This window comes from Physcomitrium patens, chromosome 5, assembly GCF_059467195.1.
Source record: "Physcomitrium patens ecotype Gransden chromosome 5, ASM5946719v1, whole genome shotgun sequence".
Lineage (NCBI taxonomy): Eukaryota > Viridiplantae > Streptophyta > Bryopsida > Funariales > Funariaceae > Physcomitrium > Physcomitrium patens.
Window position 1 is genome coordinate 2,878,215 of NC_143414.1, and position 67,338 is coordinate 2,945,552.

The 67,338-nt window shown below is 35.2% G+C and overlaps 6 protein-coding genes and 3 long non-coding RNA genes across 11 annotated transcripts; 5 read left to right on the forward strand and 4 right to left on the reverse strand.

Moving 5' to 3' along the window:
* Positions 1 to 9,725: 9,725 nt before the first annotated feature.
* On the forward strand, positions 9,726 to 10,656 carry LOC149989227 (uncharacterized). Its single transcript, XR_016502840.1, has 2 exons — positions 9,726 to 9,937; positions 10,167 to 10,656. It is a non-coding gene; the product is annotated as an uncharacterized LOC149989227 (long non-coding RNA).
* A 3,943-nt stretch (positions 10,657 to 14,599) lies between these two features.
* Positions 14,600 to 16,829, forward strand: LOC112282533 (putative RING-H2 finger protein ATL69). 2 transcript variants are annotated; one of them, XM_090250243.1, is made up of 2 exons: positions 14,600 to 15,160; positions 15,446 to 16,829. In XM_090250243.1, exon 2 carries the CDS (start codon positions 15,834 to 15,836, stop codon positions 16,383 to 16,385), a length of 552 nt encoding a protein of 183 aa, XP_090106369.1. In that variant the 5' UTR covers positions 14,600 to 15,160; positions 15,446 to 15,833; the 3' UTR covers positions 16,386 to 16,829. The 2 variants fall into 2 exon arrangements, with proteins under 2 accessions (XP_090106369.1, XP_024375987.1); XM_024520219.2 differs by having other exon boundaries at positions 15,124 to 15,264.
* Positions 16,830 to 17,840: 1,011 nt separating this feature from the next.
* Positions 17,841 to 18,711, forward strand: LOC112282532 (photosystem I reaction center subunit XI, chloroplastic). Its single transcript, XM_024520216.3, has one exon. It carries the CDS (start codon positions 17,946 to 17,948, stop codon positions 18,621 to 18,623), a length of 678 nt encoding a protein of 225 aa, XP_024375984.1. The 5' UTR covers positions 17,841 to 17,945; the 3' UTR covers positions 18,624 to 18,711.
* Positions 18,712 to 27,907: 9,196 nt separating this feature from the next.
* LOC112282976 (photosystem II 10 kDa polypeptide, chloroplastic) lies at positions 27,908 to 28,865 on the reverse strand. Its single transcript, XM_024521234.3, has 3 exons — positions 28,654 to 28,865; positions 28,258 to 28,425; positions 27,908 to 28,092 (listed from the first exon to the last, which is right to left on the reverse strand). The coding sequence occupies exons 1-3, from the start codon at positions 28,802 to 28,804 to the stop codon at positions 27,998 to 28,000; spliced, it is 414 nt and encodes a 137-aa protein (XP_024377002.1). The 5' UTR covers positions 28,805 to 28,865; the 3' UTR covers positions 27,908 to 27,997.
* Positions 28,866 to 31,179: 2,314 nt separating this feature from the next.
* LOC112282542 (NADH dehydrogenase [ubiquinone] 1 alpha subcomplex subunit 13-B) lies at positions 31,180 to 33,031 on the forward strand. Of its 2 annotated transcripts, none has more exons than XM_024520237.3 (3): positions 31,180 to 31,663; positions 31,872 to 31,943; positions 32,679 to 33,031. In XM_024520237.3, exons 1-3 carry the CDS (start codon positions 31,449 to 31,451, stop codon positions 32,818 to 32,820), a joined length of 429 nt encoding a protein of 142 aa, XP_024376005.1. In that variant the 5' UTR covers positions 31,180 to 31,448; the 3' UTR covers positions 32,821 to 33,031. The 2 variants fall into 2 exon arrangements, with proteins under 2 accessions (XP_024376005.1, XP_090106370.1); XM_090250244.1 differs by lacking the exon at positions 32,679 to 33,031 and adding an exon at positions 32,104 to 32,491.
* Positions 33,032 to 34,490: 1,459 nt separating this feature from the next.
* On the reverse strand, positions 34,491 to 35,120 carry LOC112282541 (uncharacterized). The gene has a single exon (XM_024520236.3). The coding sequence runs from the start codon at positions 35,118 to 35,120 to the stop codon at positions 34,491 to 34,493; it is 630 nt and encodes a 209-aa protein (XP_024376004.2).
* Positions 35,121 to 38,830: 3,710 nt separating this feature from the next.
* Positions 38,831 to 39,658, reverse strand: LOC149989228 (uncharacterized). The gene is made up of 3 exons (XR_016502841.1): positions 39,520 to 39,658; positions 39,301 to 39,374; positions 38,831 to 39,099 (listed from the first exon to the last, which is right to left on the reverse strand). It is a non-coding gene; the product is annotated as an uncharacterized LOC149989228 (long non-coding RNA).
* Positions 39,659 to 39,715: 57 nt separating this feature from the next.
* LOC112282622 (uncharacterized) lies at positions 39,716 to 43,134 on the reverse strand. The gene is made up of 2 exons (XM_024520487.3): positions 40,990 to 43,134; positions 39,716 to 40,700 (listed from the first exon to the last, which is right to left on the reverse strand). Exon 2 carries the CDS (start codon positions 40,698 to 40,700, stop codon positions 40,317 to 40,319), a length of 384 nt encoding a protein of 127 aa, XP_024376255.1. The 5' UTR covers positions 40,990 to 43,134; the 3' UTR covers positions 39,716 to 40,316.
* Positions 43,135 to 61,981: 18,847 nt separating this feature from the next.
* On the forward strand, positions 61,982 to 63,589 carry LOC141045446 (uncharacterized). Its single transcript, XR_012217594.2, has 2 exons — positions 61,982 to 63,044; positions 63,336 to 63,589. It is a non-coding gene; the product is annotated as an uncharacterized LOC141045446 (long non-coding RNA).
* Positions 63,590 to 67,338: the final 3,749 nt, after the last annotated feature.

Sequence of the window (67,338 nt, forward strand, 5' to 3'; positions counted from 1 at the left end):
TGGTAGTATAAGACTTCAAGATCAAGCTATATATTTATTTTGAGTTAAAGTTAATAGTTGAAGAAGGAAAAATTGCTACTGGAACATTTGTTTCAACTTTTAAGTTGGCGGCCAATTGGCATTAGTGCGGTTTTTGGGCTTTTTCTCACAATTTGTAAGTTGGATTGGATTAAATTTTTTTAAGTATTGAGAAGGCTTATATTAGTATTTATATGAAAATTTTTAGACTAAGTGGATAGTAAAATTAGGAGTTACAGCTTGTCAAAGCTCTTTCACTAGGATTAGGACTTCCAAAGAGAAATCAAAATTACTTAATTATGAAAGTAACAAGAAAATTGGGATTTATGTATAATTGAGGTTACTAAAAAGATTATTTTTGAGTACTTTGTATTGACTTTAAGTACTTTTGAATTAAAATTTGAATTATATTATTTATATATGGATGAAAACTATTAGGATTTTTTGAATATTTATAAAACTTAATGTCACCTTCTACAACCAGGTATTTAGTGCATTGCCAAATAAGTCAATACCTACTATGCCACCATTCTATGTATCTATTAATTTAAGGATAAAAAGCTGAAAAGAGCTATATATCTATCTTCAAAATCTTAAAAAAGATTCTCCAAAATCTTGATATAAATTGAGTCTCTATATCTGATATAATATCTTTGGATAATTTATGATAGCATTAAATGTCATCAAAAAAAAACTAAGCAATTTCTTTACCTATGATAGATTTTGTACATGGTATAAAATTTGTCATTTTAGTAAAATGATCTATTATCACAAATATAAAATCATAGAAATTTGAGACTAGAAGATTTGTAATAAAATCTCTAGAAATAGAAGACTATGATTGTTTTGGAATAGATAATAGTTGGAAATGTCTAAAAAGATAATAACAAAGAATTTTTGATCTTGAACAAATATTACATAATTGTACAAAATCTTTAACTGCCTTCTATATTTGATGCCATCAAAAATCTTTTGATATCAGCTCCAAAGTCTTATTATATCTAAAATATTTAGCTATTAAAAAGTTATGATAAGCTTGAAGAACATGTAATCTTGTTTTGCCTTTTGGGATATATAATTGCCCTTGAAACAGTACTAGACTATCTCAAAAATCCAAGATCTTTATATTCTTTAGTAATATAAAATCTCATCACAAAATAGGACAAAATAGACCAAAACACAACTAAAAAAAATTACATAGAATATGACATGAAAGACAGCTGAGCAGATGGAAACAAAACAGAAGTGAATTGAACAAAAGAATGCAAAACCAAACTTTACTAAGAGAAAGGGTCTGAAGCCATACTTGACCTGATGCTCCAAAAGGCTCTAACTAGTCCTATTTATACCTTGTCCTACCATCATGGACTTTTGAGAATATTTGTAGGTGGTAGACTCTACTTAGATAATTCATTTAAATTCTTTTTTTAAAAGATTCTATGGTGGGCTCTACCTAGATAATTGATTTAAATTCTTTTTTTAAAAGATTCTATAGTAGACTCTACCTAAATAATTATCCTAAATTCTTTTAGAATTTTCTATTGTAGATCCTACTTGGTCCATTAACTTAACCTCAATTCTAAAAACTTCCATGGTTCTAACTATCTATATAATTATTTTTTGTATATCCTATTACAACTAATCCCCTTCTATTAATGTGGAACGTTCTTGTTTTTTTCCTGATGGTATCTTTGAGTTGTCTCTTGGCAATAGATGAATTTTTGTTGAGGTTCCTATGTTGCATCAAGAATGAGAGAATCTTTTCAAAGAACTTTATACTGAAGTTATAGACGTCTACTATGACGACAAAAGTAATAATATTCTAAAGTATTGTCTACTTTATATTCTTCTTGGTCCTCAATTACAACTAGTGGTGGTATTGGTTGATCTTGATCCGAAAAGTGATTTAGCTTAGTATGAAATTACTTCAATTGCAAAATATAGAAGACTAGATGGACTCGAATATGTGGTCAAAGCTTGAGGCAATATGCAACATTAAAAATCGTTGTAGAAATATGGAAAGGTCTAAGCCATCAAGATGCTAGTTTATAGATTTGGATTGATGTAGCAAGTGGCAAGTTGGAGTTGGAGAATAACACTTGATCATCCTTTTGAAAGGTCTTGTATTTTTGATTGTGATCAACATACTATTTTTATCAATTTTGTGTAGTAAATAGGCAGCACTGTTCCTCTTATAAGGCCGTTATAAGCTGTGTATAAATTCCTCCATTGTTAGATTGTTAGTGTGGATGGTATGATGAAAAGTTGGTGGCATAATTGGATGTTGATCGGTATTAAGGGAAAATGGTGAATGACTAGTACTTGTTTGAATAATAATATTATTAGCAAACTTTAAGAGCATCAAATATTCATCCTAATCATTATGATAAATTACCACAAATGCTTGTAGTATATCCTCCAAGGTTTGATTTGCATGCTATGTTTATCCATCTATTTGGAAATGGAAGGCTGTAGACATGAAAAGTTGTGTACCTAATAGCTTCAACAAGACTTGTCAAAAACTTCTTGTGAAGCATGGATCCCAATCTAAAACAAAGATACAAGGTAATCCATGGTGACAAAAGATGGTATCAAAGAGGACTTGTGCAAGCATTGAAACATCAATATCCAAGCACACTATGGCCAAGTTAAGTTGCTTCCAGACTTGATTTATAAAGATAACAACCGTCATATGATTATAAAGTATCTACATCAAATACATAATGAGATTTATAGTCAACTACTCCTAATGTGCTGTAGGTAACGAAATTGACTATAATAGTTCAAAAATGGTTGCGTTGCATACTTTGTTACATTAACATGACTTATAAGAGCATATAAAGGCTTGAACATTATGATCCAAACTTATCCAAAACCATGTCCTTGAGTTCTGTTTTAGGATCTTCTCTCATCCTAGATGTCCAAATATTTGGATGTTATGTTCCTCTTGAAGTATGTGCATTTGAAGTTTAGTATTATTGGGTATATAAATTTGCTTCTTGAAATAGAGTAAGCCATCATCAAGAATGTAATCACGATATTATATATCACTTTTTTTTAGTCAATCGCTAACCATCTTGAAATAAACATCTCGTTGCCTAGCTTCTTTCTATTTTGTCTCTTTAGTTAGATCTAAAATGATACTATTAATGATAGTGACTTCTGCCTTATCTTTGGTTTTGTCCTTTAAGTCTGATCTTTGTGATAAATTATTTGGCATAATATATTATCGTCCTTGCTTGTATTTAAGCAAGATATCAAAAAGTTGCAATTGTTCTTTCCAACAATGATACTGTGATTTCAGGTTTTTGAAGATGCAAAACATGTAGCAAGGATCAATGGTCAGTCCAAACAACTACTAGTTTTTCCAATAGATAGTGTCACCACACCTTTGTGGTATGTTCAATCGCTAGTTGCTCTCTATCATATGCAAAGTAATTGTGCTCTACCCTTTTGAGCTTGTGTCATTCATATACTATAAGTTAAAGGCCCCTACTAAAGTCTCATTGAAGGACCGCTCTAATAGTAAAGTCAAAAGCATCAATGTCAAGCATACAAGGGAGATTAGGATTATATGATTGCAATATTAGAGCACTAATGAGTGCTTCCTTCAACTTATCAAAGGCATTTTGTTGATCTAATTTTCATTCAAATAGAGCACTCTTCTCTAATAGGTTTATCAATGAACAATAATGTAAGCAAATTGCCAAATAAAATGGCAATAATATCCAACAAGGCCTAAAAACAAGCAAACTTCACAAGCATCCTTGGAGGTTAGCCAATCTTTTACTACTTTCACTTTATCTTGTTCTATACGCATGCCTTTGGAGGACACTTGTCAAATTGTAAATACTTGTAGTATGTAAAAATTAGTTAAAACATATTATATGTTAATAAAACTAAATGTGTATTAGAGTGGTTAGTAGTTTAAATTAAAAAGAGTTGGTATAAGAAACTTTACTTTGTTTTTTTTAGTTGTTTTGATTTTGGTATAAATATATATATATATATATATAGGATAAATATATTTTGTAAGTTTGAACTTGATCAAATGGTTGAAATGAAGGCTATTAAATTTTAAGTAGGTAGAGGTTCTAAAAATTGGACTTTGAAAGGCAATTAGGATTTCTAAGATTTTTAGCAATCTATTAGTTGGATTGGAATAAAATTTTTATTTAAAATTAATAGGCTTGATTTTTTATACACATGTAAAATTTGTGAACAATTAAATGGTTTGATAAGGAAATAATAGCATTGGAAGTTCAATATTTAGATCAGAGTAAGAGGCCAGCCAACATGAGAGCAAAATTTAGGATTTTTCTTCTATTTGATAAATATGATTATCTTCAAATTTTGTGTACTTGTTGCCAACTTAGTTGTTTAAAGGTATGTAAATTCTTAAACAAGATCAATAGTTCAATTGATAGATATTGAGATTCTAAACTGTATTAGGGATAGATTGAGTAGGGTTAGCATTTGATTTAGGATCTAAAGTTTGATTTAACGATTGATCTAGGATTTGATTTAAGTTTTATGGTTTTTCTAAGATTTGATGTAGGATTTGATTTTGGATTTAGAATTTGTATAGAGATTGATTTAAGGTTTAATTTAGGATCTAAGATTTGATCCAGGATTTGGTTTAGGATCTAAAGTTTGATCTAGGATTTGGTTTAGGATTTGTTTAAGATTTGATTGAAGTCTATTATAGTTTCAACTAGGATTAAATTAAAACTTAGTTGAGATTTATTTAAGATATATTTGTGATTATTTTAATATTTTTTAGGACTTCTTAAGAAATCTTTTAAGATTTATTGTGGATTTTTTTTTAATTATTTTAAGATTTCTTATTTTTTCTTTTGTAATTTCTTTAAGATTTCTTTTGAATTTGATTAAAGCTTATTTAGCATTTTTAAGATTTAATTAGAATTTATTTAATATTCTATTAGAATTAAGATTTTAGTCTTGTAATTTCTATTCTACCTTCTAGAGCAAGGTGCTTTGTGCACTTTCAAGCAATACTTCATGTAATACGACAACACAAACTCTGATCTTCTTTCATAGGCATAGGATTAGTATTTTCTTAATTTTCATTAGTAATGTCTAAAATTTCTATTCTAAAAGTATTGACCATCAATATTAAAAAATTCAATAATTTGTTTAAAGGTGAATAATTCATAACCTTCAAAATACAATAATAGAAGTGGAGTAATTCACTCTCTTTTAAAATAAGATAAGAACAATGAGTTAAGACTCTTATCAAATTCTTAAGGACATAAATCTCAAAGAACTAAAATTTCAATATATTCTTATGTTACTTGGAAAGAATACAAAATTACTTGAAGATAATATAATATTAAACAAGAATGGCTATTATCAAAGAAAAGAAGACTAGAAAGTCTTGGAACAAGACTAAAGGCTAGAACGGTATTGATAAGAGTAAAGAAGGCTTTACTCTTGCCTCCAGATATATTCTTAAGTAAGAACTTTGTAGCAAAGTCCTATAGGACCTCCAAAATATGTTGACTTCACAAGATACATATCTTAACTTATAAGGTAAGTTTTTTATATGTATGCCACATAATTGGATTATTTTGCAAGCTACCAACACGTCGTTAACTTATTGACTAAATTTCTAACCTACCAATCATCTACAAACACATATTAAAATAAGACCAATCTAATTCAAAAATTTAAGATCCTTCAAATCTATAGTAACATAAAGCCTCATTACAAAGTAAGACAAAATAGTCCAAAAAAAAATTGAATGGAATTAAAAAAAATTAATAAAAATAGGACATAAAAGATAAAACTGAGAAAATGGAAATAAAATATAACAGAATTGAACAGAAGAATACAAAACCAAATTTTACTAAGAAAAAGGGTCCACAGACATACCTAATCAAATGCCCCAAAAAACCTTGGCTAGTCCTATTTATACTTTATTCTACCACCCTGGACTTTCTAGAATGTTTATAGATAATAGACTCCACTTAGATAACCGCCTTAAATTCCTTTTAGAAGGTTCTACATTAAGCCCTATCTAGATAACCACTCTCAACCTTTTTTAGAAGGTTCCATGGTAGGCTCCATCTAGATAAGTATCCTAAATTCTTTTTAAAATATTCTACAATGGATCCTACTTAGTCCACTAACCTAACCTCAATTCTAAAAACGTCCATAATTTTAACTATCTATTCCTATGTGTCAATAATATAAATATCTTATCTATATCCTATTACATATATAAAGTCAAAACAATGTCTATGAAGTTTCTAAGAAGCTTATTAAAAAAAATATTATGTAATAAATCTATTTTTATCTACTTCTAATTAATCACATAGATGAATATTAGAGTAAATATGTATGTTTGTAACAATAAGTTGGACGTGTCTTAAATGACCTATAATATGTTGCAATATAGCTTCTTAATTACATGGCATATATGAAGGTAAGAGTAAAGAATGTTTGATTTTTATCAATATTTTTTTGGTTCTTAGCCTTAATTTAAGAATCTTTATTTTTTACCAATAATTATTATATTTTTAATATTATAACTATTTTTAAACAAATATTTATTATTTTATGGTGACACAATAGTATATTGATGCTTTAATTGTTTTTTTATTTATGTTCTTGACAACACTCAAGAGATTTCATAAAAATAAGAAGATTAATTAGAAGTAAAATATATATGTTTATAAATTTAATATAATATTTAATAATGTTATAAAATAATAAATCTTTTTTATTGATTTATATTATCTATATGTCCAAAAAAAAATGATTGAATATTTCTTATACCAACCATATTTCTTAAATTCTTGCTCTCTATTTCTATTGTTTTTTATCCCACAAACTAAATGTCATATTGCTCCAATCTTAAAATCCACATTCTTAACCTTAATTTGCTCATATACAATCTATTATAAATCTCTTGTAATATTCTATACTTGATCTATAATATAACTTTCATTGCATTATTGCAAATCTTGTTATCTTAGATATATCTATAGTTATCTAAATAATATGAATAAATAGGATTAAATAAAAGTAGATTAATTTGATAATACCTTGTGGAAAAGCTTTCTAGAAACTTCATAGATGTGGTTTTACTTTTACACATGTCTACAAGTGATTACTAGGTTAGAAACTTGTCCAATAAATTAGCCACATGTTACATGTATTGGTAATTTTGGATACAAATTAATGATTTGGCACTTATATAAGAAACTTGCCTTGCAAGTTAAGACATATGACTTGCAAATTAAATATATGTTAGATGTCCTATAGAACATTACTACATAGCTCTTAGATAGATAATATATGTAGAAGGAAGAATGAAGCCTTCTTCACTCTTGTCAATTCCTTTCTTATTTCTAATCTAATTTCAAGAGTCTCTAGTTTTCTAGCCTTTGGCAGTAGTCATTTCAATGTCTTATTAAATATATTTACTTTCTTATTTCTAATTTTTCATCTTTCTTTGATTCATTTTTCAATTGTTTACATATCTTCTTAGAATTCTTATCCTTGATACTTGACTAGCAAATTCTATACAATCCAAATGGAACTCTATTTTGCAACAAATATATTAAAGTTTTTTATACCATTGTATTAATCTAATGACTTTAGAAATAATATGCTATAAAAAATTATTTTTTAGCAATCTCAACTCTCTCAATAATATTAAATCTTATCAAATCCTAAATCTTCAATCCTATAAAATTCTAATACATCACAAAAATAATCCATAAAAAATCCTAAATACTAATTAATAAACTATAATAAAATAATTTTTAAAATTTGATCATTATATTTATTTATTTATTTTTATTTATTTCAATAATTTAAATATTTAAAATAAATTTGATTTATAAACTAACAAATTTTATAATAAAATCTTCAATAATATTACTTTATCTTCTTTTCTACATTTAATGAAGATTCTTAACAATTACCTCTACTTATTGGTTTCTACTCAAATTTAATATAGAACTTGATTTCATTGTTATTAATAAGTGTCCTATTATTTAGCTTCATCATATCTATAGACTTTTAGATATCTTAGAAATCCAAATCAATTATGAATTGCCAAATTTTAATATCTTATTATTTATATGGCCAAGGATCTTTCAATTACACAATTATGATAATATAGAACTTATTAAACATATATCAATCTTATATTCATACAATAACAAAAAAATAATTATATATCAAGTACTAAATATCAAAACTAAACTAAAACTCAATACTATATTATCATCAAGTTTGAATTATTATAACATATTATAGCAAACAATTCTTAATTTTGATTTTTTTTTTTTAAAGGTCTTTTATAATTCAAAAATTCTTTAAAAACTTAACACCTCTTAAATCCTCTTCAAACTAGCTTTCTAACTACATCTCCCAATCTCCAAAAAAAAGACCCTTCTTTAGCTTGGGCTCTTTTTTTTTGTGCCTCAAGGTTGTATTTTGATCATTTCTTATAAATAATCTTTGTTTTGATTTCAATTATAAGATTTTTATAATTAATTTTTTAAGTAATAAGTTTCATATATATATATATATATATATATATATATTTCTATTTCTATTTCTATTAAATTTATAAAATAATTTAATATTTATGAAATATAATATTAAAAAATAATTATCCAAATATAATTTTTAATTAAATATTTATCTTCAAATTAATCAAAAGGTTGATTTTATTTATTTATTTATATCTTTATTTTCCAATGCAATTCTTAATGACATATTTTATTTTGTATAATTTAAGTTTTACACATGTGATAAAAATCTTAATATTTAGGTGATTAAAAGCACATAAAATTAGCAATGTCTTGAACATCCACATGTACTAGTTCAAAAATTGAAATATTACATATCAGAAGTGACATAGTTGCTTTTATAAAAATTAGAAAATACTTTTTAAGAATAAAATAATAGATAATCAAATAAACAATTACTTAGTTCCTCTATCTATAAACAAAAAAATAAAATAAAATAAAATAATGATATACAATTCTTACTTCTATGTATTATTATATGTCTTTGATTTAATTCAGTATCTTTCAAAGAATCTATAACTTTTCAATAAACATATTTGAACCATTTGATACAATTAAAACTTTGTAATATTGAATTAAATGTATTATATGAATACAAACATAAAAACTCACAAAACATAACAACTATATGTATCCATATGTGTGTGTAGATACATATATATATATATATATATGAAATTAAGATTTATATGAATTAATATTGAAAATCACACGTGTGTGTGCTCACAAGCACTTCATCGACTACTCAGTAATCCAAAAAACCCATTTCAATTCCAATCTCTTATTACGTTAAAATAAAAATGAAGCATTGTAGAATAAATCCGCTACTCTTATCGTCTTACTCTGCATATAAAGTGTGTTTTCGAGGTTTTATCAAACAATTGCGCCGACAAAGTCGATCTCCGACGACGAAGTTCGGGGATGCGAGGGACGATTTTCCGGGCTGGGCAGTCTCAAATCGCATGCTCTCACATGCACACAATTTGCGAGCACGTGAAAGAGGTGATTACACACCTCGGCAATCCGTAACTCGGGGTTTCGGCCATGGCTTTGGACCCCATGCAAGGTGCTGCATTGTTCTGGGAACTGTGCGAGGTCGGGATTCTTATATACTTGGCGATTAGCGAGAGTGATCACAGTTATCGATTAGCGAGTACAGGCTCCAGGAAACGTGCGTGAGTCCGCGGACTTGCTGGTCTTTGTTTTGTGAAGAATGCAGCGTTTTGGGGGGTGTGCATTGGTTACGGACACAGGAGCTCTTCGTGTTGCAGGAGACAATTACCATGAGGATTTAAGTATTTTAACGCACCGTTGGATTCTTCTTCCAAGCTTTGAATATTGTTAAAATGGTGGGTACTTTCAGTCCAAGCAGGAAGTTTTAGGGTTTTTTTTTTTTTTTTTTTTTTTTTTTCTTTCTTTGTTTTTAATTTTTTTCTGTATCGCCCATTAACACATTGTGAAGCTCACTGCAATTCTTTGTTTGTGGTGAGATTACATTGATTTATGTTTTTATTATTTATATTATTATTATATTCCCAAAATACAGTTCTCATATCCTCTGCTGTGGATTTCCAGCAGATGCTTCAGTAGCAATGGTGCCTGTGATGTTGGCCATCATTTGAACGCCGCGTTTCTCTCTGAAGTCAATTGGAGGTTCAAAAGTATGGTGTAGCTTTAGAATTTAAAGCTGAACTATAAACTAGTTGCGTGATTGCCAAATCTCCGTTCTGCGGGGTCCAGGATTGTGAGGATGGCAACTGGGGCGAGTCAACCACTCGCCGTGCAACATACAACTTCCTCTCGACGCCCAAGTTTTTATCTCGAACCAACTTCACTACCTTGTTCACTATTCGCAACACAGATCAAAGGAGAAGAGAACGTTCATGATGTCAGAAGATAGCACGCATCTTTTCCACGAAATTTCAATTAATAGCCTCTGCATTCACAAGGCTTGAGACTTGGTCACTTAAGGTGTTCGGCCTCTTTGAAAGGAGAAGGAAGGTCTTCTTCTTCTTTTGGTATCGGAAATTGGCATATTTTCTCGGACTTGAAGTCAGCTGACAGATAACCTCTGAGTCTAGTTGCTCGCATTATCACTAGACACACTACATGCAGATGGATTGTGTCATTCTGGAGTAGTGAATCCTTCACGTTTTGTTGTCGGGAGGTTTGTCAGCTTACGAGTGATTTGTGATAACTTTCTGAGGTCATGAAGGTTTTTATGGGCACAATGTGGGTGGTAAATAGGCTAGGCTTTTGGTGCTTGTCGTGATTCCTGGTTGAACGCAAGTGACAATTCAGATCGGCATGGATATATTCTTGGCCTTAGCCACTGTGTGCACGCTCTTAGCGAATTTGGCAGGTAGGTCTTTTTGTTTCCAAGCGTTTAGAGAAAAGATCTAATGGGCGTTCTGTAGCTCATCCTAGTGCGCTAGTATCTGTTTTCTTCCCACGATCTTTGGGGAATGGATTGAAAATGCGACAGGACCAACAAGGTCGCATGCCTGTGCTGTCGGGGCTCCTTTTCGTAACGCTTGCTTTAGGAACAGATGGAGTACCTCCTGTGATGTAATTGCGTGGGCCTTTGGTATTGGCAGCAGGTCTACCAGAACTTCCTGCTTCCATAAGTTTCTAAAAATATGTCCTGAAGTTAAGTTCCTTTCAGCTGACTAGAGAGGAATGTCACCGGCTGCTGTAGCTTCCTGTTTGTCCTTCACTGAGAGCGTCGCAGTATTAGCAATTTATCGGGACCAGGTTGTCAGTGCCCTACTGCTATGGAGAGGGTAGAGATACATAAACGCCGAATTGATATCAGGTTCCGATGGGAGCAATCCTTTTATCCACTTTGACAAAATAGGTATTGCGCACTTTGACAAAATAGTATTAGTATTTGCTTTACAACTACAAAACTAGAGCAGATTGCCGCAGCTTTTGGGTGGTAACGATAACACTCGCACGCCTAGGTGTTCCTGTGGAGGAGCTGATATGAACACTTCTTCTGTCACTACGATTCATTGATATCGTGTTTTACAAGGCTTGGTTATCCAATTGAAGTTTATTGGATCGGGTGATCTTGTCTGATACTTTTTGCAGACATAGATAAGGCATGAAGCGTTTCTCTTCGATCTGTCCGAACCGCATTAGGTGATAAGTATCAGTTTGGGTATGTAGGTTCGAAATCTTGCGGTTGGAGTTGTGGCCAAAAATAGCGATTGGAAGTCGTTGGGGCCGACAGAAACAGCAGACTGTAATTTTTGTATCCCTTGAAAGATAAAGCCCAATGTATATTTCTCATTAGAATGATTTAACAAGTTCTATTGAACCTGGTTGTTTCTGAAGGTCCTCTTGGTAGACCAGTTTCTTAGCGCCAGCATTATGAACTTTTCTCCTACCATGTATGATTTTAGCATAATCCTTAACGGTTGAAGTAAGCTAAGTAATCCAACTTTTTGTTCTGTGGTTGTCTCCACATTATTCATCAATATATTTGGTTGCATCTTCGAGAACTAGTTCTGCCATGCTGATCAAATATCTCAAGTACGGTTTCTTCTATTAAAGCTCTCTATTTCAGGTTTTGTCGAAGACTTAAGATCTTTTATAACCTAGAGTCGATGTTTGCAGATGTATACTTGTTATCATAGTTTCAATTTGTCCTTGTGCATTATTTTCCGGAGGGCAGGATATGGTTGCACTCTGTTGTTGTGGCAACCCAATTAGGCACCACGTTCTCACGAAGGTGTCCATCAAATCAAGCGACTGGATTGCGACTACAAACTTGTTGATATTGGTGTCTTTTTCTCTTTAAAGAGATTATGCAACAAGGCTATCAAGGCTTCAAACATACAACAGATCCAGCTCATTTTCATTAGAACACCGCGTCTTTCATTTGCAGCACTGCGAATTGTAAATTTGGTTTTGAATCACCCGATTGTAGGCCTCATTTCAACACCAACGAGGTTGCATCGTCTGTGTCGCGTCGTGATAGCGTATTTGAATGGAATGTTCTATCATCCATGCTTGGCAGAGAGACATAATTGTTCAATATTTTGCAATCATGCAGAGTTATTCAGGGGATAATAAAATCTATTTTTTAACAGCAAACTGGGGGTTAGAATATCACAGTTTCGTTTCTCTTAACAAGCCCAGCTCCTGAATGTAGCACAGAAATGGACCTTGAGGTCTACACGGCAACTCTCATCCCTTCCAAAGGGTGATGTGTACAAAACTGGACACGCAACCCCACTTCTCAATGAAGACCTGTCCCAGTTTTTTTCGCAAATGTGACCCTGTTCTTGAGCCGAATCAATTTTGGTGCATCGTACCCCGGTGATATGGAAGGGCCATTTTAACCCTTTATAAAGGGTGTCAATCTGCAGAGCTGGCAGTAGTTCCTCTGTAGCCATCTTCAAGGGAGGGGACTCAACTTAAAGGGAGGATTAGAAAGGACTTGACAAACAGAGAGTGTAACTCCCCCAATCCGGTGTTTGGCAGAATTTGGAGCAGGTTCTCGTCTGCCCATCGCATTGCGAAGCATGCAAATCGTACTGGGGCCCTAGTTGGTCTGTCTTCTACTGCGGTGGTCACCTTCTCACGCTCGAGGTTTTAAGAGGGCGATGGGGATTGACTTGATTGGGTGCCAACTCATGCCTCTCCTCAAGCTCAGTATCTGCGGTGACTCTGCACTTTGCGCCAGGCTTTCCTCATCATCCGTGGCTCTGCGATGTATTCACAGCCACAGCACAGCCACAGCACAGCGGAGAGTTTCAAAACATCGAAGGTGCCCCATGTGGCGAAAACTCCGTCTTCATCTCCTGCCATGGCACTGGAGCTTCTGGAGCTTCTGGAACCACATCCATTATGTCGTCCTAGTGGAGCCTGCATATGAGGGAGACTCTCAAGTGTATGAGAATACATGCCCCAAAGACACATTTTAAAAACAAAAAAAAAATGAAAAAGAAAAAGAGGAGAGTATGCACCTAAAAACATGCAGTGTCAACAAAGTGGTTCCAGGTTTTGATAACTGTGATGACGACTTCTATATTCTGTGTATCTGTTTGAATATTTTACTCTTTTCGACATTGGGATCCTATGACAGGTTTCGTACACCAAAAGTGGAGCCTTTCACCGCTGCTTCCACTCACCAATTGATCATGAAATCAAAAAAAATAATTTGGAAAGGTCTTATTTTTAAGTATTGGAAATTAATGGCTCAAATGTTTCTGTATCGTGAAAGGATTCTAATATTTATGAATGTGGAGCGCACACTCCTTTCAGTTTTGCTATTGGGGTAAGAACAATCGCATATATTTTTTCACAAGATTTGCACAACCCACAGTGAGCATTTCGATGGAATCTAACGTGAAACAGTTACATAGGTGAAACAACCCTTGTGGAAACAAATTCTCAATTGTGCGGTGCGGTAACGTCTTTTGGTATAATATTTATGTTTTGCATACACATCCAACTCTGCAGTGCACAAAGTTACCTACTAACAAACAAAAAAAAAAAAAAAAAAAAAAACAACAACAACAACAACATCTGACTCTAAGAATGAATAACTGTGGGTTTATTGAAACTCTAAATTTTAGTTATAATTTTTAATTTTAATTTTTTGGGTACTTCCTTTTACATTAAGATAGGAATATTAAGATAGGAATATCATGGATGACTTCAGATATCAATTAATGCTTTGGGGTTTGCATTCAAGACATTCTTAATCTTTACTGCTCTACTGCCACCCCTACTGTTAGCCCTCACCCTGGTGGGCTTTTATCATCCACTGGATGAAGGTCCAAACGGATGATTAAATGGATGACGTGTATCAGATGAACAGAAAATTTATTTACCTTTCATCATCCGCCCTTTCATGTCATCTCTCTCCCCTTACCTCGCTGAAGATGAGGCTGACGTGGGATGAGGCTATTGGGTCCACATCCAGGTGGCATGCCAAATCAGCACCAGCGGAGCGGTACATGTGGACCGAGCCCCAGATCGCGAAGCACTCTCAGAGCGGCACAGGACGCAGCAGCAGCGGCGGCGGCGTTGGCGATGAGAGACGTGCAGTCGGTCACTCACTCACTCACAATGAGGGTGAGGGGTGCGAGTGCAGGCAATAATCAAAAGCAGGGTAACGAGAGAGAGAGAGAGAGAGAGAGCAGAGTTGGAGTACTAGTGAAGTTTGCAGAGTACAAACAAAGAGAGAGTCTCTTGGAACTATGACACCACATCGAGCTGGATTGAAGGGTGAGTACAGTGCTTGAGCAAGGCTGTCGAGGGATCGCTGTACCCACTGCACCACTCTGCACGACCAGTGTACCCATCTGCAGCACACCTGATGCTTCCTCTGCCCTCTCCCAAACGCTTCTTGCTTGCTTGAGAGGTGGACAGTGTTCGTTGCGGAGCTTTAAGGAGCTGCTGCGGCGCGTGTAGCTCTGCTGCAAGGGCGCTGGTGTGCTGGGTGCCTGGTTCCTGGTGGCGGGACCTCCCAGCTATCTACGGGTGCAAATTTGGTGCTTGGTTGTACCCATCCCGTATTCGTCTCCGTTCATGAGCTTGTTCCACGGGGATACAGGGTGAGGGTGACTGTTTTCGGACGACGTCGTAGCTCCTTTTCATGTGTGGTGCAGTTTGTGTGTGACATTGTGGCTTGGACTGCACGAGACGATTCGTACTGCTGGTGATTGCCAACCAGCCGTCGTCGTTCACGCTGCTTTATGCTCTTGGCTGCTTTCTTTTGCATTATTGTAGTTCAAACCCGGTTGTTCTCTCTTTTGGAAAGAAGAGGACGTGAGTAATTAGTTTCAGCTGTGAAGATTTGATGCATTGGACTGAAGCATTGGGTACGTTTTTTTTGGAAGGCTAAGTGCCCACACTTGGGTTTAGCCGACAGGATCATTGTCCGATCAAGCTTCTGGAAGAATACGGAGTAGCATTTCACAGTGAGGGATTTGACAACGGATCTTTGATGGCCTTGGGCGGGCGTTGAGAGAATGCCGCTGATCAACTGGCGGCACTCACTACTATCGCAACGGCGACCATTCCACATACGAGTGCAACGACACAGCTACCACTTGGAATCGGAAGGTTGATTGATTGGTCGCGGCTATGGTGGACAGTATGTCCGGAGATAGAGGCCAGCGTGCATGGACATGGGAGTCGGATTTGTTCTTAACTTTCTTGTAGCTGCAGAGGCTATTGTATGCAACCGTCGAGGAGTCATCGAGCGGCTTGTGATGAAAGAGGAAAATGAATTCCAGCAACACTACCACAATGCAAGTGAGTTTGAGCAAAGTGGGGCTAGGGTATGGAATCGCCATAGCTGTGGGTATACTGGTGCTCGTCTCCACCGTCATGCTGGCCTCGTACGTGTGTGTGCGAGTCCACCAGACCAGCAGCGGCAGCCTAAGCGGGAGCTCCACTGGCGCAGCTCCGGACCACGCCGGAGGAGATGACGGCGGTGGAGGTGCGTTCACGGAATGGTCAACGAGCGGCCTCGACCAAATCACTGTGGAGTCGTACCCGAAAGTGGTGTACTCTGCCTCTCAAGCGCTCCCCCACCTTCAAGACACCTCTTGCTCCATCTGTCTGGGAGATTACAAGGACGGCGACACGCTGCGAATGCTGCCGGAGTGCCGCCACATGTTCCATGCACTTTGTATCGATGCGTGGCTGCGTTTGCACGCCTCATGCCCCATGTGCCGCACTTCCCCTCTCCCCACTCCTCTGGCCACCCCCATCTCCACTCCGCTCTCAGAACTCATCCCCCTCGCTCGTCACCCTCTTCATATCCGCCATTAAAGCCCCGTCTGTCCGGGCATGGTGCAGAGCTTGCCCTAATTTCATTCTCTCTGGAGCTGGATCGTTGTAAATTCTTAGCATTGGTCTCTAGTCTGCTCCATCGATTAGACTCTACTCTAAACATGTCAGTCGGCCAGTAGTGGAGGAAGCAGCCTTGTAAGTTTTAAGCCTCTGGATTTATCACTGATGGTGAGCCACATCGAGTCTCAACCTCGGCTAAATGCGATACAGGGTGACAAAATTGCACGTTGGGGAGTTAGAGAAGTCGGAGATGGAAAGTTGAACTTCGTTTACATGTTAGAGGTCATGAGCGCTTGTTAATTGTAAAACAGATTCTGATTTATTTATGTGAAACATCATCCTCAAAATGCATCGGCTGTGAACTTGCTGGTCATTGTAATATCAGGAGAAAGATTAACAAGTTCAATCCCTCATCCAATTCGATTACTGGATCCAAACGTGTTGTTGCTGCGTCGTCGTCGGCGTCGTTGTTGTTGTTATTTTTCTTTTTTCTTTTTTCTTTTTGGGAGAAATGACGAATGAATTTCAACGATACCCTTGATTTGACGTGGTCCAGCGAAGCCCATCATTTAAGCAGATTCGCCATTTGTGCCTGCATGGTTTGAGGAATTTGCTCTCTGGTCTCAGTGGCACGTGTTTGTGGCAATGTAGCAACTTGTCGGATGACATATCAGGTTGTCTTCATGGAGCCTTAAATGGTAGCTTCCAACATGGGGTCGGGTTCCTCGTACCTCACTTCTGATACCCAATCTTCGCGAGAACACGCTGTTGGAAAATGTGAGAGTGCTGATTGATAACCAGTTCATCATTTGAGGTCCCATCAAGTATCCTACTCTCTTCATTAAATTCTCTGCCAATCCTCTGATCTGCACTAATTGGGTGCCGCTGACCAGTTTTGTGGAAAGCAAGACTTCTGTGTGGTAAGAACCGCACACAGCGTTCATTATGATTACACCAGATTCCACAGACTGCGTCGACCCTGAACACGATCCATATGGCTGTAGAATGGCGTTTACAAGACGCCCCATGACCACACAAAACCCAAGAACCTCCGCTGTAACGATATTTCCTGCCTTCGGTTATCAGTTAGAACGCAACTGTTTGCAGTCAACAAAAAGATTCACCTTACAGAGGAATCCACGCAACTGGGTCTTCATGGAACGAGAACTGGAATAAGGGAGCAGAATGATACAAGAGAATGAGAGAAAAGTTTCAGAAACAGAGAGAGTACCAGGTCCAACCGTCAACGGCACAAATGGGAACCGAGACTGGCCCACAGATGCAGGGTTTATCGGATGGAATGCCGGTCTATCTATCACCAATAGCCACCTGGAGGTTACCTTATCCGTTGAAGAAAAATTCCTACCCATCCCAATCGCTTCGCAATACTCTAAAATTAAGCCTCCCATCATCTACAACTCCCCCCTGCGGAATTCAGCTCATTGCATCACCTGTGTAGCAACCAATTCCGTCTTAAAGCTGTGCCGGTTGCCAACAATCCAGCCAAACAATTAGGTCCTGGGATCCATCAGGTTTGCGATGGCCACTGTCGCCATGACTAGGGCCGGAGGACTGCTCGCCCTGGAGCGTGCGCAGCGTGTGAGCAAGCCGCAAGGAGCCGTGAGCAACCGCGCGTTTCTGGGCAATGTGAGTGGTCTGCGTGCAGTCGCCATCGCTCCCAAGCAATTGCAGGTGAGTGCTTTCACTATCAGGGCCGGAGCTGCTGGGAAGTACCAGGTCATCGAGCCATTGAATGGTGACCCCTTCATCGGAGGACTGGAGACACCCGTGACCAGCAGCCCCCTCATCGCGTGGTACCTGTCCAACTTGCCCGCTTACCGCACCGCCGTGGCTCCCTTGCTGCGCGGTGTGGAGATTGGCCTTGCCCATGGGTATTTGCTGGTGGGTCCCTTCGTCCTTGCAGGACCTCTTCGCAACAGTGCTGTGAGGGGTGAGGCTGGAAGTCTTGCCGCTGCTGGCCTTGTTGCCATTCTCACTATGTGCCTCACCATCTATGGCATTGCCTCCTTCAAGGAAGGCGAGGCCTCCAAGGCTCCCAGCCTCACCCTCACGGGAAGGCAAAAGGCTGCCGATAAGCTGCAGACTGCTGAGGGATGGGCCGGATTCACCGGTGGGTTTTTCTTCGGCGGTCTATCGGGCGTGGCCTGGGCGTACATCCTGCTCTACGTCCTCAACCTCCCATACCCCGTCAAGTAGATTGATTTGTCGACAGCCTTGCCATGAGCAATACACTTTGTAATCTGGTTCTGATTTTAACGCCAATCCCAACAAGTTTCGCTGTTTACACCTATTGTCGTATCTTCGCCTCCAATTGACTGGATTCCACATTCCAGTCAATCTCTGACTGTTTCTCTCCAATGTGTAGTGTCTCAGCAATATCAATTCCACAGGGTTACCCGAGCGGAGTCTCGGGTTTCTATCTGTTTCTGTTGTGGTTTTGTGGTCCGGCTACATCAGCATTACCACGTCTCATACACAGTCGTAATGACAATGTCATCCGCCGTCTCAGTAGTCTGAGTATTCGAGAATCTGGATGAGTGTTTACTCCACGCCGGATAACTCCTAAAGTGCTTGTATACTCTCAGCCGTGATTGAATTGTCTTTTAGTGCGATACAATGCGCTGTGGACTCGTGTGCCTCTTCGTACTAGCTGAGAAATTATGTCTGTGAAATCAACCCATGGATGTTAACCTGCGAGTGAAGCGATTCACTGTAACAGCAATCGGTGATCTGCACAATTTATGTACCTTATCCTTGTCGATCAGTCGTAATAGTGGTAAAAGAATTAATGTGGTATGCATCCACTTCATTGTAACAGAATTCAACATGTGCTCTAATGTTCAAGCCAAAAGGTTCATTCTACGTGTTTTCATGGTTTGTTTGAGTTTGCTACATCTGAAATAAGGCTGCAAGAAAATAATCAAGTAAATTGCTCATTTCAGAGGTAAGAATTCATGTCTGAAACCAATCTAGTTGTTTGAAATTTGTGTATTTCTAAGGGCACTGGACAATATCGGCCCCTAATGGTTGAAATGGAACCGAACTAATGTATGCGAAGTTTGTTTCAATATTTTATGGTTGATGTGTTGTTCAGGAGCAAAGTGTTGCTGATGTTTAGCAAACTTGAAAGAATAACAGTTGAAGGGCTGAAAGTCTGCCTTGTCTCTTGGGAGTCTGCTGTCGGGTTTCGAACCCGGGTCGCTCGGCTGAGAAGTACAGTGTCCCAACTTTGAAGACCCCTCCGGAGTTAAAAAGTCAGCATCGAAGTGCTGTTCAGGTGCCGTGGCACGTTGTTATTGGCTAACCGCCTGGGAAAGGGGATGCGGCCATAACGGTAATGCACTCCCGTTTTGGCCACTTGGCTAGATGTTTATCCTAATTGTTGGAGTAGGCCTAAGCCGTGTGTAACAGATCAAAGAGCCTCGCATAGCCAAGCTAATTTGGCTTGTAATTGCACATAATATAATCATAATGAAAGTTGTCCTATCTATGCTTATCTTTATGAGTTGTCTTGAGTATGCATGTTTTCTTCATGTTGTTGTATATCTTGCTAGCCATGTGCTTGCAGTTATCAAGGGTGATAATTGCAAAGGTTGAACTATTGTCTTTCATCTGCCAACTAGTCATGAAAGTTGGCGCCTTGTAAGTATTGACTAGTTGTAGTGTATATTTCTAGAGCCATGATGCTCTTACTAAAGTGAGGATTGTTTCTTGTATTTTCCACGATATGTTGAAGGTCTCTTAGTTCATATGGTATTGAATCAAATTTTTGCTAACGTTCTTTTTAGGCCCTTCTATTGATAAATGATTAATTGTGGAAAATCTAGTGCTTGAGTTTTGTATTCATATTCAACATCTTCAAGTATGGTATCAACCTCTTGTATCATTTTTTCCCCCACTTATAAAGTCTCTTGTAGGAGATTAGTTGTAATTCGATTGAATTGCTCAACAAGATTATTGTTACCAAGATGTCAATTATCCTATTGAAGGATGTCTATGGTAAGGAATGAGGAGTTGAATATTAAAGATTATTGTCTATAGAGCCCTAGTTTAATTCCTGCAAAGAAGGCCTCTATTTCTAATCAAAGGTTGCTACTTTTTGTAGTAATTTCTATACTAATCTTTATATGATTCGTATTCAGCAGTATTGTTGATTAATTTACAACCTCACCTAGGTTTCTTGGAAGGAATACAATGGGTGGAAGCTAGTGTTAGTATTGCGGATTTCCATGTATTCCAAAAATCCCCTTGGTTATCCATACTTTATAAAAGAGGGCTGTCACTTTATTGCATTATTCTTCTAAGTGCTTAAACATGAAGATGTTGCACTAGACTTCTAAGCCGATATGTATAACTATCTTCTAATCATAAAAGACAACTTTTTTAGAAAAAAATGTATTACCAAATATCTCTTATCCACATTTTTGAATTCAAATGTTTTATTTCAAACTTACTTATAGAAGAGTTCAAGGATTGTTGTCATTAATCAAGATCTTATCTACTAAATTCCATGCTCATGCTTCTTCCATATTGATATTACTATGTTGTATTATAAATTTAAATCAAATGATAGACCATAAGTTATATATGTCATGAGGCCATAATATCTTCAAAGTACAAAAAGAATGCTCCAGATTGAAAAAAATATGATCACATTTATATAGCACATTGTTGTATTACGTGTAGTCTTATTTGATAATGCACCAAGCACCTAGCTATGAAAGGTGAAGTTGTATTTTACAAGTATCCAAAAAATCCTAATAGGTTTCAGCCATATTAAAAGTATGTAATTTGAATTTCAATTCAAAAGTGCTTTAAATCAATACAAAGTGCTCAAAAACATTCTTTTTAGTAACCTCAACTATACACAAATGCTAATTGCCTTATTACTTTCATGATTAGAGCATGTTAGTATAAGGTAGATTCTCTAATTTTTTTATTAAGGCTTGAAATGTTCTATCAATAGTTCTATAGAATACTAAGAGCATGGTCATTTCAGTTATTTTAGGATCTTGTCTACTATCATAGATGAGGATTTTCCAAAAACTATTGTAGATATTTTAAGACATATATATCTATATATATATATATATATATATATATGCCTTTATTTAAATTTTAAGTTCTTAAATAGTTAATTGGACTGCTTTGGATTGCCATACAAAGTAATTGCTAATTTTATTGACTTTGGACATTATTGATTATTTCTTTTATGTTTGAATTTGTCTAATTCTACTTCCACAGGCAAAAGCTGATTTTCCTCCATTGATGTATCTATAAAGAGGTTGTTTTGGATTTTAAGTATTTTACCATCTAAAAATAATATATTATTATATTATATATTTAAAGAAGTGACAACGATTGTACCACACTATTAATTCACTATATTCTAATTCATATTTTATTTCAACTTTATTATCAAGCCTTGATAATAGAATTAATTTAAAAAATGATCCTATATTATTTATTAGGATCTACACCATGGATTGAAATAGTTGTTATCATATTACATATTGTCTTGCTTGAAAATACATGGGGCACTTGGCTATGGAAGGTAAAGTTATATTTTACAAGTATTTAAGAAATCCTAATAGGTTTCAGCCATCTAAATACAAAGTAATTAGGATTTCAATGCAAAAGGCTTAGAGCCAATATAAGTTCTCAAAAACACTCTTCTTATTAATCTCAAGTAAGCACAAACTCAAATTATTTTGTTACTTTAACCTCATTGCAACTTTCAATTTTCTTTCCAAATATTAATTTTAGATAGTAAATTTTAATAATTTGTAATTCTTGATCTAATTATTTAATTGGTCTAAAAAATATTTACTGGTATTGTTGCAAGTCTTCTATATATACAAGAAGTTTCAAATTAATCCAACTGATAAATTGTAAAAATGCCATAAATCCACTAATATCTCTCAATTGCCACCTTGAAAGTTGATAAAATTTTGAAAAGCAATTTTTCCTTCTTCAACCATTAACTTCCACTTAAAATTTGTGTAGAACTTGGCCTTCAAGTCTTTTAATTCTATATTAAATTTTATCTTATTCCAATTGATAAATCTTTAGTTATTGCAAAAATCCTAATCAATCATAAACTATCAACTTCAAGTATCTGTTACAGATATATATATCTATTGTAATTATTACTTAAGTAATATGAATAGGTAGAAGTAGATAAAAATACATTAATTTTATAATAACTTTTTAGAAAAGCTTCTCAAAAGCTTTTAAGATGCTATTTTGACTTTACATATGTTTATAGTTGATTGATAGGTTAAAAACTTAGTCAAGAAGCTAACCACATGCTACATGTGTTGGTAGCTTATAAAACAAGCTAACTATGTAGTACTCATATAAAAAACTTACCTTGCAAGTTAAGATACATGTCATACAAAGTCAATACATTTTTGGAGGTTCTATAGAACAGTATTACATAAATCTTAGGTAGATAGTATATATAGAGGCAAGAGTGAAGTCTTCTTCAATCTTGTTAATTCTTTTTTTGCTTCTAGTTTAGTTTCAAGAGTTTTTAGTTTTCTTGTCTTTTAGGAATAGCCATTCCTATTTTTCTTTTAATATACATACTTTTCTATTTTTATTTTGTCATATTTCTTTGAAAGAGTCTCACTTGTTTATTTGCTTTCATTAAGTTCTTGTCCTTAACAATATTTCTTTGTACAAATGATTGAATATCTCCAAATTGCATTATTAGAATAATACAAAATTTTACGTACACTTAGGACATCCAAACAAATAGACATTGAAAATTTTTGAACTATAGATGTTGCATTAATTGCATAAATTAGCCAAGCATATTTTTCCTAATTTTATTGCATAAATTCTAAGTTACCAATTCAAATCTTAATTTTGAACAATAATTATAAAGTCCTCTCAAAACCTAAGAAAATAAATTTGTTGCTAATTCTCTAATCTTATTTACTAATCTTTATAAATCTTCCTTATTTTTCCTATTGGATCATTTTAATGGCTAGAGATTTGATTTTGATCCCAATCCATAAATTGTCATTCTCTATATATCACTTCAACTTATCTTAGAAATTTTTAAGTAGAATCCTATCCTTATTTTTACTCTAAAATCAACCATATTAATTATTTATCTCATTTATCTTATTTTTACCAATTTATAGCCTTTTAAGGTAATAAAAGAATTTTTGTAGCTTAAAAAGAAAAATTAATAATTAGTTTTTATCTACTAGCTATTAAAATAAGTAAATAATCTAAAAAACTTTTATGATGAATTTTTTAATTGTCTTAAGTTTTATTAAATCAAAATAATTGAATATTAATTAGAAATCAATTTTGTTTATATTTTCACCATATAATTGTATTACAACACGATAGTATCTAAGATAGGTATCAATATCATCAATGTATAACACTTTACTGAATACCTCAAATATTTTCCTTAAAAATTCTTATATTCATAGAAATAGCAGTAATTCTCAAATTTGTGCCTAGTTTCCTATTTTCAAGCATGATTTATTCAATGGGAGGTTGGCATTAAAGTATAGTATTTAATTGTAGAATGAGATGTCTCACCCATTAAGTATATATTGTATGTCTGCTAAGATATGTCATCTACATTCTTCTTGAGTGAATTGTACTTTAAAATAGTTATTAGTTTATATTGTGAGCTGATAGAATGATCTGTGCAGAGTTGCTTTTAGTCACGTAACTAGTTTCATAGCTCTAGGATTACAATTAGAAACATATCCAAGGATCATAAATTTGGATAGGTTTATTATCTTCTCACAATACGTGCAAAGTCTGTCAAAAGCCATTGTAATCTTCATGGATGGATCCATTTTCTTGCTATTTAATAAGTCTTTTAATTTATATTCTAAGGCTTGAGTTCTAACTTTTTACTATAATTGGAGAGAAGTGGGATTCTCTCTTGATAATGTATCTTATTTTACTGTTTGAGATACTTATACTACTCAATTTCAACCAATCTTTGAAGCTTGTGAATAATTTTAAATAACTGTGATAATATTAACCACTCTATTACCAAGATGTGTTTTTTTAGTTTCTTACATGTATTGAATTATCAACCAAACAAATACAAATGTATTGAGAATATCTTAAACAACCTCCAAAATATAATAAATCTGCACTAACATATTTTTTTATTTTTGAATATCCAATACAAACAACAATATTTTGAAAAAAGAAAGGGAAATGTTAAAATGACCCAGGGTTTTGCTAAATTGACGCACATGTTTAAGCCATCATTGCACCCCATCCATCCCCTCCCCATTCCCCGAGTTCCCAGACCCAATCCCGACCCCCTCCCTGTTCCCAGTCCAGCGTCGTGAGTAATCGTCCTTGTCGTAGTCCCCCCAGCTCCCAGTTTTGTGAATGCGGAACATGTTACCACCCTCCGCACCTCAACAAAATTGCTTATCAGTCTTCCTTATCAGATGAGAAATTGTTGAGAAATTCCCAGTTTTCTACGTGAGTTGGGTTGAGTTGGAATTGGGGCGCAAAAGCTTCTCGACGGCACAACCAATCTCACGAGGTCTCTGACGAATGTCTGCAAAACGGAACGAAGGTGAAACGAGGGGGAGGAAGGGGCGGGCAGAATCCAGCACCCCGCTGACTGGAACCTCACACACTTTGAAATCGCTGAGTCGCCTAGTGCACGCTGTCCAAACTTGCCAGTGTAAGCCTGCGATCAAACGAGAAACTATTCCCTGGATTGTTGACGCATTGAATATGAGGAGTCAACCCACAAATGCCCATTTCAGGGTACCAGTTAAATCTCACATCCCAACGCCAATCTCAATCCTAAATCCGCCTTGTGAACTTCCAAGCACGTGCGCTCGCTTGGTACACCTGTGCCTATCACGCCTGAACCCCGCCTCATTGTCTCCTCCAGCATCTCCCTTCTCTCTTGTGCAGTGGAGGTAGTGTTGAACAGACCTGCCTGGATAACCTTCGCATCAATGCCCATCTTCGACTTGGCCCGCTCCAGAAACTCCTCTTCAATCGAACCCACGCTTACCTAAGCAATTTTGTTAAGGTGCGGAGGGTGGTAACATGTTCCGCATTCACAAAACTGGGAGCTGGGGGGACTACGACAAGGACGATTACTCACGACGCTGGACTGGGAACAGGGAGGGGGTCGGGATTGGGTCTGGGAACTCGGGGAATGGGGAGGGGATGGATGGGGTGCAATGATGGCTTAAACATGTGCGTCAATTTAGCAAAACCCTGGGTCATTTTAACATTTCCCAAAAAAAAGAATAATATGAACAAGTGATTATATAAAATAAGATAAAATAAAAATCAATGAATGTAATCAAGTCAGAGAATACCCCATCGAAGGCCAAGTTCACAAAGCAAAACCATGATCTACCACCATTACACGCACCAACCTCATCCCACAATCTAATCATCCAAGTGCTCTTTTCCACTAACTCTTTTCTCTAGAATCGACAATCTCTTAAGCCAAGTATTCCAACACGAGATGCATACCAGCGCCAACAAAGTGCATCAGCTGTTATGGGGTGTAAGGATCCATACACCCAATAACAGACACAATGGTGTTAAGACCATTGCTCGTGCACAGTGGACTCGCTGGCCCTATCTTTGAGTGCAACAAAAATCGCAACTTTGTTTACATGAATGCTTGAACTATCATAAAAGTGTGTCATTTGCGCACCACCTGCAAAATGGCTGAATCTCGGACTGATACACTGAAGGTCTTGCTTAAACCGATTTGCACAACAAAGAAATTGCAACACAGTGCAGCATCTATTGGAAAGTGACTAGATTTGCACAACAAAGAAATTGCAATCTTTGTAACCCGATCTCGGTTCTTCAGATCGGGTTACTAGGATCACGCTTGGTGCAGATCTAGTCACTTTCCAATCTATCGCACCCCAACTCTACCATAATTTATCCGGAGCAAGTCGGTGGATTGCAATGCCGACCTTCTATTTGGACGAGATTCTAGATCTGTAAACCCACCCTAGAGTCATTGCGCTAAGCGAAGCCATGGAAGTCCCATTGTTCTCTTTACCTGATCGTGTTTGTTTACCTTTAGGTGAACGATGTGAGCACATATTGTCAGATTTTGAAACCTGAGCAAAGCACACCCATCTGACGCCATGATTCATGAGTATGTGGGTTTGTTATGCAAGCGTTGTCAATTTTGGTTGTGGTCATTGATGCAGCTTGTTGTGCACAAATCTGAGATTAATGACTCAACCTTTGACGGAAATACAAGCTTTGCAGTGCGCTGACGACCTCTTGCTGTGTAGAGCACAGCCGACTGGTTTGAGTGTGTAACGCGCCCCGCACCTAAACCAGGCAAGCCTGTAGGTTCGGTCGATGTACGCCACGGAATCCTCGAATAGCAACGTCGCAAAACAGTTGGAAGAGTAGAGTAAAATTTATCACCTAAAACCCTCTGTCTCACGATGCTGCGGAGAGCGTTGGTTTTCGGCACATGAAGTGGTCGTTGAAGTGACTGAATGAGATGTTCGCAACATTGCTCTTCAATGTTGACATTTCGTGCAGATATTTAACGGGGGTTATTCCTGGAATTGGGGCATTGAGAAGTAGTCTGCAATATGTTGCTAGTGTGTCATATGCTCATACTTCCCATCTTTTATTGCACTTTGCAAAACTATCCTCGGATTCGACTGATAGATGATGTGGTGTAGACAGGATTTTCTCATACCCTGTCCTTCCCATGCATTTGTCTGTTGCGATTGATAATCAAGATACGATTCTTTTCCAAGTGCAGGTATTTTCGCAGGTTTTTGTGGAACAGCTGGTTGTATGGATGGTCAGAAGGATCTTTTTTCTTTTATGTCTTTTTTGCAGCATTTGTGGCGAAGATAAATTTTGAGATGTTTGATCGCATGTGGAATAAAATCTATTGATTTTAGTTTACGGTTGAGAGGAGTACGAAGAATGTGCTACTTGAATGGGCCGCACGATTTATACTTAGAGAAAATTGAGTTGCCTGTTATTTGGCGAGGAATGAGTGAAATAAAGGACTACATTTTCTGTTTTAGCATTTGTTTCAACATTTACATTCTGACCATACATGTAAATTGCGTCCACTTTCATTTACGATGCACATACAATGATGTCGCCTTCCTGTTTAAGTGAGTGTATGGATATATTTGCAAACAATTATGAGTGGATTTAGTCGGGATAACCCTTGCGACTGTCACGATTACACATACTGATCTCTCATCAAATGGAGCACTGGAATATACAGTCAGCAGCATTAAGAGTCAAAGACATTGTTCCACTGTTAGTTAAGAAATAAGCACGAAGAGAAAAATCGATCAGGATCCTGATGGTACTGACTATGCCACTGATCACCAGTACTAGTTATAGATGAATTGGGTAGAAACATGTGATACACTTAGCCGTGGTTTTTACGACCAGCAAAATTCCATCAAGCTTGGGATGCACATAAGATCAGACCAATAGAATAAAAAAACCAGGTCAAACTTGCGCTTATTCCTTTTCGACTAAGGTCAACAAATTCGATATTAGTGTAAAAATAATATAACTAAATCTTAACCGCTCAAGGCAGATGTGTTGTACACTAGAAGAGCTCCAGTGAGGAGAAGTCCACCCAAAAGAAGAGCCCAGATGGCGAGGGCAGGCGTTCCTGCATATCAAATACTCAATAGAGTCAAGTACAGCACGCTACGCAACCGCAGGAAAAGATGAGGATTTGTGCACGAATTTCAATGCCAGTTCAGTGGTACAACAGCAACAACATTATATGAAGATTGGAAATAATTTCAAACGCTTTAATCGATGAGTTGCTCACCTCCGGCGTAGCTGTCCCCTCCCTTGCTCCACTCATCCTTAGCATAAATTGGGCTGTACCCGTCAACATTAGCACCGTACTTGTCGACGAACTGGTACACACCCTTGCCCTTGAGAACTCGGCCACCAGCATCGACACCCTTCTTGTTCTTAAAGTCACCTGATGGACCTGCAGCACAAGGAAATGAAGGGACTCAATTCCACAACCTCACATAACAACAACAACCCGTGCAGATTCAAGACATTACAACCTGAAGACTAACAGCAACAAACACACACACATACTTCTTCAGAAACAACAGGGCCATGGCCACTAATCGAAAACCCACTTCATGAACCTGCTTTCCACTATCCTAGCAACATCCGAAAGCTGCTCTCAAGCATTTCAGTCACTTACCCAATGGCTCCTTCACCTTGATCTTCTTAACGTTGGCAGTCACGGTAAGGGGACGAGCGGTCCTTGGCGTCGTCGTCGACAAGGTTGGCAAGCCCAGCACGGAAGCGCCGGAGAACGCAGACACAGAAGCGAGAGCGGTAGTGGCGGCCATTGCTGCAGAATTACTTGCACAATCACTCCCTCACTCCCCCACTTGTCTTGCACTTCGTCAAGACACAACGGCACGGAGTCCTTCTGCATTGCTCCTGCTTTCTATGGTTCCAGGAGCCGACTCGGGCAGGCACCCGAGCTCGGGTTCTGCGCCCGTGCTGCAGTCCTGCACGGGTATTGGACCGGTTCTGATCCTGGTCGCATCTGACCGTCCAGATTAGACGCGATGACCCCTTGCGTGGCCGCGTGGCCGGGCGTGTTTTGGAGCGGTGGGGAAGAGCACAGGGGGAGGGGGGGTGCAGATAGGGCGTGGGGGTTGGGGGTGGGGGGTGGGGGTTGAGTGGCCACGGGAGATCACCTATCCACATTGGAGAGGGGGGGGGGGGGCTGGCTGATTTTCGACCTCCTACTCCGCTCTCCCTCCCTTTCTCCCTTTCTCCTCGGTCTTGGGCTCGGTCATGAGCCCACTACCAATGCCCCGTTTCTTGGTCATAGATCCTTGAGGACCCTAAACCGTGGATCTCTGCTTCTTTACACCGTCTTCCTATGATCCATATCCTCAAGCTCAAGTTCCCTAAGTTCCTCATGTTCCCTTTCGAGCTTTGGGGGAGATTCTTAACAGCTTCAGTTCTAATCCAAAGGGTATAATAGAAACTCAAATATATATACATATATATGTGTGTGTGTGTGTGTACTTTTATTTAATTATAAATTTACGAATACTGTAAGGAGTCTTCTGTTTTAGAAAATGAGTTGAGAGTTTTCATGCAGGTATGGAATGATTTTTAATTAAAATTATTGTACATTAAGCAAGTAATCTAATTCCATCATTCCCAATCCATTACACTCTTGGATTTCGTTATAATTAGCACTTAGTGTTTTAATGTCCTTTTTTTTTCATTTGTTTGTGTCATTTCTTGCTTAAAATATTCTAAAATACATGAATGAATAGATGAATTCCCTCTTAAAGTTGAGCAAATGATAACCCTACAAAGATGTATTGATTATGGATTTTAGATTACAGCACCCTTGTAACCAAAAACGTTTAATGTAAACAGTGTTAACAGAGAGATCTACAAGTTTTTGAACAACATACTTAGAGTAAAATATTGAAAGAGCTTTTTGTTATTATATACTTTATTCTTTAGTTTCAAAAGGTGTCTTTTATGGAACTCTTATGATTATTTTAGCTAACAGGATAAACTCTGTGACAATTATATATATATATATATATATATATATATATAGTTTAAAATGATTGAAAAATATTATAATTTGAAGTATTTCTAAACAATACTTGCATAAGTCTCCATGAGTGATTTTTACACATAAAACACTAAGATTAGACAAAAATACTTGATTGAATTAACTACTATATAAGATTTGATCCTAGAATTTACACAACACCAAATGAAATAAAGATTGATCTATAATTAAATATTAGTATTTTACACAAACTCTAACCATAAATAAAATAACATTAAAGTAAAGTTATATATATATATATATATATATTATAAAATTTTTTAAATATGAAAAGGATAGTTTTGAATCTATTTATTTTTTATATATACATAATCTAGTAATTTAATTAAAATTATTGTACATTAAGCAAGTAATCTAAATCTATTATTTTTTATATATACATATTTTTAAAACATTATGATATGCAAATCAAAAACATTGATTTTTTTTAAAAATAAATTCAATATTTGGTTTATAAAAAAATTACGCATATTTTTAAAATGGAATTTTACTATATATATATATATTAAATAATGTGATATTCCATCTAAGTTTAATTTTAAAATATCACTATTCCATCTAAGTTGCAAGAAACTATTTTACTTATTGATAAAATTTATGTACTAATGGCATGATTGTAAGTCATTATATTCACAAATAGATAGTTCATGGCATCGTTTACAAATAATAGTACAGTTCATGTCATTTTAATGTCACTCATGCAATTCACTACCAAATGTTTGAGTGGAAATATTCCAAATTATTTTAACTGCTTTCAATTACTTGTTTTCCAATTAATTTTGAGACACAGTTCATATGCACAATCAGTCAAGATTACTCTCAAACACAGAAAGCAGTTGACGAGATTGCACTTTTATTTTATTTATTTATTTTAATATTTCTGTTAGATTTTATTCTTCCACATGCTAGTGACCCATAACTGTTCACAGCTACAGAACGCAGAGGATTCATTCTAAGCTCGCATGACTCAAAGTAGGGATGGCTTCAGGCATATTCCGGTGAAGAATATGGTTGGGAGGGCAGGCACGTTTCCATGCGGAACGGGTCTCCTCCACCGAGCTGAATTCTAGAGTTGGCTTCTCAGCGAGCTTGCAGACCCCCTTCGACTTAGTAACCCTCGCCATTTCGCAGTTCACCTCCTCGCGTGGGATCGAGGTCCCTGCGCTGCTGCGTTCGGGCGTAGATCGGGCGCAAACTAGTTTTGTATCTCTTGTCATTTTGCAGGCTTATGTTAGTGTTGGATTGGCTTTGTTGGAAGTGTACAAAAATTCGCCATTTTCACGAGAGAGTTTTTGCGGTGTGGTGGCCTTGTTCTTCTGTATTCGTTTCTGTTTTTTCTTTTGGTTGTGTTAGTGTCGTCGAGAAAAAATTAGGTCAAAATGACGGAATCCGTCCTTAGAGGCCAGAAGGGCATGACCAGCGTGAAGGAGATGCCCGTGTTGCAGGATGGACCTCCACCTGGTGGTTTCCCTGCTGTTCGGTACGCAAGGAGGATTGCCAATACGGGTCCCAGCGGAGTTACGGTGCTTCTGGTGTCCTCTGCTATCATCGGTTGGGGAATGTACCAAGTCGGCCAAGGCAACATTTACCGTAGGTACGCATTTTTTAGGTCTTCTATGTCGTGATCAGGGTTGCTCGTGTGCATGCGATTGTGCGCTCCTTGAGCATAAAGATAGTTTTACAACGAATCTAATCGGTCTTATATTGTTGTTTCCGTTAGAAACATCAAACTGCGTACACTCGCCCTTAGTTTCGTTTTTGATTTTTAATTTTAATTTTAATTTATTTATCTCATATTGTAGGGGCTTGAAAGCTGAGAAGATTGCTGCAAGACAAGCTATATTACCTCTCATCCAGGCTGAGGAAGATGCAAGGTTTGATTCCTACATTCTGCCTCTCAACTTTGATTTCAGGATCCCGCTGAAGTGGTTGGATAGTATTGAGCATTACGGTGACGATTAAAATTCATCTTGGATTACTGATACTGCATCCTTAGCTGCAATTTAATCGTCTCCGTAAATGCATCGAATGCAGGTGTCGTGTCAAATAGTTCCGATTTAAATGTTTTACGGCGTCAACCCTAAATTGACCTCACATTAGGTAGCATCCTGGAACAAAGTATTCTCTCATCGTCAACGCCTCGTTTTGCACCATACGTTGAAGCAAGAGGTTGTACAAGTATGGATATCTTCAGCTTTCTTCGAGTAGATCACATAGTATGCCCACACTTGAACAGCACTAGATGCAGGTTAATAATCAGGAGTTAGTATTATCAGCAATCATATTTCAGTATACGCTTTACCGTTTCACCATGGGCACAGTAGTGGCGATTGCTGCATGAATATCAAGATACATATCCACTTCCTGTTTTGAATTATGCTTACGTTACCATGCAATAACAAGAGTTGGTTGATCTAGTCAATGTACACTCTGTCGTGATGCTGTCTTTTTTTTGGGGTTTTTTGTTTGCTGTTTTAGCATCCGTTCTTTTTTCTTTTTCTTTTTTGTCAAAATTGATTCTCCATTGATGATCTTCGCGTCCCTGAGTCAAATTTTTGACTGCCGGTTTCGACCTTCCTCATTTCTTAAATATGTTTGTTGTAATGCAGGTTTGTTAGAGAGAAGAACAAGCTTTTGGAAGAGGAAGCCAAGGTGATGGCAAACGTGCCTGGCTGGAAGGTCGGAGAGAATGTATACAATTCTGGGAGATGGATGCCCCCATCTTCTGGTAAACTTGGCATGGATTCATAAGCGAGTCGGCAGTTTGTTTTGCTTCTCAGCCCATTTTGATCTGAATAAGTGGCTGTTTTCGAGTTTCCTTACTTCTATAGGGATACCATAGCAGATAATTTGTTTTGCACATCGATGCAAGCAAACAAATTTCAGGTCGATGTCAACCTCTTGCATATTGGAAGGGCGTTTTTCATTGCTAATACCATTACTAAGGTGGTGTTTCAAATTATTCCCTGTGTTTGAGAACACTGAGCAGCTATCTCATTTGGAGCGTTTTTTCGTGTTTCACAGATAGCATACACATTATTTTCCAGTAGTTGACTTATGAAGGAAGAAGCGTGTGCAAGTATCTGGTGCGGTAATGGATTTAGTCTGACGTAGAATGACTTATCCAAGTTCTACAGAATCAGTGTGTTCATCCGTCCAATAATTTGGATACTTCCGATCGTAGTTTTAACAGAAAAAGTACTTCACTTACCAAATGGTGGAGATGAAGGAGTATGGACGGGTGAATTTGGGGCATTTGTGTTGCATTGACGGTATTAGTCATTCTCCTTTTTCTTTCATATGGTGTCGACAGGATAATGCGAGTTTATTTTCCCATGCACGAGGCGACTTTTTCCAAAGAGTATTTCATGAATATGTTTCCATTGCATGGATTTCTTCTTAGGCCAGTCATTGATAGGTGCTACGTTTCAACGTCAAATGTCCTCACCGAATCACGATGCTGAAACGCAAAATGCCGGAGGAATATTTCGCAGGAAAGCCAGCAACTTAGGTCTTCTTACAAGACCCGAATGGAAGGGGACCCAATGGGAAGTGAGAAAAACCACCTTGCCTATGATTGATAAACAATACGAAGGATATGTGACCAGAAGCTTTGATGCCCAGAATTCAATTAGTCTCAGTGCTCTTGTAAAATGACCAGATGCTAATTATCGAACTGCAACACGGACAGAAAAGACGGCTTACAGGCTGAACGTCAAATGTTGAGCCCTAAGGAAAATGTTCTTTTAGACTGACCCATCTGTGGATTACTGCAATTGAGTGTGCAAAGCAAACGGCATCAACAAGACCATGATCTGATAAATCTAGAGCTGAAGTCAGTGGGAAAGCAAGATGGTTCCTAAGCAACATAAGATGAGTACTTAAAATTGAAGCAATTATGTAACATTACCATCATCGTTTTTCCATGTGGTTTTCTTGCAGTTCTCTTAAAGCCTAAGTAACTATGGTGTTTCCTGCCCTGGTCGGAGATACAAACCAACCATAATAAATTTCTGCCTCTGGATTATAATCCTATAAGCTTCAGGAAGCCACTCTCTTCCGCAAAACTACTGTTCTCCTCGAGAATAAGGCAGTGTGACCTGGTCGAGATCAGCCACAGCATGGCAGACCAACACAAAAAATTAAGGAATGCAAGCTACTGAGCTAACACCGAAGACTTTTCAGGCAGATCATGGGTAACGATTCTTTGTCGGACGGCATGCTCTGCGACCACGAGGAGATTCGCAGCGGCGACACCCATATTGTGCAACATCATTCACTTTCTCGATAGAAGTTGTTGAAGGAATCAAGAGCAAGGTCTGTAGGCGGATGTTTTGATGAAGAAAGAGGGGAAGGACGAAAGAATGAATGGCCTCCGCAGAGTAGCGCTTACTCTGCTGGCCGCTAAACCCCCGCACGCATCACCTCTCCTTCAACTCCGCCTCAAACTCCTCGAGCTTGCGCCGTATCTTGGGCAAGAACAATTTCGTCATCGTTTGCGTGACCCTCTTCCTCTGCGCCGAATCCGTGACATCGGAAGGACTAATGGTGACTTGTAACTCCAGATCGTCGAGCTCGCCATAGCAAGCCTCAGGCACCTTCATCTTGCCTTCAACAGCCTTCTTCTGAGCCCCGGGCTTCATGTTGATCGCATACTTCATCTCAATCTCGAACGTGTAACCTATCCGCTTCCTCTGCCGCACTGTGACCAGCGACGCATCGCCGCTACAGCTTGTCACCTCCGCGACCTTGGCCGTGCCCTCCTCGAACTCCACGGGCTCCACCGTGAGCAGCAGCTCCTTCACCCGGCTCCCCGCCCAGGAGCTCAACACCTTCTCCTCCCACGTCCCCGCATGATTCCACATGGATCCCACCGTCGTCGACTTCACATTCCCATTCCCCGCCACCTCTTCGGACGTCAGCCTCTGGGGTACAGGCTTCGGCGCCGCGCCCGTCAGATTCCCCCTCACCCAGTACCTATACGACGAGTTCTTCTTCAAGTCCTTCTCCTCCTTCGTCCCCGCCATCGCCTGCTCCTCCACACTCGCCATCATCCGCTCTCAACACAACCCCCCTACCCACCGAAACAAACTTTTCTCTACGCCCACTTCAACGGCAGAGACACAGAAAATGTGTCCGACTGTCGATCTGTTTTCAATGTCTTGCAACAAAAAGTATGAGGTGGCGGAAATTCTAGAAGGCTCTTCAAGCCGCGCCTGGTTTCGTATTGTGGAGCAAGAAATGGGGGGCGCTGGTGGTGGTCGTCGGAGGGAGTTTGTGGCATTCGCTGCGCCTGGGCCCACGTCCTCTGTTTTAGGTCATTCAAATGAACGTGTTGAGCTTTTTTCTCTTGGGGGGGGGGGGGTTACAACTAACCTTCCCGAGGGTTCCATTTTGCAGGAAGGCGATTACAATTCGCCTTTCGGTTGGTCTTCCCTTGTAGAACAGTGTTCTTTTATCACTCGGAAACCCTTCAGTAAATACTGGGTCTAATGGACATACAATCCGGTGTCCACTACGGTAGCAGTATTTTTAGGGGTTTCGAGGTCTTGTTGGTGTGTATTTTCTGTATACGAATATTAACCTCCTGGGTTTTCAAGCACACAGGAATTGACGCCTCCAGAGAATCAGTAATTGCCGGTAGCGAAAATGTCAACGATGACGGATAGGCATGTGTTCAGAAGCCAAGGGGAGAAACAACACAAACAGATGCTGTTGAGTCCTTTCTGAAAGGTTCCGTGTTGGCTGATTTGGTTTGAGATTTGTAGGGCCAATGGAAGATCAAGACTGATGGGCAACCTAACTGTCGAAGCGGAGGTACAAGGTCTTTTGAGTCCTGCCGAGTCATGGCCTTGTGGGTTGCACTAAAGTCCACAGCAGGGAGCGTCCTTAGTTATTCGAATAAATGGGGCACGCAAATCCAAAAGTGGCTTCTCATTGCCATTGCTCGCCCAGCCACGAAAGAAAGCGCTTTACAATATGGACAGATTAGGTCGACACCGCTCCATGCTCCTATCTTCACGAGATGGAAGAGTGAGAAAACTACTGCAAATCTGATTAACCCTAACTCGTTCGTCAGTGCGATTGCTGCATTTAATCCTTTCTTACGTGACCGCAAATCATCTGACGTAGCGGTTCTGTTCTTCGTTCTCTGACCTGCTCGATGATGCTGATGCATCGCACGAACTGCCAACCGGAGACGCAGCGTGAATAGAGTACCACCTTAACTCTGCACCATGTACTCAAATCTGAATAATTGCAATGCATTGCTAGGCTCCCACAACTTCACGACAGAAACTGGAAGAGGCTCCCGTTGTGTAAAACATTAAGAGTACGAGGGAATGAATGCAGTCTCCACGCTGAAGTGTACGCAAGAGCTCACCCAATACAATCTCAATTTGATAAATACATTTGTGCGAAGTCCGCAAGCACACCGTAGTCATACTTCTCATGATTCCTGTTCGTTTCGGCGGCATTTTGCTGCCACAAGTTGATGGTGTCGGTAGAGTGGCAGGATGTCGGTAACGTGTCGGTAGCGCAGTAAATTGAGGGTGCCCTTGCTGGAAACCTTGTCCGTGCTATCTAGCTTTGGCATGATTTAGCACATGTGGTCAAGTGTGATACAAGAATCATGACATAATACTCAATGCAATGGGTTGCAAGTAAATCACTCTTTCAAGGTTTGGAACAATTTTAAATTGCAAAGAATGGCATGTTGTACTCACATACTCATATTGCAAAATGGCATTAAAGAGATTGGCACTTCACAATACAACTATGCTTAATGAACCCTTGTACAGGGTAAACCATTGTTGTGTTAAAAAATGTGTGTGTGTATATATATATATATATATATATATATCATCCTTGTAGTGATCCACATTTGCAAGCTTGTGGTTTTTATAATGTTCATCAATTTGTCAACTACATTCCTTAAAACCCCTTGAGGTGAATAATATATAAGATTATCTCTCAATTACTTGTTTGCAGATAAAAAATAAAAATAATTTTTTTGACTCATAATAGAATAATGTTTAAGACACACAAAGTAGTTGTCCATAATATTTGTTTTATTTATTCTCATAATATATTGTACAATTAGCTTTTAGAGCCCAAAAAAAACCAGTAAATCAGTAAATAATCACAAAAAAAAAAAAAAAAAAAAACATCCACATTTCTTGTTCAATTTAGGTGTTTAGAAATGTTTCATTTTTGGGATTTTTTAAATTTTTATTCAAAATGTTGTTTTGTAAAAAGAATAAGAATTTTTCTTAATATTTAAAAATAAATAAAAATATATTTTTAAATAATTGAGGCAAAACATGTACTAACTCTACAAAAATACAATTAAAGAATTAAAAACCAATTTCCACCTGAAGAATTGCAAGAACTTACAACCATTTTTTGAACACACCAAAACAGTAAAACCAAAATAAAAAAATAAAAAGTTTTGAAAGATTTCAAAATTATATTGGTTCAAAATGTCATACTTCAAAAAACCTCATGTTGAGTTATTTGTGATAGAGCAAGGGACCTATGACGCATTAATTAACTTCTTTGCCATAATACACGCCACTAGTGCCATGGTCAATAAAATCAACAAATTGATTACCTTACATCCAAAGCATTGCAAATATCTTATTCTTAAACTAATCAGTATTACTGCTTTTTAAAAGCATTAATAATCAGTGATGCTGGTTGAGTTAATTATGTGACAATTTCAATAAACTGAAATGTGGTGCAAGTTCTTTACTAAATTAAATAAAAATTAGGTATTTTTAAAATATATACATGCTATTATTATTGTTGTTGTGCATTTGTTCAGTAAGTATCTCCAAAGTTCTTAATATTCGTTTTTAATTTTAAAAATATATTTTAAAAGATGCTACATAGCTTGCTTAACAGATAAGTAAATGAAACATACTTGAAGCTTATAGAAGCATACTTATTAATACTTCTGTTGTAGCAACGTCAGAAGGTGTATTTATAACATTTATGAGGTCAAAACTTCTTCAAAATCGGACTGAAGCATCATCCAACCACACCAATTGTTTATTTGAAATGATACCAACGTTGACTTTTATTTTTATTTATTTATTTATTTTTCACTTTCTTCTCCTATTTGAATCTCTTCACTATACTATAAGTACACATCTGTCGAAAAAGAGGGAGAGAGTGAGGTCACACTGCATCACAATTTGAATGTGCATAGGTTGAAAGGAATCTTCCATGGATCATTGCTAGAATTACCAGAATCGGTCTGGAAGCTATAACTGAGTGGGTATTCCGACATCAGAACGTGACGCTCGAGTATAACGAACTCTGGTTGGTCTCGTGCATTATACAAGAAACGGATTTACTGTAAAATAAATAAATAAATAACACCCGCCCACGTGATGGACCATAGAGCGAAGAAGAGTGCCCAGATTGTTCCCCAACCTCTTTCCAGCAACTTCCTATACCTTCACTAAATGGTATTCTATGCGATCGCCAATTCAGAGATAAACTACATGTGGAGTTGGGCATTATTGAAAAGACATCAAAGGGTGTGTAGAAAAGCATGAGCCTGAAAGCAGAGAACTTACTCAAAATGACTAAACGTGGGTCTAAGCTATCCAACGTCTCGGAACCATTCAAGCGTTACACAACTTCTACAATGTCAATGTCTGCACATCCTAAGACTGAGCGTCTCGACTTCTCGCTTCAAATCGTTCCCGAGAAAATAAGTATTACCGGAGCAATAAGTCAAGGTGCCTCATACTTGCTGCACCATAAGATATAGCTTCAATTATCGTCCACGAATCCAGAGGCAATGCCAAGGAATTTGACAGTTTAACTTCTCTAACTATTGTGCGAAATTATTACACCAAGGAATGGGAAAGTGGTGTGTTCCGTGAGGTTGAGGGTACTGATCCTCAGGCACCGAGGCGTTCTTCTAAAGCTGGAAGGCTGCTTAACTGCATCGAAGTAGATGCTAGAAGCCAATGCCCTCTTCAGGTATTGTTGGTTTCTAGGTTACGAGTGGTAAATCTGCACCCAAGTTTGAAAATGTTTCTTACTAATCGTAATGTTCCCTGTTAAATCAACTTATGATGTTCCCAACAATACATCAGAATATATATCACACTTCGCTCTGGAACTGAACAAGGAGAGAAACTGTAAAACATAATGGATCATCGAGTCTTGAAATTATATAACGGAATCACAGAGAAGTACGACGAAGCAGATCACCTGGATAACTGTTCTGTGATGCTTTGCAAACAAGTCCAATCCCCTCGATCCTTCCAAAAGCATTGACGGCAAAGCTGCAGAACTCACAAAATTGAAAAGACACCACCAACCACATGACTACGAGACAAAGCTGTCCGAGGACTGTACTCAATGTAGTCTGATATTGTAATGTAAGAAACAATGTACACTAAATGTATAACAAATCCTGTCAAAACTCACCAAAATTGATGGCTTGAATCCAAAACATAAAACTTTGAGAATTATGCAAAACTAAATTGCACCTATCACAATACGGAGTTTGTCAATCCAAGCAGTAACTATGCTACACAGTAACACGCAGTAGAACAAAGATGAAAACTATTAAGTTTACACGAGAGTAATGATGAAAGAAATCTTTGAGATATGCGCCTCGAGATAAGAAGAATATAGATGCCAGGCATTTAAAAATCCCAAGCTCTGTATTGATTTCGTCAAAGCCATGAGAGACTAACATAGCATCCAGGAGATGCAGTATCAACGGCATGATCCTCTACCAATCAGTTCATTGGGATTTACTTGAACAAAGGCTCATAGTAAACCTAAACTATCGTCTACGTCCTAGCAGCAGCGCTAAACACATATTCTGTAATTAACTCCAATAATAGCTCGCCTGTTAATTTTTGTGGCAGCCTTGCCTGATAAAGGAATGTAGAAAAATCATTCACGTAGATACGTTTTATGAGTTAGCTCAGAGACTTGGTGAAGTCTGTGCGATTCAACTCCATCCACTCCGTCACTTCACCCACGAGGGCTGCCCGAAAGATAGATCACAACCAAAGGTAACATAAATTCACTCAATTTTACCATGAGAAGCAATAAGTTCAATCTTGCCTGAGTTTATGTTTGGAAGTTGCTTTGCCTCACGGAACGGTGGCTACCGAGTGAGGCATCACTACAAAACTGGAGAAGAATTTGGGATACTTCCCACAAACAAAACTGCGAAAACAAACTGGGATGTTGGTGGCCATAATTCTGCGTCAGTTGCTGTCCATAAACGCTCCTGCAGCCCGCCTAGGCTCGCTCTTCCTCCGGCTACCCTGACGTCTGGTAATCACTGGCTTGATTGGTTCGTCCCTGTTGATTTCATCAACCTTATCGGCTGAGGAATCGTCTCCATTCATTGTGCGACTACGTTTCTTTCCCGAGTCCGTCACAGACAACTGGGATATGTCGTTGCTCACCACTTCAGCCTTTAACTCCTCTACAACAGGAGCAAGAACCTCTTCCTTTGGAATTTTCCGAGGCCGACCTCTTTTTTTCGGAGCAGGAGCAGGACTCGACGCACTACTCGCAGCAATTTCCTTGGATTCAGCAGGTCCACCGTTTGTAACCTTCTTGTAAACTATCTTTGCCCGGCCCATCTGCATTGAGAAGTAGAGATACTTATCGTCAGGTACTAATGAATCAATGCTTCAGCTGTCTCAATTCATGAAGTTAGACAAGCGCAATAAATGCAAGTTCGTCTCATATCTATGTCACTTCATGTCCGCCTCCAAAATGCAAAAGAGCAGGTTTGAAATACATCAGGCTAACTACCAAGACACGAAATAAAATTTCATGAGTGAGAACAGACTGTTCCTCAAACTATTCCATGTTATTCAAAATACAGCATCATAACACATGCACTGAAGAAACGCTCGTGCTACATACCTGGATTGAACTGGCGGATGATGGCTCTGTCGTTCAGAATAAATCGAAAACGCTTAACAAAACCTGGATAGGCCGGTTGGGACAATGCTGAGACGCACGCAGAGTGGATTCGACCTCGGAAATGAAATGGAAATAAATCAGGGATAGCAGAAGCTGAGGCCAAACCAGGGTAATGAAAATAAACTGCAGGATAGGCCACCTATACCAGAAAGTAGACCCTCTCCGATGAGACTTTTTCTAAAACACAGAAAAACTCGATTTCAATATCATAAACCCAGAAATTATGGGTCAAAAGAAGATAAACTAAATTAGTTGTCCCCAAAAATAATCTGGTAGCCCGCCGCTAACCGAAGGATCCCTAAATGAAAACAGAGGGAATCGTTGGAAGATAAGATTGACCAATGTAGCGAGAAGGTCCAAAATTTGGAGAATAATCTCCTGAGAAAACCTTGCGAGCGGTTGACAATGACGAACTCGAACGTTCAATCGTCAATCGATTTCTCGAAAGACCAAATATCAATGGTAGCGTAGAGGCGATGGGATTGACACGATATGAGACCTAAAGAAATACGACACTCTGCAATAAAATAAAGGAAAACTCTGGAACGCTGAAACCTCCTTTAAAAATGCCCAGTACAAGTAGAATGAGAGAGCGCTATAGAAACAGAATGTGGAAAGAAGTCAACTCTCAAGGCGGTGTCTCTTTACGATTTAGACCTAGCATATTCATTCGGCTTAACCGCAGAGACCGATAATATTTGCCTATGAAAGACGGCAAGACAATGACGTGTTACGGACGCACTTGAGAAATAACTCGACAAAATAAGACATCCAAATACAAAATTGACTGCAAAAGAAATGTGTAGAGCGTCTCACAAAAGACTTTGACTACAGCTGTCTCAAACGATCCAGCAGATACGAGGTTGGCATGACTGTGCTTAGCAAGGCTGGAATATCGCAACGCTGAATGAAATTGGATAGGAGAGAGCACCACGTTGCAAGAGAGAAGATAGTGTCCGCCGTTGAGAAATGCCTCCAACCAAATGGAGTTAGGCTTCCACAAAGAAATTGTTGAAAGATTTCACACAAATCCGAAGAAATCCAATATGTAGGTGGAAATACGGAGGAATAAGCAGCACAGCAAAGAAGACCGAAAATCTTCCGAATAAAATTAGGACACTGCTGGATAGGAAATTGGTCTCAAGAGGAATAATGAGTAACCGGGACTAAAAACAGATTGCCTTAAGAAGGCTAAAAAATCCTTGAGGCAGACATCGCCAAAAAGATCCAGAATGAAGCACGCCACAACGCAGGAGCTATTGAGAATGAATCCAAGTCAACATGTTGAGCTCTAAAATCCATGGCAACAATATAACCCTCCTGTGTGTAGCACTCCTTTGATTCGATAAACTCGAGCTTCACATGACGATCCACACAAAATTTGAAAAGAAATAAATAAGAAAAAACCTCACGAACACGAAGACAAGAAGAAAAAATAAAAATAAAATAAATAAATCAATAAATAAAACACCTGCAACACAAAACGGATTCGTTCAACAGATAAGACGGCGAAACCGCTCACTGCGACGCATATCCACGCAGGATCTCAGCTCCTCGAAATAAATACACGCTCAAACCCTTATCCAACTGCACGAAACACTCCGCAATAATAAAAGAAGAAAAAAAAAACAAAAAAAACAAAAAAAAACCGACACCACTCGACCAAAACACCATTACCAAAAGGCACTTCTCCCTTCCAAAACCAAAAAAAATCGGGAAAATTTCTGAGGAACGCGCTACGCCGCCAAAAATCCTCAGTAAGATCCTATTCCATCCCACGCATCGACAAATCCTATTAGTAAGCATTCACAAACCTCACCACTGCGCCACAAAATACTCATACATACATCTGCGCACTTGAATCGCCCTTACAGGCGGGGATTGTATTCAAAAGTGCTCAAAAATATCTCTTAAGACTCGGAAGAGATTTCTCTATCCGTTGTGATTATCAACTCGAGCTCGCGGCCGCTATTGGCACCAGCAATCGGCGCAAGAGTGGAAGGGAGGGAGAGAGAAGAGGAGAAAAGAGGAGGAAGTACGAAGAGGACTCGTCTCTCTAAGACCAACGCAAACAAACACCAACGCATACACAAGACGAAGGGGGGGCACCAAAGGACTGAGCCTTGAGGGGACCATCGATTGACCCCCGGTTCCAATCTGACCCATTCCCGGGTATCTGACACCCAGCCTCTCGCTGGACACATCCATCCATACCCCCGCGCGCTCTAAATGGGGGCACTTCTGCTGGGGCCCGCCCTCCTGCAGATAATGATCCGTCCGGGGCCGGTTCCGCCCGGAATGCGCATTCTCTAGTCCCCGTTGGCTAGATAATGCTTGCGAGATGGAGCAAGTTCCTAGACGGAATCTGTGCCCGAGACCCTGACTGCGCTCACCTCTTCCCGCGGTGACCCGTGACCGACCACGTGACGAAAAACCAATACACAGGTGCCCTTCACCACTCTCTTTATGTGGCGACGCCCCGTCGGTTTGTTCCCAATGTGAGGGATCGGCGTTCCCCATGACTAATATCGATGCCCTTTTCAATCAGAATTGTGGTGTAGATAACCCATTGAGAACCTCCATGTCTCCACGCTCTGATTGTTCCCCACGTTCTCTTACTTTTCTTTTCTTGTCATCGTTTTATTTTCTTTTTCTTCTCATTCTCGACTTTTTCTTTGTGTGCAAGGGGGAGGGGCCAATTGGCACATTATGCACCTCTTTGCAATTTTAATCCATCCCCCAATTTAAGTACATTAAATATTTCACATTGAGGCGTGATTCCAACATATGTAAAATAACATATATATTTCCCAAGTGTACCACCTCCACTTTGAAAAGAAAAAGAGAAATTGCCAATGGGAACTCATATTTGTTTTCTTCTTCTCAGCATGAAAATTGAATGTGACTTGTGGTAAGTTCATAGAATGACAGAAATAAAGACTTCTGTCAAGCTAATGGTTGTGAATAATAATAATGGTCAACACCACATGCACCCCATTTTTATTTATTTCTATATATATATATATATGTGTGTGTGTGTGTGTGTGTGCTTCCTTTGTGAATAGGGCTACATGGCTTCTACATCAAGGGTTCAAGCTTAGAGGCCACTGATGGGTGAGTGTTTCAAAGTGCTATCACTAGCTATTCTTTACTTTTACCATTGTGTACATGTATGTAACATTGATTTGAAAAGTTGTATGATGGTTGCATACTTTTGACATAGGAAACAAAAATAGAACTAGAAATATATATATAAAAAAAATTAAATGTTTTTATTTAGATTTTATTATTATTTGTAATGTTCTAACCCCAAGCATAGAGTCATCTTCTGAAAATAAATAAATTCAGTGTTTTAAAACACATCAAATTTGTTCATAGTAATAACAAGGGATTCTGCAATGAATAGTACGGTTTTTTTTTACAAACAGGCACAATGTAATGGAACAGAGTTTTGTTTTACATCTGCATTTCATTCTCTAACACTAAATCTTGTATGTGTACATATAAAATATATATATATATATATATATATATACATATGATTAATTTTTTTTAAATCACAAAAAAAATAAGAATAAAAAATTGCAACATGGAAATTTAATCTACTATAATGTTGAATATTCTTAACATTTCTTTTACTGTCAAAATCCAAGCTGTGTAAATAAATAACGGGATTAAAAAATCAAATCAAATCACAGAAGCTTCTGAACCAGTTAAATCAAAATTATGTAATGATTAATTCAACCTCAAAATCTTCAAGAATTACACAAAACCACAATACTCACTGTAAATTAGAAAACAATACAAAAAAATCACCATGTTGGTTTTATTATGTGTGTATATATGTATGTATTGAAAATAAGAGGATTTTTATAATCTTATATGTGTCCAAAATGAAACGTTGAATCAATTCACAATTGAGGAATTGAGGATTTAAAAAATATTTATATTTATCAAGGATGACAACTCGGGCAGAAAGCTGCCCGTGATAATTTTGCTGTCAGTGGCAGTCCTGATGAGAACAGGATTGGATTCTGCACACACTTGTTCTGGCAATTCAAATATGGACAAATAAAATAAAATAAATCACACGAACAAACAATTGAAAAAATGGGACTAGATTCTATTATCAAGTTATATATGGCGTTCGATAAAAAATAAAAAAATAAAAAAAATTGCCATTTATATATATATATATATATATATATATATAATCCTAAAAAGAATGGAAATAAACGAGTTGCATTATTTTAATCAAAGTTGGTGCCTTGAATATTCCAAAACGTAATTTCCAATTGGAAATTGAAGTAGAATTTGTATGTATGTATCAATGCATGTTATATAACCAATGAAAGGCACCAATTGGTCAATGAATACTAACCAACCTGTTGAAAGATAAAATTGAATTGATGAATGGATGCATGATCATTATAAAAATATTAATAATAACAATAATAATGTAAACAATGGAAGAAAATTAAGAACCAGCACAAGAAGATATATATATATATATATATATAAATATAAATTGATGAAATTAGAGTTTTAAATCCTACAAAGGCTACTATCAAGTATCTTTCACATGGTTACAACGATAAATTTAATTTAAGCTCCGCTCAGAGAAATGTTTCTAAAAATTATAGTAATTCCTCATACATTTCCACAGGGACTTCACCAAAGTTGGGTTTTGTATGTGCCAAACAGCCATAAAAATCCTCCCTTTCGACTCCTCAGTTTGTTTTTTTTTGTTTCGTGTTTTTGTTTTGTTTTGTTTTGTTTTTTTGTATTTTTTGTATTTTTTTTTGTTTTTGTTTTGTTTTGTTTTTTTTTTTGTTTTTTTGTTTTTGTTTTTGTTTTTTTTTTGTTTACAATTGCTGGGGTGTTTTTCCATTGATTTTTTTACCCACTTTTTTATAAAATTTCATGCTTTATTTATCTTTATTTGTATATACATACAATTTTGTTAAGGATTCATCACTTTAACATATTACTTCAAGAAAAAGGTAGATGTTTATTCTTCAAATTTTGACATTCATCATTTTCAAAAATTATAACCTAACAGAAATTTGAATGGTAAAAGTGTTTGGTCACCTTTAAGTATTATATTCTTATTATAAATATACGTTTAAATATATTTATAAATATAAATAAAACAAATATATATACATATATATATATATATATATATATATATTAAAACCACAACATTTGAACCAAGAGAATGTAAAGTTAGAAATGTCAAGGTTTCCAGAGTTTGTATTTAAGGTTAAGTCACAGTGGTTGTTTTTGTATAATGAAATAACACCCAACTAATCAGAACATGGTTTTCCTTAGAAATCTTTCAAAACATTTCATGCATTGGAAAGATTTCGAAGGAAAATAACACAAATGAATGCGCTTGAAACAAGATTGAACTATTATATGGAATACAAGTTTCAATATAGTACAAAATTATAAATTTCTGTACGTGAAATAAAAATTCGGACAAGGTAAAATCAATATCATAAGGGACACTGCATAAATTAGTTGAAATTAACAACGGTTATTTTAAAAAATAAAATATCAATATTTATTAACATGCATGTAGAAGATAATTTTTATGTGAATACATGTGAATACATTACTTATAGAGATTAAAATATACCTTTTAAAATCGTATTAAATGTAACCTGTTTGTTTGAAAGTAAATTCATACACCGAAAAATCTTGATTTTTTTACACAAACATGCAAATTACTGAATTGCAGGATGAAGACCTGAATAATTTGAATAAAAAGGCGAACTTATTTGAAAATGTCCTTATAGAATAAAATTTCAGAACTTTTAAATTATGTGTTTTTTCTTGTGAGGAATGTTTTTAATGGCTGATTTCTCTGATATGAGTTTCATCGACTGATTACTTCCATAGCATTAAACTTCAATTTCAATAGGTATCTGTCGTTTTTTACAGTAATATGAGATATTAATTAAATTATTGATTTAGTATGATCCAATAATTTAGATTGATTTTCCAAATAACTATTAATAAAAATGTAAGTACAACAAGTGCACAGACAAAATTAAAAAAACATTATAATGCAGTATTATTTTGGTTGTTATACACTTAATTTAATACATTGTCATAAAATGGATACAATGTATTTTTTTGGAAAGTTTGTTAAAAAATTTTAAAAATGAAAATAATCTAGTGTATGTGTGTATATATATATATATATATATATATAAATAAACAGTATGTCCGCATCAGAATCAAACATAGCCATTTATGAGTAACTGCATCTTTATATGATTCATGGTCATTAGTTTATTTATGCAACAGAAATTAGATTCATGAAACACTTAACATTTCTTAACACATTTAACATGACTTTCTTTTCTTCTCTTTTCTTTTCTTGCCTATTTCAAAGTGATGTGTGATACATAAAAATTTATATGATAAAAATAAAAATAAACATTTAAAATAACATAAGGTGATTGTTGGACAAAACTCTGTTTTTGTATTTCATACTGAAGATTAATTTCAGTATACTCCTTATACTAAATTATAATCCTTTATTCACATTACCTAAAAAATTATGATTATTGTTTGATTAAGCTTTGTGAATATACCTATGTTGTATGTTAGTCACAAAAAAAAATAAAAAAATAAAAAAATAAAATGCAAAGATGGTAATAATAATTATATAAATATAATTTTTTTTATTATATATATATATATATATATATATATGCTTCCCAGCATTAAAAATATTGAGTACCTTAAATGCATGGGATATACTTCTAATAAATGGTAGCAAAAATTTGTACTGTTCCAAACCATTCAATAAACAATGAATACCTCAAAAGCCCTTTTTCAAGAGTACAAGCAATACGTCCTACTTCTTTGGATTGAAGTGCATGTTGAGAATTTAAATATTATATATATATATATATATATATATATATTCATACATACAATATTACCACTCCTAAGTTTTAGGATTGAATTATCTGTCAAAACATAACTTATAGTAAGTTAAAACTTACCAAGTTTAGCCAAAATCATGAATCTGCTCAAGTATCTATTTATTGCTAGCCTAATGCTTTCTCTCATGCATGCCCAATACTTATGCACCACATATAATGTTGAGCTTTGCCAACACCTAACAACTAATGATTTGCAAGCAAAGAGATGTGGAGCCTTAGATCTTGTAGGCAACTCTTGTAGAGTGGACCAAAACCAAGTTTAAAGCACCCTCATAAGTTATTATTAGAAAATCTTTAAGAAAGAAGATGAGTACAAAGCCATGGATCAAGACCAACTTCAAGCAAAGTGCTTAAGGATGGTTCACTTTCTTGACCTTGAGGAATCATTTATTCTATGGGTTCTACAATGATAATTGTAAAATGTCTTGTTATTAGTCAAACTTATTAAAAAGCGCGGTCGATGCTTCGTAGAAATGCTTTCAATCTTCAAAGATAAAATAGAATTTTTAAATGATTATTTTGAAAATTTTATCTCTTGCCACAAGCTGAAAGTGATTTGAATATACTAAGAGATAGACTCAATTGATCAAGTTAATATTGATGCAACGATGCTTGCTCTATGCACATGTATTGTAAGATATGATTTGTATGATGTATACAATATAGATGAAATGAACGTAGAACTTTTTTACAATATAGTGCTAGACCGAACCATTACTCAACAATAAATTGTCAACTACAAGAAAGAAATTACACGAATCACCATTGCATTCACAACGAATGCCATTGAAACCTACAAATTGCCATCATTTTTTTATCAGCTATGCCGACAAGTTCTATTGCTTCAACCATTATATAAGCAAACAACTAAGTTTTTATTATTTTTTTAATAAGAAAGAGTGTATAATAGAGTTTTTTTTTTTTTTTTTTTTTTTTTTTTTTTTTTTTCTAATAATGGCTTAAAAATCTGAATAAAGATATATGAAGGGCACATTAGTAGATCTTGCTCCTCATAGACAATGCATCATTATACATTATAAATGACCATATTTCTTCAAACATAGATATTTGAGTACTTCTACCAAATACAACTTCAAAGATCCAACCAATGAATGTTGGAATCATTGTGGCATTCAAGTAGCACTATTAACACTTCTATTAGTAGAATGCACTTATCCAAGATGAACAAAATGAGGTCAATTTATACAAGGTCGATTAATTGATGGTAATGCACTGGTAACTTGCGACTTGGACAAAAATATCTGCAACAATAATATAAAATTATTTCTATTATATTAGATTGTTTAAGTAAGTACTTGAAGTCTTAATAATCAACTATAAAGAAATAGTCAAAGAAGAGCTGGTGGGCAAAATTTGAGATCTTTTATTACAAAATCTAATATTATTCAAAAATCTACTCAATCTAATTGAAAAAAATGGTTTACATATTAAACTAGATGATGACAAAATTGTTGAGCTATATGTCATGAAGAAGTAGAATATCACGGACATACTCATATAAGCTAGTAATTACATATACAAATAGGTGGAAGTAAGTAAAAGTAGATAAAAGTAAGTTAATTCTATAGTATTTAATATAGAAGCTTCTTAGAAGCTTCATAGACATTGCTTTGACTTCATAGGTGTCTTTAATTGACTTTTTGGATTAAAAACGTGGTCAACAAGTTGGCCATGTACTACACATATTGTTAGCTTGAAGATCAAGCTAACTATGTGGCCCACACGTAGAAAAACTTACCTTGTAAGTCAATGCATGTGTCCTACAAAGTCAACACATATTGGAGGTCCTATAGAACGTCGCCACGTAGCCCTTATTTAGATAGTATATATAGAAACAAGAGTGAAGCCTTCTTCACTCTTGTCAACTCCTTTCTTACTTCCAATCTAATTTCAAGGGTCTTTAGTTTTCTTGTCTTTTGGCAATAGCCATTCTAGTTTCTCTTTCAATATACATACTTGTTTATTTATATTTTGTTACCCTTCTTTGAGTGAAGGCTCACTTATCTGAATTACTTTTTCATCAAGTTCTTATCCTTGACAGATTGACAAGAGTACACCTACAATATCAGAGCTTTGTCTAATCTTGATTAAGAGTGGATTATCCCTTTTTTTTGACAAGATATAATCATATTAGAAGTTGCGGATTACCCTCTTCTAAACTGATATTGTCTTTAGTATTTTCTTTGTTCCCAAGTCCTCTCTTCTATTTGTCTTGAGCGATATTAGACATCTTCTCTCTTCTAAGTGTTATCATGGCAAAACTTGTTGAAATGAAGAGTGCAATGACACAAATATAAGAGCAATTGAGAGAGTTAATGCTTCCGATGCATCAACTCAATTTACCACCACAAGGAGCAACAAGATTAGCAGAAAGTGAACATATAGAAATGGTTGGAGCTACTTCAACATCTGCACCAGACCATGTCCTTTCTCCTATGGTGGAATAGCCTTCAAATGTTAGAGAACCAAGAATTGCCCTACCCCAAAAGTTTGATGGCACCAGATCCAAGTTTCGAGGATTTATCAATCAAGTGCAACTTGTGATTGAACTTCAATCCCAAAGCTATCCAATTCTAGGATCGCAAGTTAGATTCATTGCTACGCTTCTTTCAGGTTCAGCACTATCATGGTTTTCATCTTTTCTTGAATGACAAGATTCAATATTAGATAATCTAGAGGTTTTTTTGGCGGAGTTTTGATCCATGTATGGAGAACATGATATAATTTGTGTTGCAACCAATAAGATCTGTATTCTATATCCTTATTAGCCAATTTCTCTACGGATTATAATATGAGGTAAAAAAATTAATGCTCAACTTACTTGATCCTCAAACATTGAGTCAAGCAATTGACTTTGCTGTGAAGTGCGACAATCACCTTTTTGAATTCCGATCTAAGAACCGACCTCAAAGTAACTATAATTCAATGGCAACACCAACACCTCTTCATCACATACATTCGGAAGTAGAGGATATGCAAATTGATAGAGTACGTTTTAAATCTCTTACTAAGCAAGAAAAGACGCATCATCGTTAAGAAGGATTATATTTATATAGTGGAGAACCAAAGCACACTGCTCAACATTGTCCAAAGAAACGACGCAATTACAAATTGAGGAGTATGGCTGTGAAAGAAGACAATATGTCAGAAAACGAGTTTATCCAACCATAATAAGGACCGTGCGGCTGGAACCTTGCACAACATCTAGTAAAGATCCTATTCTCTCCTCAGAGTCCTCTCTTCTTTTTACATTAAATGTTATTTTAGAACCTAAACATTACAAAGTCTCTGCCTTGTTAGATTCAGGAGCCTCAGCGTGTTTTTTATATGAAGAATTTACTAAAAGACATAGCATATCTTTAGTAAAGAAAACTAAACCTGTTCATGTAGAAGTCATAGATGGTCGTCTATTGTCTTCTGGGGATATTACTCACGAAACCCTTCCTATAGAAGTAGTAATCAATGGTCATAATAGCTTTGTAGTATTTAATATCATTAGATCTCTCTCTAATCCAATCATTTTAAGTTTATCATGATTAAAAAAATACAATCCTCAAATAGATTGGATTTTCCGAACTCTTACTTTTTTTAAAAGTATAACTAACAATGTAATTAATCAAATAGAGAGTCATAAGTCCAGTTCAATTAAACCCGTATTTATAGGTGCAAAAGCTTTCTTGTATGCTGCTATGAAAGAATTACTATATATTATTTATGCCACACCTGTTTGTACTGGTGGAAAGACTTCAAGTGACATTCCAAGCCAATATCAAGAATTTCAAGATGTATTCGAAAAAAAAGAATGCGGATACACTCTCAGAACATCATCCCTATGATTGCTCAATTGACCTTCAAGAAGGAGCACAACCGCCATTCGGACCAATCTACAGTTTATCACAAAATGAATTGATTGAACTCAAAGAGTATATTGAAGAAAATCTAGCCAAGAATTTCATACGCTATTCTAAATCTTTGGTAAAAGCTCCAATTCTATTTATAAAGAAAAAAGATGGAACATTGAGGATGTGTGTTGATTATCGAGGACTCAACAAGATTACTATTAAGAACAGGTATCCACTACCTTTAATAACTGGACTTCTTGATCAGCTAAATCAAGCTAAGATCTATACAAAAATAGATCTTTGGGGAGCATACAATCTAGTACGCATCAAAGAAGGAGATGAATAGAAGACTGCATTTCGAACTAGGTATGGACATTTTGAATACAACGTCATGTCTTTTGGACTTACAAATGCACCAGCAGCTTTTCATCATCTAATGAATGATGTTTTTTGAGAGTTTTTGGACGATTTTGTAGTCTATTATCTAGACGACATCTTGATCTATTCTAAGAATCTAGAAGAACATGAACTTCATGTTTGTCATGTGTTACAAAAATTAAGAGATGCAAGACTTTATGCCAAGGTAGAAAAGTGTATATTCCATACTACTCAAGTCAATTTCTTAGGTTACATCATTTCAAATGATGGATCCTAAGAAAGTTCAAACTATTATAGCTTGAAAGATTCTAAAAAACGGTAAGAGATGTCCAATATTTTTTGGGATTTGCCAACTACTATCGAATCTTGATCAAGGACTTCTTTCTAGTTGCAGCTCCACTTACACATTTGACTTGTAAAGACAAACTCCAATGGAATCAAGAAGCGGAAGTTGCTTTTGAATCTTTGAAGACAGCGTTTGTTTTTGCACCAATCTTGTATCGTGTTGATTTTTCCAAAGCATTTTTTATGGAAACAGATGCATCAGACTTTGCTCTGGGTGCGATTTTATCACAAATGGGAACAAATGACAAACTTCATCTAGTAGCCTTTCATTCAAGAAAATTCTCAACAGCAGAAATCAATTATGAGATCCATGACAAAGAACTTCTTGCAATTGTGGATTCTTTTCAAGCATGGCATCATTATCTAGAAGGCGCTTCCAGTCCAATTACCGTGTATATGGATCACAAGAACCTCAAATATTTTATGTCAGCACACGTATTAAATCGTCTTCAAGCTCGTTGGAGCATGTCTTTATCAAGATTCGAGTTCATCATCACTTACCGACCAAGAAAACAACAAGATTTGACCGATGCCTTGTCTAAACGTTCTTATCTTGTACGAAAAGAAGGAGATGCAGCTTAAGACCAACAAAGAATGGTTCTCTTCAAGCCGAAGTAATTTCATCTTCGAGCAATAAAATCAACATTGACTATTGATTTAACTTTTCTTAAGCAAGTTCAGTTAAGTATGTCTTCAGACCCTCTTGTTCATGATATCAAGAATAATTCTTCTAAATCTCATGATCCCTCTAAATTTGAATTCAAGAACAACCTACTCTATTTCAAAGGATGCCTATGTTTTCCAGAAGAAGAAGTATGTTTACGTATTCTTCAAGCTCATCATGACTTCCCAGCAGCAGGACATTTTTGGATATAATAAGACTTTGGAGCTGATATCTAGGGATTTTTGGTGGCCTCAAATGTGGAAGGCAGTCAAAGATTTTGTACAATCATGTGATGTTTGCTCAAGATCAAAAACTCCTCGTCATTGACCTTTTGGACTTCTTCAGCCATTACCCATTCCAGAACAACCATGGTCTTTTGTTTCTATGGACTTCATTACAGATCTTCCAATCTCAGGTTCTTATGATTCTATATTCGTGATAGTAGATCATTTTACCAAGATGGCATATTTTGTACTATGTATAAAATCTATCACATGTGAAGAAACAGCTAAGCTCTTTCTTGATAATATCTATCGCTATCATGTATTACCCAAGGATATTATATCAGATAGGGGAACTCAATTTGTATCAAGATTTTGGCGGACTCTTTTTAAGATTCTTAAAGTGGATATAAAACTATCTTTAGCATTCTATCCTCAAACTGATGGACAAACGGAGCGTGTTAATCAAGTTTTGGAGCAATATTTAAGATGTACTATTAACTACCAATAAGATGATTGGACAACTCTTTTGCCATTGGCAGAGTTTGCTTACAATAACACGGTACATTCTTCTACAAAATAAACACCTTTCTTTGCTAATTATGGTTATCATCTACGACTTGATACTTTTGACTTTTCAAAAGTTGATAATCTTACTGCGAAAGATTTGGCGATTCATTTATTAGAGCTATATGCAACGATAAAGGTGCAGTTAAAAGAGGCTCAAGAACAACAAAAGGTCAATGCGGATGTCTATCGAAAGGAACAACCACCATTCCTCTTGGGTGATAAGGTATGGCTACTTCGTCACAATATCAAGACCATTTGTCCTTGTGACAAGTTGGACTATCGAAGGTTGGGACCATTTTCTATTTCTGCACAAATCAATCTAGTTGCATATCGTTTACATCTACCAGAGTCAATGAAAATCCATCCAGTATTCCACGTATCTCTTCTTGAACCATACAAGACAGTAGACATACCAAAAAGACGACAAGCTCCACCTCCTCCTATAGAAGTCGACAATAATGAAGAATTTGAAGTAAAAGAAGTCTTAGATTCAAGGTGGCACCGAAATAAATTGGAATATCTTGTCCATTGGCACGGATATGATATTAGTGAACGCACATGGGAGCCAATAAAGAATCTTGCAAATGCAGCAAAGACAATGGAGGCTTTTCATCGATGACATCCATCAAAATCAAGATAAAAACCTTCTTTATAAAAGAAACAATATCTAGGCAATATAACATTCTACTTTCAATCTTTGTTTGTAGCTTCTTTGTAGTTGTGATGCTCAAGAGATGGAGAACCAACAATCAGCGGATTTGACTCAAGAGCCTTCATTTGCTGACCTACCGGATGAGACATTACGATTGTCATGACCTTCAAGATGACGTAATCGAGATGAAGATCTTTAAGAATGACATGTTCTTCCTCAAATAGATGGCGAGATACAACATGTTTGGTATCACGATTTAGGAAGGGACTCCCAATGTTTGGTGATTTTGCTAGAGGTAGGAACAACTCCTGATGGTGTTCCAAATGTTCTATTTGAAGGAAGTTATGAAGGCCTCAACAATGATCAAATAACTGGGTAGTCTTTCCACCCTGGTATGGGACACTATCGATGGTTAAGAGGCCCTATCAATCATCTTCAAAGAGAACAAAGATCAGAGTATGTGGCGAATATAATTCGTCGTATCATAGATTTCTTCAACATATGATGACTGCTCCTCATGGAATTCGTTCCTAGAAGGGAGGATAATGTCACGGACATAGTCATGTAAGCTAGTAATTACATATATAAATAGGTGGAAGTAAGTAAAAATAAATAAAAGTAAGTTAATTCTATAGTATTTAATATGGAAGCTTTTTAGAAGCTTCATAGATGCTACTTTGACTTCATAGGTGTCTTTATTTGACTTTTTGGATTAGAAACGTGGTCAACAAGTTGGCCATGTGCCACATATGTTGTTAGCTTGAAGATCAAGTTAACTATATGGCCCGCACGTAGAAAAACTTGCCTTGTAAGTCAAGGCATGTATCCTACAAAGTCAACACATATTGGAGGTCCTATAGAATGTCGCCACGTAGTCCCTAGTTGGATAGTATATATAGAGACAAGAGTGAAGCCTTCTTCACTCTTGGCAACTTCTTTCTTGCTTCTAGTCTAGTTTCAAGGGTCTCTAGTTTTCTTGTCTTTTGGCAATAGCCATTCTAGTTTCTCTTTCAATATACATACTTGTTTATTTATATTTTATTACCCTTCTTTGAGTAAAGGCTCACTTGTCTGAATTACTTTTTCATCGAGTTCTTGTCCTTGACATAGAGAGATATAAAGATGTTGACAACATCCTTGAAGAAGATTATGCACCCATATCGTTTATGTGCATAATATCATATTACGTGTGTTCTTGCTTGAGAATGCAACAAGCACCTAGTTGTGGAAGGTAAGTAGAAATTCAACAACAATCCTATCAAGTCTAATAGAGTCTTAAATAAACTTTAAATAAACCTTAATAATCCTAATCAAATATCAATTCATCCAAAAAAAATTAAAAGAAGTTATTAAAAAAATAAAAATAAAAAATATATTAATAAATAAATAAAAAATAAACCTTTAAAGAAATAAAAATAATTTTTAAAAAATATTAGAAATATAAAATTTTAAAGAAACAACAATAATCCTAAAAAATACTAAAAATAAAAATTTTAAATAATTCTTAACTAAATCTTAATTTAATCCTAGCTTAAATCTTAATGAACCTTAATCAAATCCTAAGTCAAGTCCTAATTGAAACCTTAATGAAATTCTAAACCTTAAACAAATTCTAAACCAAATCCAAAGTAAATCCTAATCAAATTCTAAATTTCAAACAAACTCTTAACAAACCTTTTAGTAGATTGAAATTTCAACAACTAATAATCAAACTATTGATATCAACTCAAATTTTTTACACTTCTTAATAACTTAGTTAGAAATAAGCACAAGATAGATGAAATCAATCGTACATATCAATTGAAAGAAATGCAAGTTAATCCACTCAAATGTTAGACACCCTCCTACTCCAATCTTAATGCTAAATTTTTAGTACTAATATCTCTTTTTTAAACCATTGAATTACTCTCAAATTTTACAAAAATGTTAAAATTTAAGTCAATTATCTATATAAATAATTTTCTTTCCAATCCAATTAGAAAATTTCTAAAGATTTTAGAAACACTCATTGACCCTCAAACTTCAATTTTTATAACCTCAATCCCATACAAACCTTCATATGCTTCAATCTAACTGTTCAATTGACCTCAAATTTTGTATACATATTTACAACTAGTACATCAACACACTATTCAAATTTCATCCATACTCATGCCACAAAATTTACAAAATCTTTACATTTGTAAACACATTTTTATTTTTCAAAACCTAAACCTACCAAGAACATTATTAACTTTAAAAATCCCTCTAAATCTTAATACTCATTCAAATGATATAAAACCAATGCCCAAAAATCTCTTTTCAAGTTTCCTCTCAAATTCTACTCTTTGATCTCCAAAAGAATCCTTGAGTTGCTATATGGGCATGGTATTGTACCTTAGGATCTAATTTTGACCTAAGTTGACAACTAGTCCTCTTCAAGTATTAATTTTTAGTAATTTGAGATAAGTTTTGCTTTAACCTATTGGAAACTCTCTCTTAAACATTTATATATCAATTTCTTATCTTATTTACTTTGATTTGGCTCATTTATGCCTCTACATAAATAGAAGTTCCTTCTACAAATAATGGTGTCATGTTGTAACATGACTATATGGTAAAAATATAAATAAAAAAGATTTTATTAATATTTAGTCATCTTAGATGTTAGGAACAGTGGCCAATTCGAGTACCAATATTCAAGGGTCAGTTAATGTCACCTCATTGCAAGCTATACCATCGTACGTGACATCAGCAATATGCTCCACCGGCATCATCAAATGAAGTACCTTCCGTACCAACGGCACAACCAAGATCATTTTCTAACCCTACATGGAATAAGCCTAGTATGTATATACTGGTGGAGACACCCAATATGCCTGATGGGGGTGCAAGAAGACCACTTCGTTGTTTACATTGCAGACAGATTGATTATTATGCTTGTGAATGTTCCAATCCCAGAGCCAATGACGATTACACGCAAGTGTGTGGGAATTGCAAATAATTGGGGCATACTTATCAAAAATGTAATGCTCTGTTCAATTTCAATAATTGGGATCAACAGATCTAAAGCCAACAAAAAATTGAAGAGATAAATTGAAGTTCTCAAGATACGCTGATAAATCGGGTGGAATGTGTCCAAGCCGTTCTTACCAAGAGTCGGCAAAAGGAGAAAGGACCAATTCAACATTTAGGTGAGCTTGATGCGAAGGGCCAATTTGACCCAATTACAGGGACATCTAATCCAAGTCTTGTTATGGGCCTCTTAACCAATATGAAACCTGACTCAGTTGGGCAATTCAATGAGGTCTCGATTACGGAGGCTTCGGTTTCATTTCAAGCTGTTCGAATTCCGAATCCAAGGCGGAAGAATAGGGAACCTCACGGAGTTAAAAGAAAAGAGAAGAAAAGAAAAAGGGCATTTGGGGAGATCGGAATTTTGGAGTCGGAGAGCTAGCTTCAAGCTCCTTCGAAAGATGTAGGACTTGATTTCATAGGATTTGGGAGGACTTTGCAGTCGTTGCTCAAAGTCAGTGTTTGTATTAGTAAATTGGATTTTTTTTTCAATAAAGTTAAAGCTAGTACTTTTGACTGTTTTGTGAAATTAGAAAAACATCTGCGGTTGAAATTTTAGAGATGTCTAGATGGTTGAGTATGCCAAGCCCATGAAAAAAATTATATTAATCTAATAATATGGATAGAGGATATTTGATCATTAGTGTAAAGATGTATTAGAAGTTGGCATATTGAGGTTGTTTAGGATTTCTGTAATATATGGAGATCTATCAGCTGGAATAAGGTGAATTTTGACATAGTAAGTCAAGGACTTAAATGCGGAGCTGCACATAAGGTTTGAATGAGAATTAACAGTTAGAGAAGGAGAAATTGCAAGTCAAGGTTCATCATCAACTTTCTAGGGGGCGCTCAAAGGACATCAGTGTGGATGTACGATGTTTTCTTACAATCTGTAAGTTAGATTGGATTGAAACTTCTTGAGCATTTAGAAGAATTGCAAAGACACTAGTGATAGAAGTTTTATAACAATCGAACGATCAGATTGAGAATTACAGCTTGCCGAAGCTCGTTGTCTATGGTTAGGGTTTTAAAATTAAAAAATAATAAATAATAAATAATAAATAAATAAAATAAATAAATAAATAAATAAATAAATAAATAAAACTAAAAAACAACAAAAGAATTTATGCTTATAATAACTTAAAGTTATTAGAAATAGTATTTCTAAGCACTTTGTTTTGGGATTAAGTTTTTACATTGAAATCCGAAATAGTTTATATTTAGATGGTTGAAACCCACTAGACTACTTGGATACTTGCAAAACATCATTTTATCTAGTACAGCCAAATGCGTTCTCCAGCAAGATAGCACATAATACGACAGCGGCATTAAGACTAAATCTTTTACTATCTTTCTATTATTTATCCTTATTTTTCTATTACAACTTTCCATTAGGTACTTCTATAATAACATCCATATTTTTATTTTTCACTATATAGTTGTATTATTATACAATAATAGAGAAGCTACGAAGCCTTTTTATTTCCTTGATAGATGTTGGAGATGTGAGTGAATATGCTATTCACAAGATTCTTTGAAACATTAAGAGAAGCTACATAAGTCATTTAATAGAGCACATTGGATTTCTGACTAAGCTAGATTCCCTACTATTTATGCCTTCTACAAAGTTATATAGCCTTTGTTTTTTTTTTGTTTTTTTTGTTTTTTTTTTTTTCCCCTCCCTTACCATAATTGATAACTTATGAAAATTATAACTTAATCGCAATATAACCAAGTCAATTCTTCAATTTTTCAAAACTTATTGGGAGTTGTAAGATATGTTGGGAGATAACTTAGAAGAGGTAATACTATACATACTCAACTAAAATTTAAAACCATAAACTTTTAATATTAATTAATTATATTTCAAAAGTAAAAATTTGATAATATATACAATTAATTCTTATTTATTTAGGTCGATATATGGTTTTTATTATTATTATTATTATTATTAACTTTCTTTCAATGATTATAATTTTCTAAATTTCTGTACTTTTTGAGAAGGTAACAACAAAATATTAATTTTAATCTTTGTGGATTATTTATAATCATATGATTCATCTAAAAAAGCAATTCCCAGTCTTATTTGTACTATTTGAGACCCTCTAATAACATACAGATTTGGGTCTTTAAAATACCCATGCTTGTTAATTTTTACAACATTGAAAGTAAAAATCAGAATAAGATTAATTGCACTAAAGAATCTGTACCTGAATAATTTCATTTCTAGGTATTCCATCAAAGAAAACCTATTTTAAGATTATAATATTGTTTTGTATTTCATCATGTAGGATTTTTTAAAAATGCTTGAAAGATGTATATTATGACAAATTGTTATTTTTATTGGCTTTAAATTCATATACATATATATAATTTGAATATCCACTTGCAAAAAATTACACGTATCCATTGAACAATAGAAATACTGCTTACTTACAAATTTTTATCCTATTTTTTAGTCATTTTCATCTGAAAAACATTCTTAGTTTCTTCCAGTTTCAAAAATGAAATAACAGACCAGTCCAAAACAGTTTGATTAAGAAATTGAATTACTTATGTGTGTGTGTGTGCGTGTGTGTGCATGCACATATATAAACGCACACATTCATATTCAAACTATGTGTTAATCAATATGGGGTTGATTTAAAATTTTATTTTGAATTTAAATATATATATATATATATATATATAAATCTACTTCATCAAAATACAACCTATTTTGACATAATTCTCAAATGAATGACGCATTTCAATATACTCTATTAATAGTGTATGTTAAATAGTGTAGTTAGGGTTCTCTTGCTGACATGACAATGGAGTTTGTTTCGAGGGGAGATGCAACCACATCTGGACGAATGAACGTAATTGAATGAATAAGTGCATGGATGGACGGATTGTGTGTTGGGGTGGTCGGCGAAGCTCCACCCAGTCCGGGCCCGCCCCGCCCCACACCACATGGCGAAGTCAGAAGGGGGGGGGAGGAATAAATTTAAATTTAAATTAATCACTAAGTTAATTAATTAAAATGGGGGGGGGGGGTGGGTCACTCACCCACCAACTCACCTTGTTCATCCCAAATTACTAGTATGTAACTAGTAACCAACTAACAAACTAGTGATTGAGGAGAGTCTCCTTTGAAATGCTCAGTGTCTTGATCTTCTTCATGTATTTATTTGTACATTTTATTCTATTCTATTATTCCTACACTATGGAAAAGCATACCCATAAGTTTATCTACATTAATATATGTATATATATATATATATATATATACATATATTAAAGTGTTTTTTAATGTGTTATATCTATGTAAAGTTTTGAAATTCATAAAGAATCGTGAATATTTTAATTATCAAACTTTACCAATACGAGGGCAAACAATGGTGCAATTAAATTATTTTGTTATAGTGTGTTAAGATATTCAGTTGGTCTTGTTTTAACATTGGTATAACAGTTTCATAAACCCTTTACAACAACTTTTAGAGCCATAGAAGAAGATACTCTTGTGTGTGTGTGTGTGTGTGTGTGTGTGTTCGTGTATATATATATATATATATATATATAACTACACACATTAAATCAATGTCGTCAAACTTAGTTCTCCAGTACATATGATCTGTATTCAGCTAAAATTTATCATCAATTTCAGTTTTTTGAACTAGCTTCAGTGTTTTCCAAAAGTTATCACATAGCATATTATTGTTTAAGATTTTATTTAGCATACATGGGTGTGTATTTGCAGAAATATACTACATTTTCAAAACGATTTTATGATGTAAGAAGAAAGTATTAAAAGCTTGAACCCTTGTAAGAACCTTTGAAATAGTGATATTCTTCAGGTTTATTAGGTACTTTATTCAGTTCCCTTTTGTTAGTATTCAAATTTGTGATATTTGTAGGTGGTACAATGTGTATGAAAATGTAACCACAGGAATTTAATTGACTTTGTGATTATTCTATTAAATTCTAAATAATTGAGCATTCGTCCTCAATTGAATTTTAAATAATTAAATAATTGACTTTCACTTTATAATCTCATATTACCTTTCCTTTCAATTTAGAAAGGTTACCCCACAATTGCACAAATTCTTTATCCTATGTCTGTCTTTTACATGCCGTGCTAAACATTACTTTACATAGATTTTTATTTTATTTTTTTATGTTTTTTCTTTCTTTCATTCAATGAAAAATAAAAAATACATTAGAATGGGTTTAACATTCACCATCCATTTAAATTTCACATCAAAAACATCACACTGTATTCAAAAACAATACCCACATTCTTCAAGCAACGCAGCAATATTTTCAAAGAAACCCTAATAAACATCAAAACAATATTCATCACATTGTAAAAACATTACACTCAATTTTACATACATATTTGTACACCCACATAACAACACTATGCCGCCGATCATATCTTGAAGTACGGCATTTAACGTGTCTTAATTTTTTTTCAAAATCATGACACCCAATTAGGGTTTCATCCAAATGGATGGTATCCGAATGGATGCGAGGGGTTTCATCCGTTCGGACAATCCGAGGCGATCCCAAGCCGCCGCATAGCGTCCTTCGAACCCGATTGGTGGACAGGGTGGTACCGGTCCACGGTGTCTCCTCCCGACCACGTAGCAAGCTTGGGATAGGTAGGTAGGTAGGTACGCAACTGGGTTGCTGCATCGATACCGTGTAGATGGATGTAGATTCTGATGGATGGGTGAACGACGCACCCGTGGCACCCGAGTGGACAACCCATCGATTCCCGGTATGACCACGTCTCGCAACGCGGTATCTTTAAAGTCAGCGCGGGTGGTGGACGACTTACCCGTTCAGCCCCCAGATGTCAAGGGCTTGCACGGAAGTTTCGAGTATTGTCCCCGATTTTGGAGTTCCCACGGGATGGGTGACGTCATTGGTGGTCGTGTCGATGTACTCCTTTTGTATTGATACCTGCATGGTTCAATACTGTGATGGAACTTGGATGATATCTATTCGATACCCGCATTGATGTAGACTGCATTAGAGCCACTCAGTTTCAAATTTTGCGGGCGTCGTCTTCTGAGTCACAAGTAAGATACCAGATGACGTGTCGCAACGTCATTGGGACGTGGTATTAGGGGGTGCTTTGGGCATGGGCTCGATGTGTCCCCAAGTCCACACTCTTTATTCATTGATTCTTGAGTTATAATGTATATTTGGGAACTAATGAAATAATATTTATTAAACATTTAGATATTATCAATATTGGTTTTATTTTTGGAATAAATTGCCAATGAAGCAAATGTAAGCTTGTTAATGTTTTTTCTTGGGTATTTATATTTATTCATTTAATCCTATTAATAATTAAATTTGTGGTATCTTGAGTATATCTATTTTTTGGGATTTTTATTATTGTATTTAGATAAGAAAATTATTTAAAAGAAAAACATGACCATTGGAAAGTATTTGTGAAGCTGACTGAGAACATTCCCAATTATTACACTACAGCTTTTGAAACGTATATCAAAATAATAACAATAATACCATCTACTCATTTTTGTTCATTTTATTTATTTTGACATTAAAATTTAACAGGTATGAATTTTGCAATCAAAAGTTGCATTTGTAAATTCCTGCAGAAATGGATTGAAATTGTAAATTCTTTGACCAAAAAATATATTTGACGTGTTCAACAAAAATTCATTGTTTTAAAGAGCTTTCAATTTTTATAAATCTTAGCACAAAATTCTGAATTTATAGTTTACTACTCTCAAAATCCAAAGTTCTCACACCAAACACATTATGATTCTGGCAGATTTTGAATAATAATAAAAAGGGTTTCAACATAATTTATATGTTTTTTAGGTATAAAAAGTTTGGTTTGGATACCTTGACTGTGTGACACGTTTTATTATTTTTTAAATTGTGTATCGTATCAAAGAAATACCCATTTGCCTCAATTATTTTTTCTTGTGCTTTTTCTGACGTGCTTATCTTGCATGTAAAGAGAATGGTGAAACTTGTCCACGTTAATCTGTCAAGGATAATTTTGCTCCATTCTCACATCAGGACACCCGAGTACCGTTAAAATTGCAAAGATTTTCCTGATAAAATGAATGATTCAGCTCAAGAGTTTGCTGCGTGGAATACCCCTCCTCGCTATAAAAAAAAAAAATAAAAAAAAATAAGAATAAAATGTCCGAGCGGAGGGACCCAACTCAAAAAACGGTCAATAGGTATTAATAATATTGTCAAAGTGGCACCTTGAACACGATCTGCCGCTGTTTTCTCTAAAACAAGACCATCAAAAATCATGTTCGAAGGTCCAACTGCTTCGGCACAGATATTTAAGGATAAGGCCATTTTGAGGAAGTGAATGTTGTTCCACACATCTGGAAAGGCATTCCTGGATGAGTAAGGAGGTAATTTTGTTTGATTCCGCCTTCTCATCGATGGTTCTGAGTTCCAATGTAATATCACTGCTAAAAACCAAAGAAAAATTGAATCTAGAATCATAAAAGCATTTTATTTTTATTTTTTAGTGTTTAATTATTTTAGTATTAACATTTTTAGTACAGGCTTTTTTCTTAATATCTTCTTGATATTTACAATTGTCATCTTTACAATGTTTTTTTAATAATTGATTCTTTTCAAGAATAATATTGCCTAAAATATTTGTCTACAATTTATTAATAATTGGTGCATTTGTCAATATCCAATATATGAAATCTAAAATAATAGTTGGTGTAATTAGCTAAAGAAGTGTCTTACATAGTTGTATTAAAATCATTGATATATTAGACTTATTTATTTATTCATTTTAAAACTTGCAACCAATTATTATTGCATACAATGTTTTTTTCAAATAGATTAACATATCTTGAACCATTTAAGTCATTATATCATTTAACCATCTATAATTTCAAAAAAAAAGTCCAAAGACTTGGTTCAAAGCTATATATATATATATATATATATATATATATATTGGTACATTTGGATAATTAGCTGTAGAATTATTTGAAATTAAATAGATTCAAATATTTAGAATTAGAGATTTGAGATCAATATGGATTTCTAAAATCTAAAATTAACTTTTAGAATTTAGTTAAGATTTATGTAGGATTTCTTTAGAATTTTATTGGAATATCTTTAGAATTGGTTAGGATTTAGTTAGGATTTGATTAAGATTTAGCTAAGATTTGAATAGTATTTTTTAGGATTTTCTTTATGGTTATTTAACATTTGAATAACATTGGTAGTAACTTAAAGAATGTCAATAAATTCCATATCTATAAGCTTAAATACATTAAATTATATTAGAAATAAATAAAAAGATATATAAATAAATTTAAAAATTATTTAAATAAGGCCACCTAAGAAAATTGATTGATTGATTGATTGATTGATTGATTAATAAAAATTAATTAACTTAAAGACTTTAAATATATTATTTTTAATAAATTAGGTATTTCTACATACCTTATATATTATTTTTTGATTACAAGAAGAAGTTTAAAATAAGTTAAGATCTTTCTATAGCTAGATTCTATGACTACCTTATATATTTTTGAGCTAAATTTTATATTATTTAAAAAGAAATTTACAATACTTCCTTAATTTTAGCACTCAAATAAATACTATACTTATTACAACAATATATAGATAGCAACGAGATATTTTTTGCTTTGTTGATTGTTGTTGCTTATGTAATTATTGTACTTGAAGTGAGTTACTAATATTAAAAAAAAAAAAATAGAAAAGATGAACTTTATTTTAGGTAGCCATTTTTGAGACATGTAAGGTACTTAAGTAGTAATTAATAATGTTGCAATTGCTGGTAACTGCATATGATGCATTAAAAAGACTACAAAAAATACACATTATGATGTGGAAAGCTTAAGACTACTTAGGAATGTTGCATGCATCAAAGTTGACAATAAGTTTAGCATTTAAAATGTGCACACACAACAACAATCATTTTTGTATTAGACCTATACATCTTATAAACAACCAAGTAACAATGGATAGCAAATGTAATATGCAAGTATCTTTAATAGATTACAAAGTAGCAAAGATTATTGAGGATCTAAAAAGAAATTATGGCATTACAATTTATATGGCTTAGAAATGAAATAGTGTTGAGCTAATTCATTGGTACTAAAGAAAAGAACGACAAATAACTTTTAAGATATTGCATAGAATTATCACAAGAAAATCCAAGAAGCATTATAATTGTTATAGCTTGATAGTCTTTTCATTGCATTCTATATATGGATCTTAAGATATTTACTCAAATGTTGCCATTTAATTGGTCTCGACAAAAATTATCTACAAAACAAATATTGTAGAGTTCTTTTATGTGCAAATTTAATGGATGGTAAATAAGTTATATATTTAATAATCTTTTACTATTATGCATGTTGAAAATAAAAAGAATTAAAAATGATTATTAAATAACTTGAAGAAGCATTCTTTTAATATTATATAATTAAAGAGTATATAGTGCTAATGATCTTTTTGTTCAATGGCTAAGAGAAGATTATCAAAGATGTGCAACTAATCTTTCTAAAAGTTTTTCATAATGTTTATATGTACCACCTTGTTGAGATATTTAGAGGAAAATTTACAAAAATAGAGATGGTGAATTTACTTCAAAACATAGCATGTGTGGTTATATCCAATTTGTACTAAGATGAATTTACAAAGACTAGAGAGATTTCAAAAGAAGTTGTTATGTAGATTAACAAATTATAGCCAAATACTTAAACAATAATATTTTTTGAAGAATATTGATATAATTATTTAATATCTAATATGTAAAAATTGCTAAATTAATACTTGATGGTAGTAAAATCTCTCTCTCTCTCTCTCTCTCTCTCTATATATATATATATATATATATATATATAAGATGATGGAAATGATTTGTAGTTAATTTATGGTGTGATTTAATAATCAACAAAGTGTAGTTCCTCTATGAAGGACAATGTTGACACCATATATATTTTAATGAAATCCTAATGAAATCCTAATTAAATCCTATCAATTTCTAACCAAAATATGTAGCAATATAAGAATCTCAAATATTATTAATTAAACCATTGGTCTTCTTTTAAATATTTTATATGTTCAATCTATTAAATAAAAAATATCATATATAATTTTAAAAAATTAAAATTAGAAATTATAATATATATATATATATATATATATATATATATATATATATATATTTTCTTAGATGTCCACCATCTTCATTTTCTAACTTTGATGTTAATCTACTAGCTATAATTTATTGCACCATTTACATGCTTTCAAAATTTTAAATTTTTTTCAAATTAAATTCTATATCAGTTTACAAAACATATTTCAATCTAACCAATAAAATTTTCAAAATCATGAAACTCTTATTTATCTTTAAAACGTAATTTTTAAAATTCTAATCTAATTGAATTTCAATAATCTTTGATCTAATCATTTGATTAATCTCAAATTCACAAAAAATATATAAATCAAGAAAATGCACAATCCTACAAAATATCATTTGTTGATCTACTATAATACTTATAAAAAAATCATAATTTAAACTATTTTT

Excerpts from the sequence above, each read along its gene's own strand:
- LOC112282533 (XM_090250243.1), top strand. The coding sequence starts at position 15,834 with ATGAATTCCAGCAACACTACCACAATGCAAGTGAGTTTGAGCAAAGTG.
- LOC112282532 (XM_024520216.3), top strand. The coding sequence starts at position 17,946 with ATGGCCACTGTCGCCATGACTAGGGCCGGAGGACTGCTCGCCCTGGAG.
- LOC112282976 (XM_024521234.3), bottom strand. The coding sequence starts at position 28,804 with ATGGCCGCCACTACCGCTCTCGCTTCTGTGTCTGCGTTCTCCGGCGCT. Across the intron at positions 28,426-28,653 it reads CAAGGTGAAGGAGCCATTGG|GTCCATCAGGTGACTTTAAG; the intron begins GTAAGTGACTGA and ends CTTGTGCTGCAG. Across the intron at positions 28,093-28,257 it reads AGGGGACAGCTACGCCGGAG|GAACGCCTGCCCTCGCCATC; the intron begins GTGAGCAACTCA and ends TTTGATATGCAG.
- LOC112282542 (XM_024520237.3), top strand. The coding sequence starts at position 31,449 with ATGACGGAATCCGTCCTTAGAGGCCAGAAGGGCATGACCAGCGTGAAG. Across the intron at positions 31,664-31,871 it reads CAAGGCAACATTTACCGTAG|GGGCTTGAAAGCTGAGAAGA; the intron begins GTACGCATTTTT and ends CTCATATTGTAG. Across the intron at positions 31,944-32,678 it reads CAGGCTGAGGAAGATGCAAG|GTTTGTTAGAGAGAAGAACA; the intron begins GTTTGATTCCTA and ends GTTGTAATGCAG.
- LOC112282541 (XM_024520236.3), bottom strand. The coding sequence starts at position 35,120 with ATGGCGAGTGTGGAGGAGCAGGCGATGGCGGGGACGAAGGAGGAGAAG.
- LOC112282622 (XM_024520487.3), bottom strand. The coding sequence starts at position 40,700 with ATGGGCCGGGCAAAGATAGTTTACAAGAAGGTTACAAACGGTGGACCT.